General features: G+C 39.0%; 1 pseudogene; it reads right to left on the bottom strand.

Moving 5' to 3' along the window:
• Window positions 1–15,595: 15,595 nt before the first annotated feature.
• Window positions 15,596–24,967, bottom strand: LOC111917105 (protein phosphatase 2C and cyclic nucleotide-binding/kinase domain-containing protein-like; annotated as a pseudogene).
• Window positions 24,968–72,089: the final 47,122 nt, after the last annotated feature.

The following is a 72,089-nucleotide window of genomic DNA, read 5'->3' on the forward strand; positions in this document are numbered from 1 at the left end:
CGCATAATTTAGTCCGAAGAACTATTACATCAACAAAAAAAGAAAAAGAACATTAAATGCTTTGTACAGACTCTGAATTCTGAATGTCTTCATCACGGATTCAATCTAGCTTAAAAAATCTTCACATCTCGGACACAGGTTGACTTCGGATCTTGATTGGATCGGATTGCTAGAGGTTCACTTCTTATGCATTAACAATCTCCCCTAAGTGAACTCAGCAATCTGTCAACTTAATTGGAATCTTCATATATGAAAAGGTAAGCACAATACAACCAGCTTCGGACTTCCAAATACCATTTGAGATGATTGATGAACTTATTCTTCACGTGCTCAGGATCATCTTTTTTAGCAGCATTAGCGATATACTTTTGTAGAATGGTTGAGGGAACGAGATTCTTATCAAAAACTCCAAAAAATTCTTTTATTTTGGTCTTCTTTAGATACATGTATCCGAGCTCAGGTTGTTCAATCGGACCTTCTGCCAGATTTGAGCTTCAGGCAGTTCACAAGAAATTTTTGCCAACACTTTTTCACCATGTGGAGACATTGGATGATCTTCTAAGGATTTTTGTATCGTGAGTTTCTTCTGATGTTTAGGCTGGAATGGAAGAAATGAACTATTGATCTGTCTCTTCATCTATCGGATTAGTGAACGACAGATTGCTCTTGCTGGCCCTTTGATGCATGGACATAAGAGTATACTCCATATGAGCTCCAGTCAGCTGCGGATGACGAGTATTTTCCCTATCAACAAAATCATTCTATTGTTTATCAGCAGTACCTAGTTGTCCTTTACCTAAACCAAGTATCAGACCAGTTGTTGAACCGGGTATCACATCAGTTGGGGCTCTGGAAGTCGGAGGGACTACTCCATCTTCTGAAAGCTTAGAATATGAGGTATGGGCCCTAGATTGTGGGTGTATAGAAGGAATATGGATGTGTAGAGACACACGGGTTTGTTCTGGGGGACTTCAAGGAGCTATGTTCAACACCTGCAGCACCTTTTTAGGAAGATGCACTACAAGAAAAACAACCTTTTACGACGCTCATTGCATGTCGTAAAACGCTCAGACGACGCGCAAATGCGCGTCAAGGAAGGCCATGTCATAATGAGAGACGATGCGTTTTTGCGCGTCGTCCAGAGACGACGCGCATTTATGACACGTATTTATGACACGCAATGCATATCATTAAAGTCGCTGTCAAGAAAGGCCATGTCATAAATGAAGATGACACACATTTTTGCGTATCGTAATTTTTTTTTAAAGTATTTATAGATTTACTAATTTTCAAATTAAATTTTCATTTCATGTCTCATAATAGAAAATAAAATACCATTTACAAAAAATACAATCCATTGCTCAAAAGTTAATGTCATACAAAATACAAAATACCATACAATAAATAAGAAAGATAATTCATTGCACTAACATGTCAAATACAAATAATCATCCCTAACTATATAACCTGATACTACATTGCTATTAAGGGACATCATCATAACTGTAACAGCCCAAAATCTCAAGTATTGCTAAATTGCATTTTGGGGTGTTTTAAAGGGGAGACTCGGCGAGTTGGAGCCAGACTCGCCGAGTAGGGTCGCAGAGTTGGTCGCGGGTTCGCGACTGGACTCGACGAGTCCAGGTATGGACTCGGCGAGTCGACGCTGTTCAGTGGAAAACCCTAGCCGTTCGGTTTGGGAAGTATTTAAGGGATCTTATGCCTCCATTGTTCGCCTTTTGGCCGACTGAGAAGGACCCTTAATCGTTGTGGACGTCTAGGGCAGGAGAGGGAGCTTTTGGAACCTTGAAGAAATGTTAAGCAAGAAGAAGAAGAGTTTTGGCCAAAGGAATATCAAGGGGATCGAGTTCTGAGGTTTGGAGACACAGAGGGGGTGTTATTCAGGTAATATTCCGGATCATTTCTGCTATATTGATGTGTGCACGATTTTAGGGTTTATGAAACCCATTTGGTGATTTGATGGATTATTATGTTGTTATACATAAGTTTATACCCCAGTAATAGGATGATTAGAGGTCCAGAAGTCCCATGAGTGTGTATTGCGGGAAAATATGTATCTCAGGAAGCAGTTTGATCGACTGCATGGCATGGACTCGCCGAGTCGGATGATCAGACTCGGCGAGTAGCTTGAAGATTCACTGGGACTCGCCGAGTTGTTCTTCAGACTCGGCGAGTGGAGTCGGGGTGGCCCCGCGATTCTTCCAGGAGTGACTCGTCGAGTCAAAGAGGATACTCGACGAGCAGAAGGGGAATCTTAGAGGACTGAAGGACGACCAGACTCGCCGAGTCGCCAGGGAACTCGCCGAGTCCAGTCGAGCTGACAATGGACTGTTGACCAGAGTTGACTGGTGTGATTTCTTAGGGTCAGTTAACGTGGAAGATAGAAGTATTAAAAAGAGATATATGATGAGACAGGGAGCTTGTAGCTCGGAGGATCAAGTGCAAGAGGTTTCAGGAGTTGCTATCTTCCAGTGTTCGCGAGGTGAGTCTTCTCACTATACCTCACCCGGAAGGGTTTGATTGTGTGACCGGAAGGTCAAGTATGTTATGTGTTATGTCTATATGCTATAAATGGAAAGTTAGCTGCTATGCGTGATATACATGCTTATATATGGGCCGGAAGGCAAGGTATTATGTGACAGAAAGGTCAGGTATGATATGTGATATATGTGCTTTATGTGTTAGAGTATTTGTATTATGTGTTATATATGTGTATGGGCCGGAAGGCGATTATCTTGTGGACCGAAAGGTCCGGGCCGGAAGGCAATGTTATGTGGATCGAAAGATCCGGGCCGGAAGGCGATGTTATATGGATCGAAAGATCCGGGCCGGAAGGCAAAGTTATGTGGATCGAAAGATCCGGGCCGGAAGGCGATATTATATGGATCGAAAGATCCGGGCCGGAAGGCGTATGTGCGTAAGGTATATTGGGGAACTCACTAAGCTTCGTGCTTACGTTGGTTATGTTATGTTGTTTCAGGTTCTTACAGTAACGCGGGATGGCAACGGTTCGATTGTACACACCGAAGAAAGAGTTGTGTTTTGGAGGATCCTGGTCTTCTTTTATAAACGGAAATGAAACTACGTTTTGTAATTTGAATGTGAATAAGATTTTAAGCAAGTGTTTTAATATTAAATTGATTAATTAAATGAAAATTTTATTTTTGGAAATCTTGGTGTTACAATAACTCATTGAAGGTCTTGGGACAATGTTCTTGTCATCAACTCCGGAGCATCATGCCTTTTTGCAAGTTCCTTTGCTATTTGAGTTGCTATAGAGACACTACGCTGTACAATGTTGGAAACTGTCTCTTTGATAGCTCGATCCATATATATTGGAAGCACACTGTAAACTCTAAAACACTTTTGGTTGTTTCCTTTTTCCCCATTAAGCCCTGCATAGGTAAAGTGATTGGATGGGTGATAATGTCTATTTGGATAAAGTGATGTATGCATATAACTTGTTTCTTTTCTAGACTGAATAAATCGTCTGGATTAGACTAAATGACCAATTTACCCTTGCATTCTAACAAACAATTTCCCCAACATTCTTACACTCGATTTCTATACTCATGTATGTGCCTGTCATTTATTTGATTTCTTACAAGAGTTACATGGCTTAATTAATTTATACGCCTGTTTATAGAAAATTAAGGCCATAAATACTTTTTGTACCTGTATTGGGAAATAAATTATCGCCATAAACATCATTTGATATGCAAATCCTGCTGTGTAATATAATTGTATAGTAGTTAATGATTTTAAAGCCAAAGGTCATTCTAAGAAACAGTATTTCACAAATAGAGTGAAATGATGCTTTTTTTTACTGTACCTATAATCTAGAAAGTAGAAACTAACTAAATCAGTTTTTTTTATCGGTTATGATTGTATCTATTTTCAGTGATTTTGGATTTGTAACTTATTAAATGGATATGTATGTACACTAAACTCGATTTTCATGCCCTGAACTTGGCTTCTTTTTTGTTGATAGAGTGCAGACATGTGAATCTTTTTTTCTGGAACTATAATCTAGAAAATAGAGTGCAACCATTATGATCTGCCATTTTGTATATATGTTCAGGAATTAGGAGACATTTTCAACTTACATAATAAGCTTTTTATTTGTAAGTTTTACTGCATCCATTTAATCTTTTTCGTTGTAATTTAAATGTATATATGTAATCATTTTTTTCTATAATTTTAATTTTGATCCATGTAATATGATTTTTTTTCAGTGACACTCAAGGTTGACATCCCTCACGACCAAGTGTTGAGGCTGCTGGAACAACAGATGGGTAGGTTATTGGAGCAACAAATGGACAGGTTGTTGAAGCAAAATCGAAGCAACAGATGTTGAGGCTTTATGGATTTTGATATTTAGTTTATGGGAAATTGTTGTTTTTATTATAGTTATTTAACAAACATGAGGATGTCATGTTTCTCTTTTTTTTTAACCTTTAACTATTTCACCTATGAGAATGAAGTATGAATTGTTGAATGTTTTAGTTATCATGATTATTATTATTATATCTTTTTATATATCTCAGATTTATAAAAAATGGATGTTTTTACCAAACGGATATCCATCGGGTTCCCCGTATCTAACGGGTTTTCTTTTACCCGAATCAATATGGAAACAAAAGTTGTATTTTATAAAATTACCCAAAATTACGAAAAACCAAAATATTTTGTTAAGTTATGATGTACCTCGATGTAGATGAAGTGTTCAGCTTTTTCAATAAGAGAAATGTAAGCCTTGTGAATGCTCTCTTCAACTTGACTTGTCCCAGCTGACCATTGACTCACACTCCTTAAAACCTACAATTAAGAAATGTAAAAATCAAAAAATCTAATCTATTATTATATTTAATCCTAAATAAAAAAATACCTGACAACGACAAGCAACACAAGGACCAACTTGACATGTTCATCAGTAGATGCAACCAAGTTACCTGGCATATCTGGAATTGAAGTTTCAGATGACTAGTTTACTTGGAGTTAGTTACAATTCACCAGTTGTTGATTAGTGTCTTGTATCTATGCCTTTTTCTACCAGCTCCAACAGCGCTTACACATGTAAAAGGACTTCAAAGGGCAAAATATAAAGACTACATAGCCACTTACAGTGAAATTTACAATTTACTTGTTTCTTCTCTTAACTTCAAAGATAATAACATAGATGCTCATAAACCATAAAAGCATCTAAGGGATTGCTTTTAGCAAAAGAACCAAAATCTGCAAGTTTTAGTTGTCCACGAGGTCCTATCAACATATTATTTGGTTTCATATCCCTAAAAATAATAACAAAAACATGTAAATTATTATTATCAATTACATTTATAACATTATTAACAACTTGAAGAAACACAAGCCTCCAACACAAGCAAGGGTTATTTGGTTTCATGTCTCGAGAGCTCCAATAGACCTTGAAAGACAAAAGCCACCAGGCCAGCGTCTCAGAGCACCGATCTGTCATGACCATGACATAAACAAAACTCATTTTAATAAAACAGATTTCATTAAAAAAAACAAGCCAAACAACAAATCATTAATTTCAATTGATAAAACTTAATATAAGGATAAAATAGATTTACCTAATATGCTATCAAAGGTCAAGTGTTCAAATTTTGCTTTGTACTCTTCAAATAGGTTCCCCAAAAAAATCATTAATTTCAATGCACTTGTCAATTTCTTTTATGTTAATGCTAGCTGATGAGAGCAGTAGAACCATAACTAATGAATTCAAAGATAGTGAGACTAGAATATTATGATATGAGTTAATGAGAGTGCAAGTTTCCGTTTTTTATTCCTTCAATAAGATCCTCACCACCCACCAAATCAGCTCCTGCAGCTCTAGCCTCATCTACAACTGCTCCATTAGCAAACAAAACTACACACAAGGCCTGCAAATAAAAATAGCTTACAAATTTTGAATAGCCAGCAACACCTAATGTCCGTTAATAGAAAAAAGAAGCAAATTCTTATTAGTAAATATGAAAATCTTATATGAAATGAGACATGAAATAAAAATAGCTTCAGATTTGCATTTTCTACATCTAATTCTATTAAACGAACAAAAATCATTGAACCAACTATTAGTTTATTAAATTGCAGTTTTCATTCTGGCTAATATCTAATGACCAACAATGAAATTCCTAAAATACCCTTTAAATAAATACTAGACACCTTATTCTTTTTAATATTGCAGGAAGGGGTCTAGATAGGAAGAAAAGGCTACTAAATTTATCTGATAAGCATGTGATTCAAACATTCAACTATTCACCCAACACTACTTTAGTAGAACTTGGTGAATCACACAACCAATCAAAAAACAGATAAACTAAAGAAATTTTGAGACAAAAAATCAATGAGACCTTTAAAGGTCAAGATGCAACTGTTGGTTGCGGTTGATGAACAACTAGAATGGGTTGCTTGATTGAGGTCCCAAAGCTTTAATGCGTTGTCTGTTGATACATAAATTAGGGTTCCATGATCCAATAGTTTCATAAAACTAACAGTTGTGTCTTGACCATTCAAAGAACACAAAGGGGTGGAAATATTCCTCAAATCATAACAGTAAGTTCTATAATCAGTAGACCCAAAACACAGCAAATGATAGGAGTAAGGAGAGAAGTGGACAAAACACACATTAGCTGCACTTCTGATTGTGGTCAAACGCTTTGTCTTCATATATATCAAAAACTACAATCACTACCATACATAAATATATAATTAACTAAAAGGGGAAAATGGGTATACCTCATATATCCTCCATCTTCTTTTTTGTTTAATTTCAAACCCTTCTTAAAGCCACTTATTTAATCATGAACAGGAAATATAAGGATCGGGACCAAAATCTAAATAAAAAAATAAAGAATGTCAATGAGGCAATATATTGAACACATTATGTGCATTTACAAACCACAAAAGGAATCATGTGTAAAAAATAGAGAGACGAAATTGAGTAAGGATGAAGATTTGACAATGAACTCAAAACCACTAGAGTAAGGCTAATTAAAGAAATTGAAAACCTCAGTAAAAAAATCAACATAATATTAGATATAAGAAAAGATGAAGAGAATTATCAAATCTATTGAAGACGTCATATTGAAGGGTGTTTGTAACTAAAATCTATGAGATTAATGATTTTAGTAATTTAAGTAAACAGATGATGGAGTGTTGACATAGGGAAATATGGATTCGAGTCCTAGAAGCTGAGAAGTAGACGTATCTATGAAGTGGGGTACTTGCAATCGATTTGCTGGATGTGCTGGTCTGATTTTTGGGAGGATTTTGTGTGGTCCAGAGAAAATCGCTAGTTCTTCCAAGGTTTGGGAGGATAGATCAATGTAACGGGGCTTAGGTCACCGACAAGGAGTAGCGAGCATAGGATCACTAGACCTGAGGTTGCCGGCAAGGTGAGGTATCCATCAAGGTGAGGCGAGGTGATTAGGTGATATTGTCGATCGTTGTAGAGGCAGAGCACCGAGAACGGTCGTTTTTCATTGGAAGTCGACGGCGGTGGGAGACACTCCGAAGGGTCGAATAAGTAGTAGATGGTGGAAGGTGAATGGAGGTTTGAGAATCGAGAGAGAAGAAAGAAAGAAAGAAAGGGGGTTTTTGGCGGGGATGAGCTACGTTTTCAGCCGGTAGAAACAAAGCGGGCTTTTTAATTTTTGGATTTCATTTCCCCCTCAGATGAAACGCGCGTTTCATTAAAATTTATAAAGCGACATGGTTAGATGACACACATTTTATTTAAGGTGCCCTCCATGTTTTATTATTATTATTAGACACTAATTTTAGGGCGCATAAAAATGCGTGTCCTCTATGCTTCATATTTTGAAAAACTGACATCGATTTTTAGGGCACGCACAAATGCGTATCCTCTATCAGCGCGTGTCATTGATTGCACGTCGTAAAATGTTGTTTTTCTAGTAGTGATGGGGGTGGATTATGTGCAGACTCCTCGTGAGTATGTGCCTGTGATTTTGAAACTCCAAAGGGTACTTCTGAAGAGTGGCCAGGTGGGCTTATCGGATGTCCAGAGTCAAGCGGAATGTCAATGTGTGATTCCTCTTGAGAGGAACACTGACTTTGGTTCTCTTTTTGGCTATAGCTTTGGAAGGGAACACTGACTTTGGTTTTCTATATTTATCTGCCAACAAATTAATGCAACGCCATCCAACTTCTACCACAATATTAATTGTAATTAATAATAATTTTATTCCCTCCCAATATATTATAAATATATATAATCTATGAAATTATTAATTATAATTAATAATATTTTAATTTGCTCTGAATATTATTTATAAATATATAATATCTACAAAAATATTAATTATAAGTATTAATATGTTATTCTGTTACCTAAATTTTTTTATGTTTAGATGAAATTCAATCCTTAATTGTAATTCTCTCTAAATCCAAAATTGTTAGTTCATGAAAAGTTTTCCTTGGTCATTCCGAGCCAAGGCATTTCCGAGATAGTGCTTATTCCAAAATCAATAGAGTTTCCGAGAAGAATCAAGTTCAATGGTTCTATTGTTTCTGATATTAAAAAAAATACATTTTGTTGTTTAGTGTTTGTTATGTAGCTCCGTACACTAGACAAGAACAATAGAAAACGGTTGTATTAGGCTTTTGATGTTCAATTCATGCACATTGTAGTGGAATTTGTCTTTTATAACTCATTTGGGTATAAAATGAGTCCCAACCTTTATAATTGGTGTGCAACTTGAGAAACACTTCACTTCTATCAAATCGACAGTTATTCAGTTAATCATTTCTCTAACATTCTTCTTGTTCTTAATATTGTTTATTTTTCATAATTTACTTTTCTATACTTTACTTTGAGCACTCTACCCTCTTTCCTTTCAATTTCACGTCTCTCTCTCTCTCTCTCTCTCTCTCTCTCTCTCTCTCTCTCTCTCTCTCTCTCTCTCTCTCTCTCTCTCTCTCTCTCTCTCTCTCTCTCTCTCTCTCTCTCTCTCTCTCTCTCTCTCTCTCTCTCTCAGTACCTAGGGCACGTCTCCATCATTTACACACCACCAGACCACCATCTATTCACCATGTTTTCGTTCCCTTTCCCTATTTGTCAATCTACCAGAATCGCCTCCATTTCTTCGAAGTGAGCACCGTATTGCCCTGCCGCCGTCACCTCACTCTTCTTATCTCGTTCTTGTGTGTATGGATCAATAAAAAAAATAAAAACACGTCAAGAAAGATTAATTACAAAATATCAATCTTTCTGTCCTCTTTACTCTCAAGTAACCAAGATTTGACGTCGAAACAACAATAAGGTATGTCATTTATATTTTTTGGATTCTGGTTATTTTTTGTTATTACAATAGATTACTCAATTTTCTAATTTATGTTGAAAGTTAATTTTGAATGTCTAAGAAAAATCGAAACTTAGCCTACTATAATCATCAACGAAGTTTATTTGTTAAAACTTAAAAGGGAACTGATTCACACACAACAATTTTTTACTATACACAACAATTCATGTATTATACAGTTGTACAATACAACATTTTAAAGCACTAATTGTTGTGTATAGAGAAAAATTATTGTGTACGGATCAACTCCCTTTGTTAAATGTTGTTTCATACTTCGAGTCAAAATTTACATTTAATGTTGTTTAGCGATTGTAGTAAATGATGAATGCAGTTATGCAATTGATTTTTTGAATTATTACATTAACCGTGATATTGATCAAATAAAAACATAATTGATATTTATTTAAATTTTCAATATATGTTAAAAGTAATCGTTGACTCTTTGAATGCAATCGATCTTAAAGTTCAACTTATCGATAATTACATTTGTTTTGATATCTTATTTTGAGTAATAATTTTTTTTTTTGTAAGTATTACTTTCTTCATGCGATTTTAATTTTATATAAATATATTTTTTTCTTTTTCAAAACGTTTGTGAAAAAAGTTACATGTTATATATCTAGTGCTTTCTTTATGAATATAAATATATAAATCAAGCTATATAAATAAACTTTAATCATTTATATGAATAGACTTTGATCATCAAAATTTAATTATTTATGAACAGGACTTTAATCATATATGAATTGAACCATATGATTTATTCATTTATGATTATAATTATACTGTATTTTATATCTGTATTGTACTCTATTCATTTATGATTTGAAGTTATTTGGGTTTTCTAAATATTTTTGATTTAGTTAAAAAAAATATTTGTAGTTGGTTATGTGCACCACTAAATCTTCAGATTTTCATCTTTCATCTATATTATCCTTTTTTGAATATTTATGCACACAATTATTTGAATAAGTGTGATTAGTTTATAAATTAATCATGATTTTTGTTTTATAATTTATGATTATGATTTTTTTTTAATTTGAAGATACTTAGTGATTTATTAGCAAGCTTCCAATTGTTATAGCCACCCAAATGATATTAGTAATAAGATTCAAATGAAAATGATCCAAATCAAGATATTGGAAATGTTGGATTTATACTTTTTTTCGGTTCTATTTCAGTTATGATTGGGTTAAAATTCATTAATGATTATGAAATGGAGATAAAACTCGTAGACTTTTTTCTTTTTCAATGGCTACCATTATAGTAAACACATCTATTTGGTTTCTTCTTTTACTTTTTATTTTTTTTATTTGTTGCTCCAACAATTTGATTTTTATTTGTAGATGTTATATATGATTGCATCTGACTTAATTGACTTTAAAAATGATTCTTATATTTATTTATTCATTTATGATTATATCTATATGTATATTTTTTATATGTTATTTGAAATTTGTGTTATTCATTTATGATTACTTATCAATTTTGATTTTTTTCAATACATGATTACAACTAGTCACTATTCATTTATACTAAGATTATATCAGATTTCTTTATCTGTCTATTATTCTTCATTCATTTATAATTATAGTTGTATTTCGGGTTTTTATAAACCTCCTTCTGAATTTGTATTTCAATATATGATTACAATATTCATTATTCATTTTGTAACACCCGAAATCAGAAAGGTTAAGAAAGGAAAGGAAAACCATAAGTTAAAGAGGGTCGACTCGTCGAGTCCAGGGAGGAACTCGGCGAGTCGGAGCGGGATCCGGGTGTAAAGTAAGTGACCGACTCGGCGAGTCGGCAAGTGGACTCGGCGAGTCTGGTCTGGGTTGGGAAACCCTAATTCCGGGACTTGGTACCCTATTTAAGCATCTTATTCTCTTCCCTAGGGCTCATTTGCGGCCCCTATAGTCCAGAACCCCAAACCTTAGCCACCATAACCGTTTTTGGAGCAAGATCTACCCTTGGTGAAGTAATTTGGAGCTTGGAAGAGAAGAGATTCATAGTGGTGCAAGAGGAGGCCTTGGATCCAGAGTTGGTGGAACCTTTTAGAGCATTTGGAGCTCAGAGAGCTAGAGGAGCAGCGACTCAGAGGGTTGTCAGTTAGCACCCAGAGGGTTATCGCCAGAGCTCAACGGTTCAAGTGAGTTTCCTTCCAGTAGGAACGGGTCTACGGCCATAATGTCGGCCCATTTAGTTAGCAGTAGTTCCGGACCTCGGTCCGATGTAGTAGTTAGATTGCTTGATGTCTTTGTGATTCAAGCATGTTTGTGTTATGTGTTTCGGACCCTGGTCCGATGCAGTATGTAGTATATGTATTCATGCTAGTTGATATGTTTATGTTATGTTAGATGCAGTCAGTTCCGGACTTCGGTCCGATGTAGTTTCCAGACTTCGGTAAGATGCAGAGGGCAATGCCCTGGCTAGTTTCCGGACTTCGGTCCGATGCAGTTTCCGGGAAATGGTCCGATGCAGAGGGCAAGGCCCTGGTTAGTTCCAGATTTCAGTACGATGCAGTGGGCAAGGCCCAATATGTGTTTATATGTTATTATTTGGTATATAGTAGTCGGGGGAGCTCACTAAGCTTTGTGCTTACAGTTTTCATTTTTGGTTTCAGGTATTCAATTTTCAAAATAGGAGCTCAGGAAGATTGCAGTGCACACACCATTTGTTCAGCCTGGGATGTTTATACTCTGATATACTTGACAGTTGTTATAATATTTTGAGATACATTGCTTATGATTTTTATATGAGGTTTATCGATAATGGTTCCATTATTAAATTAAACGAAATTTTCAGACTGTATTTTTGGGACGTTACAAGTTGGTATCAGAGCCTTGGTTTGAGGGATTCGAGCACACTTTTGGGTGTGTCTGAACTCAAACTAAGGAATTGGTATAAAGTTTTCAAGAGAAAAACCATGTTTACAAAAGGATTTTGAGAAAAGAAAACAATTTTAGAAAAGTATAAAGAAAAGAGTTTTAGAAAAAGAAAAGAGTTTTGAGAAAGAGAAAAAGGGTGTGGTGCATGCGATTAGCCGAGCTCAAGTAAGTACTCCCAAATTACCCATACAAGTTTATGATAATCAGTTTTAGTTCCAGTTTCAGTTTCAGTTTCAGTAGAACAACATGCTAGCATAGGACTAAGGATCTAGGAGGATGTCTTATGTGCCTGCTTTATGTGTTTCAGCTTGATAAGAATTGCATGCTAGTATTGAGTAGACAGTAGTAGGATAGCCTGTGTAGGTTGTGCCTGATAGTATGAGCTTAGCATTGTATGCTAGTACAGTTTCTTGTTATGAGAATAGTTTTGCATGAGTATGTTTCCTTTATCCGAATGCTGCTTGCTTTGTGCTTTGTAGGACTCTGAGTGATGGGAGTTAGCCATTAGGTGAATACGTCACATCACATGTGATTAGGGTTGAATAATCTTAGAGTGTTGGATTTGGCCCTACTGCGCAGCTCTCGTTTGAGTCTAACCGTTGTAGGGACGAGTCTTTTACTTGAAGTATTATCCGAACCTCATTACATGTGATGGTATTCAGGTGGTGGCTAATTGGCATTACAAGGAGGCCTTCAGCAGCTGAGGACTGGTTTGGGTGGAGTCAGAAGTTGCCTAGGGCAAGCCTAGGAAGGTAGTAGCAGAGATCAGTAGTAGTAGAGTGACTAGGTAGAGTTGAGGTAACTCTTGAGGAAAGTACAGATAGATGTGGAAGGTAGTATGGGCCCGTACTACTGAAAGCAGAGGATCCGTACTCGAATCAAGAGGGGCCGAGACAAGACCAGGGAACTTTTAGAGTGTGTGAGAGATCCCTTAGCAGCGGTGTGTATATTGATCAGGAGGTGTTATATTTTCAGCATGGTAACATTGCGCGAGTTACCAGTTAGCAGGTCAGGTACCGGGGAGGGATCTGGCTCGGGCTCTGGAGCCGGGCAGCTGGATGATCAGATGAGGGATTTCATTTCCGCAGAGATTATGCGCAACATCATTGATCAGACTCCAGTAATTTTCGGCTCGGTTAGAGAGGCCATCGTCGAGCTTATGGACAGTCATATTCAGGCCTTTAGGGTCGGGATAGTTTCAGGACAGATTGGGGCTCGTCTAGATCCCGATTCTTATGGAGTTCAGGGATCCATCAGGGAGGAAGATCCCATTTCTATTTTTTGCCATCAGGGGACATGAGTGAGTGGGGCACCTTGTCTCCAAGAGAGACCTCTGCAGGATTGGATAGTTGAGGAGGTTTCACGAGCCATTCGTGAGGATCTGCCTGACATGGTCGTGAGGATCACTGATAGGTTGACCGCGAAGCTCCAAGATCACACATCTGTTGTTCAGACGACGGATGAGGTCGATGAGGTAACGCAGGAGCGAGAGACGGACAGGGAGTCGGAAAGGAAGAGGAAAACGGATGAGACTCAGGTAGTCACAGGTTCGGGAAAGAGGCCGAAGGGGTCGGATTTGAGATCGAGGGATTATCAGAGTCACAGTCGATGCAGGAAGTGTGGTAGGGCGCACAAGGTTGCATGCAGGCGTAGAAGTGGTGGTGATGCTGGATGCTTCAAGTACGGCCGGATTGGCCATTTTAGCAGAGATTGTATTGTAACCATAGCTTATGAACTTGACCCGATATGTTTCCATTGCAGTCGGAGGGGCCACAAGAAGGCTCACTGTCCGAGTTTGTATATAGCAGAGCAGGTGATAGCTCCTGCCCCTGTGACTTCGAGTACCACCAGCGGTTGCCGGGGCCGGGCAAGGGCGCCCACGGCTCGGTGCAAAGTATTCCAGATGATTTCAACAAGGATTCGTGCATCACTGGATTTTGGGGGTACGTATCTTTTACCTTCCTGTCAATTATTATTCTTGATATTATTGTTATGTTGCTGCATTGATATCAATAAGCATATGTGTTGGGTAATTATATTACCTTCTTGTGACGGAGTTTTATGCCATCTGCATACCTTGGAATTAGAAGGGAAAATTGGAGTTCGTCCCCTCTAGATCAGGTTACTTCAGATGTAGTGACTGTAGCATGTATGTGTAAGAATCAGTAATGCCTCACTACTTTCGAAAGGTGTCATTCGGGATTGATCAGTTAAATCCTTAGTAGTGGCAATTTAGAACTTCTAGTGAGGTAGCCAGCGGACAGTAGGGAAGCGGGTTGGGGATGTGCACCCCAAACGCAGGTTCTCAAGATGTAGTCCCTAAATCAAACACAGTTATGGATTGAAGGGTGCTCAGTTAGATAGCAAGAATGGTTCGGATCTGGTAAAAGTTAGTTGGAGCGCCGATAGAGGTAAACGTTGGCAGACAGCAGATCGCCCTTTTAATGGAAGGAAGGTTGGGGAATCCTTTCGACCAGTGAGCAGTAAGGAGTTAGCTGAATCCAAGTGGGGGAGAACCCTCCGAGTATACAAGGGTAAGAGCACGCAGACCCAAAATGAATACACGACCTCGGAGAAGAAAAGATAGTAGTGCAGCGATTGATGGATTGAGGAGTTCAGGTTTGGGAGTTTGAGGAACTTCCTAACAGTTAGTTCATGTAATCGAGATGGTTAGTAGCTGGTTAGGAATCCAGGATTGGAGGAACTCCTGTAGGACTCTAGTGAGTCGGAATGAGGATCTTCAGAACGGTTAGCAAGAGATGCTTTCGTGTTAGTAGTCAGTGGTAGAGACGGCATGCAGGGTTGTATGGATTTAGGAGTTGGGGGTTTGGAAACTTCCCAACGATAGTTTCATGTATCCGGATTAGTAGACGGTTGGTTTGGGAACCAAGCCGAAGAATTCCTCGATGAAACGCTAAGTGTATCAAGGATATAAGATGTCGAGGTTGATGCAACATTCGATGACTAAGGGCTGGTTTTGAGAAATCCGGATAAGGAATCACTAGCAGGACTAGGGATAGTCAGGATGTCCTCGGAATAGTAGTTAGTAAAGCAGTCAGATAGTAGTATAGTGCTGTAAGTCTGCGAGGGTAGCCGTAGCATTCACTAGCAGTCAGATAGTAGTAGTGTTGTAAGTCTACGGGGCTAGCCATAGCATTCACTAGCAGTCAGATAGTGGTAGAGTGTTGTAAGTCTGCGGATGTAGCCGTAGCATTCGTCAATTAGTAGATAGCATGAGCGCGTTGTTTGGACGCGGGGGAAACAGTAGTACCCACCAGTTCGGGTGAAGCAGTGAAGATATGGGAATCCACGGGTTAGATTTCGAATTTCCTAAATGGTTCAGTTATGGTTAAGTCGGCGATTCGACAGTTGGATCATCACCACAGTTATGAGATCAGGGTAGCAGTGGACCGTTTAGGTTCGTGTATGTTAAGGGCTACCGTTAGTCTGGGAGCCATCATTTTTTTATTCGTGGAATTGATGATGTCAAGATGTGACGTTTGGACTTGATCGGTGGATCGGGAGGTTGTTAGAGCCACAGTGACAGGATAACTAGTGGAAACTAGTTCCAGAGAAAGATTTTGTTCAGAAGTCATGGGAGCGAATAAGTGAGGAGTCCTTAGACTCCACAGTTGAGTTGGAACTCGGTGTTGCAGATAACCGACAAATGATTGGAGACCAGGAAGGTCTTGAGATATTTTGGGAAGCAATCATATAGGCAGTTCGGTGCTTCAGTCAATTCAGTGTTTCAGGCAGTTCAGTGTTTTAGGCATGTTCAGTGTTTCATGCAGTTTAGTGTTCAGGCAGTTCAGTGTTTCAGGCATGTTCAGTGTTTCAGGCAGTTTAGTGTTTCAGGCATGTTCAGTGTTTCAGGCATGTTCAGTGTTTCAGGCAGTTCAGTGTTTCAGGCAGTTTAGTGTTTCATGCAGTTCAGTGTTTCAGACAGTTCAGTGTTTCAGACAGTTCAGTGTTTCAGGCAGTTCAGTGTTTCATGCAGTTCGGTGTTTCAGGCAGTTCAGTGTTTTGGATAGTTTCAGAGTTATGGACAGTATTAGTATTTGTGTTGGAGTGCAAGTGCTGACGGTATAGTTGGTTGATTTGGAAATGGCAAGTCCCTCTCAGCAGGATCAGTTGAGTCTTCTGCCAAGTATAAGTGATTTGTAAGGGTAATTAGGCAAGTAGCCTTTCTTTCAGGATGGAAGACTCAAGTTATTGGAAGTTGAGTAGTCAGATGAGAGATAAGCAGGCTAGTTCCAGCAGCATTGATTCAATATAAGTGGCAGAATGGATAGAACATTTATAGATAGTCGAAGTCCCTTCAGAAGTCGCTGGAAGCGACTAGGAGATTGCAATGGGGTGTAGTGACCGGTGGGAGTCCGATAACCCAGATATCGGTATATTAGTTGGACAAGGGTGGTCTCAGTGCATCCGGTAGGCGGATTAGGGGCAACATAAATTTCAGTCAGAGGCAGTAACGACAAGGGAAGTATGGTAAGAGGCAGCAAGTTGACAGAGGGTGCTACGCCTCTCACGGCAGGGTTGGATAATCTCAGAGGGGAGGGTTTGACCTTGTTGCGCAGCTCTCGTATGAGTCTTAACCGTTGCAGGGATGAATCTTTCACTCGAAGGATTATCTGATCCATTCGCTGGAACTCGGCGAGTCGGAGCGGGATCCGGGTACACTCGCTGACTCGCCGAGTCGGTCACCTACTCAATGACCCGGATCCCGCTCCGACTCGTCGAGTTCCTCCCTGGACTCGACGAGCTGACTCTTGATTTAAATCTTAACCTTTCTTTTCTTGGTCTTCCTGAATCTGGGTGTTACAACTCTCCCCCACTTAAACTAGACTTCGTCCTCGAAGTCCACCACGGCCAACTATTTCACAACCCACTTACTTCTTACCACTAGCTATGCACTGGACACTTTTCACTACTTTAACTTAGTATTGAGTACCCATCAATAAACTAGTCGAATTCTACCATAGTCTGCTTTCCATTACTGCCACTACTTTAAAATTTATGTTGTCCTTTATCCGCCTTCCGGATGAACCGAGACCACCCTGGTCCCTACTGATGTCCCCATATCTTGGTTACCGGACTCCTACCGGTTACTACACCCCATCGCAATCTCCTAGTCGCTTTCAGCGACTTCTGAAGATACCTCGACTATCTATAACTGTCCTACCCACTTTGCCACTCATACTGAATCGATGTTGCTGGAACCAACTTGCTTATCTCTCATCTGACTACTCAGCTTCCAATAACTCGAGCCTTCCAATTAGAAAGAAAGGCTACCTGCCTAATTATCCTTGCAGATCACTTATACTTGGCAGAAGACTCAACTGATCCTGCTGAGAGGGACTTTCCATTTCAAATCGACCAACTATACTGTCAGCACTTGCATCCCAACACAAATACTTATACTGGCCATCACACATAAACTATCTGAAACACTGAACTGCCTGCAATACTGAATTGCCTGAAACACTGAACTAACTGAAGCACTGAACTGGCTTAAGCACTGAACTGGCTGAAACACTGAACTGGCTAAAACACTGAACTGGCTGAAACACTGAACTGACTGAAACACTTAACTGGCTGAAGCACTGAACTGGCTAAAACATCGAACTGGCTGAAACACTGAACTGGCTAAAACACTGAACTGACTGAATGACTGCTTCCCACAACATCTCAAGACCTTCCTAGTCTCCAATCATTCATCGGTTATCTGCAACACTGAGTTCCAACTCAACTGTGGAGCCCAAGGACTCCTTACTTAGTCGCTCCCACAACTTCTAAACGAAATCTTTCTATGGAACTAGTTTCCACTAGTCATCCTGACACTGTGACTCTAACAACCTTATGATCCAATCGACCGGGTCCATACATCGAATACTGACATCATCAAATCCAGGACTAAAAATGGTGGCTCCTAGACTAACGGCAGCCCTTAACATACACGGACCCAAGCGGTCCACTGCTTCCCTGATCTCATAACTGAGGTGATGATCTACTCACAAATCACCGACTTAACCGTAACTGAACCATTTAGGAAATCCGAAATCTAACCCGTGGATTCCCATATCCTCACTGATGCACCCGAACTAGTGGGTACTACTGCTTCCCCCACGTCCAACAATGCGCTCATGCTGCCTACCATCTTGATAAAGGCCACGGCTACACCCGCAGACTTACAACTCTCTAATACTATCTGGCTGCTATTGAATGCTACGGCTACCCTCGCAGACTTACAACACTCTAATACTATCTGTCTGCTAGTGAATGCTATGGCTACCCCCATAGACTTACAACACTCTTCTACTATCTGACTGCTAGTGAATGCTACAGCTACCCTCGCAGACTTACAACACTCTACTACTATCTGACTGCTAGTGAATGCTACGGCTACCCCCGCAAACTTACAACACTCTACTACTATCTGACTGTTAGTGAATGCTACGGCTACCCCTGCAAACTTACAACACTCTACTACTATTCCAAGGACATCCTGACTATCCCTAGTCCTGCTAGTGATTCCTCATCCTGATTTCTCAAAACCAGCCCTTAGTCATCGAATGATGCATCAACCTCGACATCTTATATGCTCGATACACTTAGCGGTCCGTCGAGGAATTCTTTGGCTTGGTTCCCAAACCAACCTTCTACTAATTCGGATACATGAAACTATCGTTGGGAAGTTTCCAAAACCTCCAACTCCTAAATCCACATAACCCTGCATGTCGTCTCTGCCACTGACTACCTACATGAAAGCATCTCTTGCTAACCGTTCTCAAGATCCTCATTCCGACTCACTAGAGTCCTACAGGCAGTCCTCCAACCCTGAATTCCCAACCAGCTACTAACCATCTCGATTACATGAACTCATTGTTGGGAAGTTCCTCAAACTCCCAACTCTGAACTTCTTAATCCATCAATCGCTGCACTACTATCTTTTCTTCTAAGAGGTCGTGTACTCATTCTGGAACTGTGTGCTCTTTCACCTGTATACTGGGAGGGTTCTCCCCCACTTGGATCCGGCTAACTCCTTACTTCTCGAAAGGATTCCCCAACCTTCCTTCCATTAAAAGCGCGATTTGCTGTCCGCCAACGTTTACCTCTGTCGGCGCTCCAACTAACTTTTAACAGATTTGAACCATTCTTGCTATTTAACTGAGCACCCTTCAATCCTTAACTATATTTGCTTTGGGGACTGCATCCTAGGAACCTGCGTTTAGGGTGCACATCCTCAACCCACTTCTTTACTGTCCGTTGGCTACCTCACTAGAAGCTCTAAATCGTCACTACTAAGGATTTAACTAATCAATCCCGAATGATACCTTTCGAAAGTAGTGAGGCATTACTGATTCTTACACATACATGCTACAGTCACCACATCTGAAGTAACCTGATCTAGAGGGGACGACCTACAATTTTACCATTCTAATTCCAAGGTATTCAGATGGCATAAAACTCAGTCACAAGCAGGTAATATAATACCCCAACACTTATGCTTATTGATAACAATGCGGTAACATAACAATAATATCATGAATAATAACTGACAGGAAGGTAAAAGATACGTACCCCCATCATTCAGTGCTGCTCGAATCCTTGTTGAAATCAACCGGAAAACTTGGCTCCGAGTCGTGGGCGCCCTTTCCCAACCCTGATGTCTGTTGGTGGTTCTCGAAGTCCCACGGGCAGGAGCTGGCACCTGCCCTGCTGTATACAAACTCGGGCAGTGGGCCTTCTTGTGGCCCCTCTGACTACAATGGAAACATATCGGATCAAACCCCTGAGCGATGGTAACAATACAATCCCTGCTAAAATGGCCAATCCGGCCACACTTGAAACATCCAGCATCACCGCCACTTCTACTCCTGCACGCACCCTCGTGCATCCTACCACACTTCCCTCATCGACTGCGGCTCTGATAAACCCTCGATCTCGAATCCGACCCCTTAGGCCTCTTGCCCGAACCTGTGGCTACCTGAGTCTCATCTGTTTTCCTCTTCCTTTCCGACTCTCTACCGAATCATGCTCATGCGTTACTTCGTCAACCCCATCCATCGTCTGAACAACTGCTATCTGATCTTGGAGCTTCACGGTTAACCTACTAGTGACCCGTCCAACGACATTGGGCAGCTCCTCGCGAATGGCTCGCGCAACCTCCTTGACTATCCAATCATGCAGAGGTCTCTCCTAGAGACAGGGTTCCCCTCTCACTCCCGTCCCCTGTTGGAAAGAGCTAAAAATGGGATCTCCCTCCCTGATGGATCCCTGAACTCCATAAGAATCGGGCTCTAGACAAGCCCCAAACTGCCCTGAAACTATCCCGGCCCTAAAGGCCTCAAGACGACTGTCCAAAAGCTCCATAATGGCCTCCCTAACTGAACCAAATATCATGGGAGTCTGATCAATGATGTTGCGCATAATCTCTGCAGAAATAACATCTCTCATCTGATCATCAAACTTTCCGGCTCTAGAGCCTGAGCCAGATCCTTCCCCGGCACCTGAACTGCCAACTGATATCTCACGCAACGTCACCATGTTGGAAACACATCACAAATCTGATCAATATACATACCGCTGTTGAGGGATCTTTCGCACACTTTACTAGTTCCCTGGTTTTGCCTCAACCCCTCTTGAATTGAGTACGGATCCTATGCTTTCAGTAGTACGGGCTCATACTACCTTCCACATCTATCCGTACTTTCCTCAAGAGTTACCTCAACTCCACCAAGTCCCTTTTCTCTACTTCTAATATTTGCTACTCTCATCCTAGGCTTGCCCTAAGGAACCTCTGACTCTACCCCAACCAGTCCTCAGCTGCTGAAGGCCTCCTTGTAACGCCAATTAGCCACCACCTGAATACCATCACATGCAATGAGGCTCAAATAATCCTTCGAGTGCAAGACTCATCCTTATATTGGTTAGACTCAAACGAGAGTTGCGCAATAGGGTCAAATCCGGCACTCTGAGTTTATCCAATCCTGACCACATGTGACGTGATGTATTCACCTAATGGCTAACTCCCATCACTCAGAGTCCCACTAAGCACAAAGCAAGCAGCATTCGGATAAAGGAAACATACTCATGCAAACTATTCTCAAGAAACTGTACTAGCATACAATGTTCAACTCATACTATCAGGCATAACCTAAACAGGCTATCCTACTCCTGTCTACGCAATACTAGCATGCAACTCTCATAAGGATGAGACACATAAGCAGGCACATAAGGGATCCTCCTAGATCCTTAGTCCTATACTAGCATGCTGTTCTACTGAAACTGGAACTGAAATTGGAACTAAAACTGAAATTGAAACTGAAACTGAAAATCATAAACTTGTATGGGTAATTTGGGAGTACTTACTTGAGCTCGGCTGATTGCATGCACCACACCCTTTTTCTCTTTTCAAGTTATTTTCTTTCTAAATATTCTTTTCATTTTTTCTAAAACTCTTTTCTTTTCTCAAACTCCTTTTTACCAAAAATTCCTTTCGAAAATGTTTTTCTTTTGAAAACATTTTACCGTTTCCTTAGTTCGAGTCCAGACACACTCTCAAGTATGTCTGAATCCCTCAAACCAAGGCTCTGATACCAACTTGTAACGACCCAATTTTCATGACTAAAAATTTCTTTTAAAACATTACTAAAACCACATTTATAAACACCGTATCATAATTCATAACAGAATTTCATATTATTAATTTCAAACATAACTTATTATCAGAGTAAAACATCCCAGGCTAACTGGCTATGGTGTGTGCACTGCAACCTCTCCGAGCTCCTCTTTGAAAATTGAGTACCTGAAACCAAGAACTGAAATCGTAAGCACGAAGCTTAGTGAGCTCCCCCAAACTACCACATACCATACAAACATATAAGCACATACTAGGCCTTGCCCACTGCATCGGACCGAGGTCCGGATTAACTGGGGGCGTTGCCCCCTGCATCGGACCGAAGTCCGGAAACTAACTGGGACCTTGTCCCCTGCATCGGACTGAAGTCCGAACTAACTAGGGCCTTGCCCCCTGCATCGGACCGAAGTCCGAACTAACTGGGACCTTGTCCCCTGCATCGGACCGAAGTCTGGAACCGACTGCATCAGACCGCAATCCGGATCTTAACTGAACATAACATAGCATAACATATCAACTAGCATGAACACACATATACTGCATACTGCATCGGGCCATAGCCCGGAACACATAACACATAAATCATGTCTAAGCCACGAAGGCATCAAACATACTAACTACGACATCGGACCGAAGTCCGGAAACTACTACTAGCTAAACGGGTCGGCATTGTGGCCTTAGACCCGTTCCTACTGGAAGGAAACTCACCTGGTACTGCTGAACTTGCTAATAACCCACTGGCTGCTAACCGACAACCTTCTGAGCCGCTGCTCCTCTAGCTCTCTAACCTACCAATATCAAAATGATACTTAGTCTGACAGTCCTTCAAAAGTTAACTAAGTCAACTATGGTCAAAGTCAAAGTCCTAGTCACAGTCAACCTTCCAGGTTGACCCTACTCGCCGAGTCAGCCTACTGACTCGCCGAGTTCATAAGCTCTGAAATCCCTTTCATTCGCGACTCGACTCGCCGAGTCAGACCATGACTCGCCGAGTCTACTGATTTCCGAGTCCTGACCTGTCCACTCACTAGGTCCCCACTCAACTCACTGATCCGAGTCTTAACTCGAAGGGTTTGGGGTTTCGCGACTTGACTCGCCGAGTCCAAGAACAGACTCGCCGAGTTGTTCTTCCAACTCGTCGAGTTGCTGCCTAACTTCATCCAACTCGCCGAGTCCACCCATGTGACTCGCTGAGTCTCTTCAGTTCTTAATCCGTACAGTGGCTTTTCGAGCCATGCAGGGGCTCAAATCCATAGATCCATTCCTCTAGAGCCTAACCCCCACGTAAAGTGGCAAACTTTACATGTAACCAAGGAGTTATAGGGTTAGAACACTCTAGGGATAGGGTTTATAACAAAGGGGCTTCACCAACAACTTATTGGCCTAAACTTTATAAATTTCTAGGTTATTACCAACCTAGATCTGAGGTAGCAACCTCATATCTACTCCAAACTCGAAATAGATCTCATCCATACTCAAAATGCCCAAAAGTCAAACATATGATAGATCTAGATGCACATAAGCCCAAACAACAGACTATTACCTCAAATGAAAGCTCCAACTGAAGTAAATTCCGGATCTACACCACTCCTTTGCAGCAAAGCCCTTGATCTTCAAGCCCCTCTCCAAGATTCTCTCCTCTAAGGCTCTATTCTCTCAAATAATGAAGGCTCACTCAAATCTAGGGTTTCTGGAACTCAAAAGGGGAGTAAAGAGGTTGGGGGTGGGTTATAATGTGCTTTATATAGGGCACAACCTCTGGGATTAGGGTTTTTCTCCCCCATACCAGACTCGCCGAGTCCACTCGCTGACTCGCCGAGTCAGTCACTTACTCAATGACCCAGATCCGGCTCCGACTCGTCGAGTTCCTCCCTGGACTCGACGAGCTGACTCTTGATTTAAAGCTTAACCTTTCTTTTCTTGGTCTTCCTGATTCTGGGTGTTACATCCGACGTGGCGACGTCGCTTTTCTCGCTTGCGAGAGACAACGATCGGTATGGGAAGCTGATAATTGAAGAAGGCGGAGTCATTCCGTTGCTGAAATTGGTGAAAGAAGGGAAACTAGAAGGTCAGGAGAACGTTGCGTCTGCAATCGGATTGCTAGGTCGTGATCCTGAGAGCGTTGAATGCCGGTGTATGCTCGATGTTTGTTAAAATTCTCAAAGAAGGTCCCATGAAAGTGCAAGCAGTTGTCGCCTGGGCTGTATTGTTCGATTAACACAATTCATCAAACCCTAGAATCGTACAGGAAACCTAGCCCCCATATCTTTCTTCACACTTCACTTCCTCAAAGATCTATCGGTAATAAATCAAATTATTCTTTGCTTTATACTATTCCTATGCGACCTTCTAATCTCTTTGATCCAAGTTCTATTTAGGCTCCATCTGGAAGAAGTATATTTGTATGCGACCTTCTAATCTCTTTCATCTCGAGTCTCGAATTGCAACCAAAGTCTATAAGATTCTGCTACAATTGCAACACATGCATCACGTGGATCTGTAAAGCTTGAAACCTATTATTATAAAAGGGTATTAGAATTATGATTTTGAATAGATTATTGATGAGCTTGAAGATGGATTGTAGATATTTCATGTTTCTTTTGGATAAAATAAGATACCTTACCATGTCAAGCACAACTTGACTAGAGAGAAATTCAAACACTCCATCACTAGCAATCACAAAGAAATTAAAGATGATCTGGAGTAATATCCAATGCAACAATTTCTGGATTTGCTACAACACCAATTGTCTCAGCAATTGAATCACTAATGCTTCTTGTAAAAGCTGTTCCAGGGTACATCCCATTTGGGACCCACAACCTAGGAGGATCACCATCATCAACTTCTTCAGTGTCCCAACATTGCACATCTGGATTCCTTAAACCTTCAATCTGATCCAATGTAAGAACTCTTACCCCACATAATATAACCCTTTCAAGCTCATCTTCTCTAAATGGAGTTTGATCTATTGACAAATCAACTGCCACAATTTCTGTCCCCCTTTTTTCAGCTATAATAGCTCTTGAATCACCTGAATTAGCAACAGTTTCCAGTGGAACAAAATCATAAATGACAAGGTTAACCAATTTTTAAACAACCTAAAGAAAGGAAACCTAATATGATTCTTGTTAATGATATCCAATTTGAAGCTAACTTTTATGTTTCGATGGAACAAGTGACTAAGCATCCTATGGCCAACAAGGATGATGACGGGGCATTTATATCTTCTGGACGAGATCCTCCTAGTTTCCTTTGGCAGGTAGTAATTAATTAACACTCTTTCACCAACTTCCTAATTATTCTCATCTTACATGATATTTAATTTTTAAGACCTTAATTTATGAATCTCATCATTATTTAATTGTTTTAAAAACAAGTTTCTACAATGTTTAATGAGTGGTGTCGGATACGTGATCGCCATGGTGTCAATGATGTAGCTCGTGCTCATTTTGTTCATCAAAATGTATTGTCAAGAGCTGATGATATGCTAAACTGCTTTTTCCGCCGCCTTATGGTGATTCTGATAACTCATGTCCCTTGTCCTTTACTCTCAAACACACACACACAATTATAAGGAAAAAAACCATATCTTGATCACTTGTGATATTATTAGGAGCTTGGTGTGTCACACTATCTATCTTCTTAAGGGACCAATGAAGAAGCAAATTTATCATCTTTCCTTACGTCAACCAAATGGCAGCTAGATCTGGTGATGCAAAAGTGTTGCAGCTTTCATCATCGCCTTTAAAAAAGCCATCAAATCAATCACCACATCCTCCATCACCCAACACCATAAGACCAATTAGTCAAGAACAAGTAGTACCCAATTCTAGTGGTCATTTAAACACAATGTTACCCCATAATCAGTATCAAGTGCCACCTGTCCGCCAATCAGCTTCACCCCTTGCTCAGATGCTGACTCAGCAAAAACAAACTTTACAGGCGAGTTACAAGTCGTCTCAATAAGCTTTCTCACAGCTTCAATAGCAATTGTAACTGTAACTTTTCACACCTCAGAAGAATCTTCAACCTACTGCTGCTGCCAGCCTTGAAATGTAACTGGATTGAGTAGATGTCGCCTGATGGATATAAGTACTACAACAATAGTAGAACTGGCAAAAGAAAGGTAAGTTTTATTTATTTATTTATTTTAAATAGATTGATATGTTGAAATACATACATACATACACACATACAGTGGAAGAAATCGGAGGAATTGGCTTTGTTTGAACAACAACAGAAGCCTCAAGAACAACAACAACAACAAGAAGAACAACAAAAACAACAACAACAGAAAACTTAGAGTCTTTCACACAGTCAAGGACATCAGCAAACACAAACTCTCACTCAAGGTGTGCCACATCAGTAAACTCAGATTCCACAGTTTCGGAATCAGATGCAATTCCAAGCACATGGGTGACACCCTCAACACTTGCAAAATCTCGTGTAAGTTAGTTTTAGGATCATTTGATTTGAGTTTGTTTGTTTGAACATGTGTAGTATTAACAAGGTCACCTCTTGAAATTAAGCTCAGACCTTAAAGCAAGTGAAATCGAATAGCATTAACAGGGTCACCTCTTCAAAATAAACTCCATTATGTCGTTTATTAATATATGATTTTGAAGATATCCTTTACTAAAAGGAAACAGCAAGTAAGATCATGATTAATACATATATACATAGTAAAAAATCAAAACTTTCAAAGTTATCACATTCTAGTTTATTTTTAGTTAGTTCTTCTCATCGACACAGTAATGGAAGAGAAAATTAATATAATGTTACTATGTATATATGTATTAATCATGATCTTACTTCTTGTTTCCTTTCAGTAACAGATATGAGATCCAATTTGGTTTCTCCTAATTTGGGAACTACTTTCCTTTCATGTAGCCAAAGAATTATACCTCCTAAAGTGGGAATTTTGAGATCCAATCCATCACAGAGCCTGAAATTTCTTGTATTAATCATAATCTTACTTGTTGTTTCTTTTCAGTAACAGATATGCAGGGCAGACAGCACTCCAACATGTTTGACTGTATTCTTATACGTTTTGACGTTCACATTCCCATAGTGATCTTGACAAAGTTGCTTCTATTTCCATGCTAAGTTGGCTTTTATTTGTAATATAGGAGGTCCAAAATCTTGCAAAGAAGGCTACAAAAACTGTGGTGTTGGTAATTGATGATGAAGGGACTGAGTATTTGATATCAGAACTTCTCAATTTGCTTCTATTTCCATGCTAAGTTGGCTTTTATTTATCTTACTGTTTATTATCATTTTTATATAAAAATTAATCCTTTATATTATATATAATACATTACAGGCTGCCTAGGAAGCACTGTCTAGATTTGTTGAATGTTACAGGATATAATTCAAAATTCAATTTCCTCATTCTGTTGTTGAAATGACCAATTGGTTTTGGCCTACCAAAGAATGCATTCACTGCTCTAATAAAGAATGTGAGTGTTTATTTTTCTTTTTTGTTTGGTGAAAATCATCAACTGACAATCTCATTATATATCTTAGGATCTTATCAGTTAATGAACTTGATCGTGGGTTTGATCAAGCACAGGTTTACATTTCTACCCCTGCTTTTATGTTTTATCTTTTGTGTTATATAATTGTATTTCCCCCTTTTTAATCAGGTTAATTTGGTGGTTAATTATGATATTCCTATAATACGTGATCATCAATCTAAACCTGACCATGAAGTGTACTTGCATTGAATCGGAAGAGCAGGGTGATTTGGGCATAAAGGTAATTGTTTTTTTAATATATTTTTTTGGAAAGAGGATTCTCCCATAACGGGTGTTGTCCGGGCCAGCTTTGAAGCTACATGGCCACAATAGTGTAGTAATAAATGACTATATAAATACTTTATAATGTATGTGACAGGAGCTATATTCAACTTGCTATCTGGTGAAAGGAACAACATGATCATGGAAAGAACTGAGACACATTTCAACCATTATGTCACCGAGGTAAAAAAAAAATAATACATATTTCATGGAAATATATCTAAATAATTTGGAGAATGTGTAGTTAATTTGATTACATAATTGTAGGTGACATCATGGACACATGATGAACAGTTTGAGGATGTGTTAAGAAAAGTTGGTTAGATGTAAAGTTTTACATTTTGGACCTTTTATCAAGTTGGTTTAAGTTATTTACTAACTGCGTGTCATAACTGCGCGTCGTAAATGCGCGTCATAAATGCGCGTCGTAAGTAGACGACATGCAAAAGCGTGTCGTCTTTCGTTATGACAGGGTCTTCCTTGACACGCATTTGCGCGTCGTATGAGCGTTTTACGACACGCATTACGCGTCGTAAAAGGCTTTTTTTCTAGTAGTGTAATATTTGGGAGAAAAAATTAATTCGTATGTAAGTCATTATCGAATGATTGACACATATTTATTCTTGCATTCGTAATCTTTTACCCATTCACAATTGATCATCTCTTTCTCTGTGTGTGTGTCTGTGTGTGTGTTTATATATATATATATATATATATATATATATATATATATATATATATATATATATATTAGTTTATAACATGTGGAAACCACGGTTATAAAATTAGTTCAATTTTCATAGCAAAAAATTCATAACTATTAATCAATTATTTTAAATAAATAATTTTAAATAAATTATTAATTAAAAGATATATACCAGATTTTAATGTTAGTTATAACTTCAAATTTAACATATAATTAAAAAAGTAAATATTTCTATTAAAATTTTAAAATCTATTATTTAAAACCTTCACCTTATTAATTGTGATAGTGATTTGCTTAATATATCTCTTTAACATATGATATAATATTAATGTGGAGTTGCATTAAAATGACAAATAACAAAAGAATATTAAAACTATTCTTATATATATATATATATATATATATATATATATATATATATATATATATATATATATATATATATATATATATATATATATATATATATATATATGAAGGTTGTAAAAATCGCTCGACGTTAGCTAGTCGGTGGACTGACGTTAAGGGATTAATCGGCTAGGCGGAGATTAATCGGGGGATTAATCGGGGACCATTAATTGCTAATTTGTTAGATTTCAAAAAATTAAATACAACTAATATCATATAAAAGTTCGTAAATTTCACTAATATCATAACAAAATAGGTTAATATGATAAATACAACACTAAATATACCTCAAATAGTTTTTATTGAGATATAAATTCTTAAAAGTGTTAAAAATTCATCGGGTTCTACTGTTTCAGTCATTGTGTATGCTTGGATTAATCACTAGGTGCTCTCTAATCGGTTGAGTAGCGCCTAGGGATTGATCGGGACCTAATCGGGATTTTTACAACACTGATATATATATATATATATATATATATATATATATATATATATATATATATATATATATATATATATATATATATATATATATATATATATATATATATATATATATATATATATATATATATATGAACACCATGATGACAAGATTTGACCATTCTTATAATATTATCTGGTTATGATGCCGACTATGTTATTGGAAATCCCCATTCAACATATTTTATTTATAAATATTAACATAAAGTCAAGATCATGATATATTTTCATAAATATGTTTACCTTTTTTCCAAGAAAATGGGTTCTTCTATATACACGAACCAATTCGTGTATTACACTCACATCACTAAATAATATTATTTATAACTTAAATGACATTTTATTATCATTTGTGACTGAGATAAGTCCCATTACTTATCTATTTTCGTTTTTCCCTTTTTAATTTGGATACAATCTTTAAATAAAAATTGCATCTTAAACTAAAAAATTACATCACATCAAAAATAAGAGTGATATTATAAAATTATAAATAACAGTGATATTATAAAATTATTTATAATTGATTTAATATTTGATAGACTAAGTTTGTCTGAAAATTTGTTAAACATAAATGGATATACATATTTAATTTTTTTTATGAACTCACTACATATGTATAACGTATGATGAAAACCTAATAACAAAGGTTGTAAACCAAATCCAGACGGATGAAAACTTGTTCATGTTTTAACTAAAACAAATGCACAAACATGACCCAATCATGAGCACTTATATATATATATATATATATATATATATATATATATATATATATATATATATATAGAGAGAGAGAGAGAGAGAGAGAGAGAGAGATGAAAATTTGTTCATGTTTTAACTAAAACAAATGCACAAACATGACCCAATCACGAGCATATATATATATATATATATATATATATATATATATATATATATATATATATATATATATATATATATATATATATATATATATATAGAGAGAGAGAGAGAGAGAGAGAGAGAGAGAGAGAGAGAGAGTGATATTCAATTGAGAAAAAAATTATAAATGCAATAATGAATCTGGACCACTCATTTTAAATCTGCAGCTTAAACACTTTAGCATATCAGGACGACGAAAAGATAATATTTATATATGAATAAGTATATTAGTATATAAAAATTATATACTTACTCATATATAAATAAGTATGTATCTATTCACAAATAATTATTTACATTCGAATATGACTATTAGTAGGGGAGATGGTGGCAATGTCATTGATGGTGGTGATGACAGCAAAGGTAACTGTAATAATACTAAAATATAAGAGGCGGTTTCAAATTTTGATTGAATGCATATGGTTCGGTTATCATTTTCATCTAAAACAAACCATCATAAGTAATATTTCATCAATACAATTATATACACACAATAATGCATTGTTTATAGTATTGGATTTTATGTTTTTCAATTTTTATAGAAAAAATATTTTTATTTTTATATTATGTTTGATCATTATCGTTAATCGATATTAACCATTAACCTTAAAAACTGTTAGCTAAAATCAATATTAAACATTACCAAATCGCTATCGAAATATATTAATCAATTATAATGCTTATGTTTTTGTTTGGTTCGATAGAAGAACGAAATTGCTCCATACACACCCATAGTACGGTCAGATACATAGCTCTAATAATAACCATTATCCAAAACATATTTTTATTATGTTTAATAAACTAAATAATTGATAACTTTATAAAATTTCTATTGAATATAAAATAATTTTTGTGATTATTGTTAAAAAAATAAAACGTAAAAAACAGCATTAATATATATATATATATATATATATATATATATATATATATATATATATATATATATATATATATATATATATATATATATATATATATATATATATATATATATATATATATATATATATATATATATATATAATTTGCGTTGCATTCAATTAACCTGAATTTATACGTAAAATTTATAATATTTTCATATCACAGGTTGACTTAATATAATATTTCAAGTCCTCAAGTTTTCTTATAATATTAAAAGTCCACAAGGTATCTCATAAGATTTCATAGTCCTTAAAATTTTATAATATTTCGGAACCACAAATGGATTTCATAATATTTCAAGTCTAAAAGTTCATTTCTAATAATTTAAATCCGTAGCTTATCAATATTTTTCATTTAACCTTTGTATTTGGTTTACACCCATCAACCGTGACAACTACTAAGTTGAAGTATTCAATACATGTAAAAAAGACGGAGATTAGGGTAGTAACGCTGTGAAGTTAAGTTTTATTTTAAAACAAAAAATTCTTAGATTTGATATTTTACCTCTGAAACCTAGATATTTCGACCCAAATAAAACTTAAACCGTCGATCTTTGGTTGAAAAATATATTTTCTTCAACACCTCCTGCCAGTAAACCATATGACATTTTGGTGTGTAAAGTTAAGTACGTTTACCATTAGTGATTAAATTGTCTTAATATCCCCATCGTGATCTTGCTCATGATATAAACGTGACTAATATCACATGTTAAAAGAAGTTTTGGAATTGTATTGGCATTTGGCAACGTGTATTGTCATTTGTCATTTCTCTCTCCTAGTTTCCTCGAGATTTTGAAAAGGGAAATAAAGAAAAAGGAAAGCAAATAGTTTTCTACATATCTTGTTTCGATTTTGCTCATTCTTTGTCACCTTCCACCACCCCCACTTTAGAGATAGAAAGTGGAGATATCTAAGTGGGCATATCAATATAAATGTTGCAAAATTAGCAGACGATTGATTCACCAAGACAACGTTCATGTTCTAACATTGTAATAAGAAGATGAAATGGTGAATCTTTTTGTGCTATTTTTCAAAAGATGAAATTTCTTTTTTGCGTATTGGGGATTGTTTATAAGTTTTAACGATGAAAACAAAGAAGGTTATCGTAAACTTTCACCTATGGTATAGTTATATACATACATTATTGTTTATAATTTATAATTATAATCCAAAAAACACAATTGATTATTAAAGAAACTAAAAAAGATTTGTAAGTACATATTTGACACAATATACAAAAAGGCTCAAAAATGTCACTTGAATGTAAGGACTTATGAAGTGTCACTCAATTTTTATTTGATTCCATTTATACCAAAATCGTCAAATTAACTATCGTATTCAACATGTCAATTTTAGACTTAAAATCTTGTTCATGTAAAACTTAAAAAGTTAAGACTATTATTAATAATATGCAATTTTAATATTTTTTTGAACGTATCCAGAATTTTTAATGGTATAATTTATTTTATATTTTGTTATGTATTTTTATAATATTAAGCTGTTATAATAAAATGCTTAAGGTATAAAATGAATTTATGAAAAGGATGGGGTGTGTGATGTATTTTCAAACTAAAACAAGTGGAATAAATGATAATAAATTTGAATGGAATTGAAATTATGAAATACACTATAAGTGTGAAGCCGTCGAAACTTTTGGACCTTCACGGTTGACCAAGCCACAATTTTTTTTTTAATAAATTTATTTTTGCCCATTTCATATCTAAAATACATTTTGCCACATATCAATCTTTTATAAGTTTTGATTCTTGTCATTTTGTACTATTTTTAAAATTAATAATATTTACATGTCAATTTCTAGGTTTTTTTAATTTTTAAAATGAAAAAGTCATATAATACATATATCTATATAAGTAAATATTAAATATAATAAATATGATCTTAAATTGAAATAAATTTGTTTTTTCTATTTTTATTTTAAAATTTAATTTTATAAATATTTAATATTTACATTTTGATATTTAATTTTTTTAATTAACTTATATAATACATAGGTCTTACATCTAGTTCGTGTGAGTGTGTGTGTGTGTGTGTGTATATATATATATATATATATATATATATATATATATATATATATATATACTAGTCGTTTACCCGTGCGAAGCGTCGGGTACGAATATTTTGTTCAGAAATTAGTTTGTACAGACAAAACTCGAACAACTACTATGTTTTATCATACGTGAATATGTTGCAATGACGAAAATTCTTAAACACTGGTATGACCATCCATTACTGAAATAATTCATGTTAAAATGTAATATGGATAATTTTTATTTTGTATAATTTATTTTAAATATACAAACATTTTTATAAAATATTGTTTTTTGTTTGTTCTCTTTGTGTGAAATGTTAAATATTTACATAACATTACCAAAGATCATAGTGAGTTATATCAATATTTTATGAAAAATAAGAAAAGAAAGATTGTGATAAATTATATTTCTAGTTACACTATATCATAAAAACTGGAAGAATCCTTTGAAATCAAAGATCATATTTAATTCATGTCATTTCAAAGAATTTTCGTTTGAAACTTTACCAATTAATAACATTCGACTTTAATTTTAATATGAACTAAAATGAAAATAAGATGCTTAAATTGGGAGATTTTCAAAGTTGATTGGTTTAAGTATGTAATATAAGGTAAATTACATAAGTAATTAACTTTTTTTTATATTAATAACATTTCACAAAGAACTTTCCTGAGAAATTTTATGTTTTATGCAGGAACCGAGAAAGAGAGATTGCAGTAAAATTTGAGAGAGAAAGAGAGAGAGAGAGTAATATTGTGTATGTATGTAAACACAGACACACGCACACACAGTCACAAACACCATTAATCGCATTCACAACAATGAACATACTTGTTATGTTTTTTTTTGCAAGAACCGAGATAGATAGAGAGTGAGTTTCATTATGGACCAAAAAACCACAAACTCACACATACATTATGTGAAATCGCAAAAAACATACCCGTTGTGTTTTATATATGCTAAAAACACACAAACACATTTGACTAATTGAATTCACAAAGAATAACGATTATTTTTCTCCTACAATAATCGACCAAAAGAATTTTAAATATTAGGGTTTTGGATGATCTGACATATTACGGTTTCAAAATATATATGATAGGATGCTTTGATATTTATAGTACATCAAATCAGCTAAAATACAGGGAATATAAGTGATTATATGAGACTTAGTCAAAAGCCAGGAAGATATATAAGCTAACCAACACTTGTTATTTTTATATTGACTTTTTCAAATGTTGATCAAACTAAGAGATTTTTTGTCGGGATCTAAGCCTCAACATAACTCAATATTGTAGTACTGGATCAAAAGGCGATAATACCTGGTATTATGTGGCTTGACTTTTTCAAATATTGACCAAATTAAGATTCAGGATTCTCTGATGCATCAAATAAGCGTACATAATGCATTAGGGCTTATACTTTTTAAATTTCAGTCTTTGACCAAATATTTATATTAAGGTATAATATATATATATATATATATATATATATATATATATATATATATATATATATATATATATATAGTTAATTTCATGCGAGACCACTATATTTTGTTTTGTGAGACGGAAAAACGCTATCCTAGCCACTTATTTTGTAGATAGAAAAACAAATTTTTAAAATACAAAACAATTGAAAATTTTCGATTTTTTAAAAAATATTATTTTCGTCACTTTTTTTATCCCAAAAAATAAAATAAATTATCGTTTTTTGCGAAATATCTGTGAAATATTCTAGTAGAATATTTGAATATTCTAGTAGAATATTATAATATTTTATATATCTGATAAATCTACTGGAATACTAGAATATTCTAACATTCTAAAATTACATTGGAATATTTACAATGTAATATTCTATTAGAATATTTCACGTATTTAAAAGAAATTGTAATTTTTTTAATTATTTTTTTAGGTAAAGAAAATGACAAAAATAATAATTAAAATTTTTTTTTTTTGGATTTTTTCCATTTATTTTGCATTTTAAAATTATTTTTAAATTGCGTCTCATGGTCTCACAACACTAGATTCTTAGATTGCATCAATTACTCCCTCCCTAAGATTGAGCTCGTCCTCGAGCTCCCATTTGTGACTGTCATTGCAGTAGCAATCAGGTAGCGGCGTAAGGTAGGATCTCGATATTCTTGTCTGAGTCAGGACACGTGAAAAATCAGGTGGATGCGGGACTCCGGTGGAAGTTCTAAGCAATACACAAATGACCTAATTTTCTCAAGAATTTTGAATTGATTGTAAATTATTTTCTTAACTTCTTGGAATTCTGGTTTTTAACTAATTGTTGTCTGTAGTCTTTGATACATAAGAATACCATATCACATATTGCAAATTGAAAGAAAACCTTTTTATTTTTAACAACTTTGAATGTTTATAATCGTAAATCTGTGATAAAGGTATGTCGTGAAACTTAACGTTTTTATACAAACGGTAATAAACTGCGTTGTGTAATATTCTTTTTGTTTAACGTTTTGATATATATATATATATATATATATATATATATATATATATATCACTGTTGTAAAAATCTCGACTAGGTCCCGATTAATCTTCGATTAATCCCTAGGCGCTACTCGACCGATTAGAGGGCGCATGGCGATTAACCCCTGCGTACATAATGAGTGAAACATTACAAGACGATGAAAGTTTAATATTTTGGAGAAGTTTTATCTCAATGTAAACTATTTGAGGCATGATTAGTGTTGTATTAATCATATTAACCAATTTTGTTATCATATTAGTGGTATTTACGAACTTTGATATGATATTAGTCATATTTAATTTTTTAAAATTCAACATATTAGCAATTAATGGTACCCGATTAATCTCAGCCTAGCCGATTAACCCCTTCACCCTAGTCCACCGACTAGCTAACGTCGAGCGTTTTTTGCAACCTTGATATATATATATATATATATATATATATATATATATATATATATATATATATATATATATATATATATATATATATATATATATATATATATATATATATGACAATTGAAACTATTTGAAATGGTTTAGATACTAACACAGGATTCCTTGTGTTTCACCTCGAGTGTGTTTTTGTGGTTTAATAACGAAGAGGGTGACAATGTTGTTCGCGTTAGAACATGTAACACCGTAAATTTCAAAACAATTTTTCGCATTTTATACAAAACACAATTCATTCAATATTCATAAAAACATCATTGTTTGAAACTCGAATTAGTAGCATATAAAAATCCCAAGATCTCATAACATAAAAATCCCGTGTGTGTACTGATCAGGCTGGCGCCTTCCAGCGATCCTCACTAGTACCTGAAACAAATAACACCAAACACTGTAAGCACAAAGCTTAGTGAGTTCCCCAAAATACCACACATAGCATATATTAGCCACTTGAGGCTATAACTCTGTGGGTCCGTGGACCCTGCTCTGTGAACCCTCTGGTTCTAACTCTGTGAACCTTCCAGTTTCAACTCTATAAACATGCACAACATAAATCACATAGAAATAATACAGTACAACACATAACATACATATAGCATACAAATACTCTGTCACATAACTCTGATTACCTACTCAAGGTAAGGTATAGTGAGAGGACTCACCTTGCGTATCTCGGTAACTCGTAAATCCCTAAAATCACTAGTGCTCGATCTCCCGAGCTATAGTCCTGCTATAACACAATACATCTCTAGTTAACACTTTCCCAACTAAGGTTGACTAACCCTATCAAGTCAACACCGGTCAACTCTGGTCAATGGTCAACTCAACTCGCCGAGTCTCTACGGGGACCTGATTCCTCTTAGTCCCTTCCGACTCACCGAGTCACTCACCCGACTCGGTTACTCAACCCCTGGTTCGAAATCACTGAACAACCCGCACCAACTTGTCGAGTCTGGAAATGGACTCGGCGAGTGCATTCCATCCACAACCCCAAACGACCTTTTGAGGTCAGATCTGCTCCACTAACTCATAGATCCAGTCCTTCCAAGCTTATTTATCACGTAAAGTTCATGTCTTGGCGCTCATAACACACCTAATGACTCATAAATGGTGTTTTGAGCTCAAGAATAAAGATCCCAAACCAAAACCTCCATGGATTCATAAAAAGCTTGGACAAAGGGACACTTTGGACCTCCAAGGGTCCAGATCCAGAACCTAACTCACTTAAGGGACCAAGGGTGCACTAGATCTAGCCACAAAAGGACTCAATAAGCCATAAATCAACATGAACATCACCTTAACAGAAAATGGTTCGAAAATAGTACCTCAAACGTGATGTTCTGGACCTCGGATCTTCAGGAAGTTGGTCCTCTTGTTTCCCCTTGGCTATAGCTTCCTTTCCCTTGCTAGATAACACCTCCAAGGTCAACAAGGGCTCCTTCTCTCACTCCAAACGTTCAAGCTCACTAGGGTTTCGCTCTGGGGACTGGTGAGCACAAATGACGGCCATAAGGCCCTTTAAATAGGCCCCAAACCCAAGAAATTAGGGTTTCACTAAACAGCGCAGACTCGCCGAGTCCACCAATGCGACTCGTCGAGTCCGGTCATTAATCCGGGTGAGAAACCGCGTCTCTACTTGGCGAGTCTACGCACCAACTCGCTGAGTTCTTCCACAAAACTCAAAATAAAAATGAATAAATATAATACCTGAAATTCCGGATGTTACAATTCTCCCCCACTTGAATCTGACTTTGCCCTCGAAGTTTCATTCCTGAAATAGCTCCGGATGCTGCTCCCGCATCCACGCTCTGGCTTCCAGGTCAACTCGGATCCCTTCCGATGTTGCCACTAAACCTGTACCAGAGGCACCTCCTTGTTCCTCAGAACCTTAATCTTCCGATCCACAATCGCAACTGGTCTCTCAGCGTAGTTCAGGCTCGTATCCACCTGAATGTCCTCTAACGGCACTATCGCCGACTCGTCGGCTATACACTTCCTCAACTGAGACACATGGAAGGTATTATGAATCCGCTCCAATTCTGCAGGTAGCTCCAAGCGATACACTACCCTGCCCACCCTCGCAATCACTTTGAACGGCCCAATATACCGGGGCCCTAGCTTGCCCCTCTTCCTGAATCGGATCACTTCTTTCCAAGGAGATACCTGCAGGAGAACATAATCACCGACCTGGAACTCGAGCTCGGATCGACGTCTATCCGCATAACTCTTCTGGCGGCTCTGAGCGGTCAACAATCTCTGTCTGACCCGTCGTATCTGCTCTATCGTCTGAAGCACAATCTCTGTGCTACCCATAACACGCTGCCCGACCTCTCCCCAGCAAATGGGGGTCCGACACCTCCTCCCATACAACAACTCAAAGGGTGGCATACCAATGCTCGAATGATGGCTGTTGTTGTAGAAAAACTCTGCCAAGGGCAAATAGGTGTCCCAACTCCCCCCAAAGTCCAACACACATGCCCGGAGCATGTCTTCGAGCGTCTGAATCGTCCGCTCACTCTGTCCGTCAGTCTGGGGGTGATATGCGGTACTAAAATGCAACCTAGTACCCAAATCCTCGTGAAACTTCTTCCAGAATCTGGAAGTGAAACGCACATCTCGGTCTGAAACAATCGAGATTGGCACTCCATGTCGTGATACTACTTCCCTCACGTACATCTCTGCTAATTTCTCTGCGGAAGAACTCTCACTGATAGCAAGGAAGTGGGTGCTCTTTGTCAACCTGTCCACAATCACCCAAATTGCATCGACTCCCCTAGCAGTCCTTGGCAATTTGATGATAAAATCCATGGTAATCTGTTCCCACTTCCATTCGGGAACCTCCAACGGCTGCAACTTACCATGCGGTCTCTGGTGCTCGGCCTTAACCCTACGGCAGGTCAAGCACCTCTCAACAAACCACGCAACATCCCTCTTCATATAGGGCCACCAATACTCTCTCCTCAGGTCCAAATACATCTTAGAGGCCCCAGGATGGATCGAGAATTTTGACCGATGAGCCTCTTCCATCAAAATGGTACGCGTACCTCCCACAAACGATACCCATATACGCCCCTGAAATGTCATAAGCCCCCGACCATTGGTAACGAACTCCGATACCAACCCAACAACTCGTTCTCTCTTCTGGTTCTCCGATCTCACGGCCTCAGCCTATTCTCCACGAATGGTGTCCAACACCGGAGCCATCACGATCGCAAACATACATCTCGCAATGGGGCGCTCTCCGCCCTGCGACTCAGGGCGTCGGCTACCGCATTAGCCTTGCCCGGATGATACAGGATCTCACAATCATAATCCTTGACCACATCCAACCACCTCCTCTACCGCGTATTTAGGTTAGGATGATCCATCAAATATTTCAGGCTCTTATGGTCCGTATATATCGTACATTGAACCCCATATAGATAGTCGCCAAATTTTGAGGGCGAACACCACTGCCCCCAACTCTAGATCATGGGTGGGATACCTCGTCTCATGAGGATTCAGCTGCCTAGATGCGTATGCTATCACATGTCCTCTCTGCATCAGCACCGCTCCCAACCCCAAGATCGACGCATCACAATATACCACAAAGTCCTCCATCCCCCCGGGAGGGCTAACACCGGGGCTTCGCATAACCTTTGGCGAAGCGTCTCAAAGGAGGCTTGTTGCTCGGGGCCCCATGAAAAAGCGACACCCTTTCGGGTCAACTTGGTGAGTGGCACTGTGATCTTAGAGAAATCCCTGATAAATCTCCGATAATAACCTGCCAACCTTAAGAAACTCCTGATCTTGGAGGGTGACCTCGGCACCTCCTAACTCATCACTGCCTCAACTTTGGCCGGGTCGACCAATATCCCTTTCTGGTTAACGAGATGCCCTAGGAACTGGACCTCTCGCAACCAGAAATCACACTTGGAGAATTTGGCATAAAGCCTCTCCGATCTCAGAACTCCGAGGATCTCCCTCAAATGCTCCTCATGCCGCTCTCTAGATCTCGAATATACCAAAATGTTGTCGATGAATACAATCACCGACCGATCCAACATCAGCCTGCACACTCGGTTCATGAGATCCATGAACACTGTCGGGGCATTACTGAGCCCGAAAGGCATCACCACAAACTCGTAATGCCCATAACGCGTCCTGAACGCTATCTTCTGGATGTCCTCATCTCGCACCCTCACCTGATGATATCCAGACCTCAAATCGATCTTGGAGAACCAAGATGCTCCCTATAGCTGGTCGAACAAATCGTCGATCCTCGGCATCTTGACCATCAGCTTGTTCAACTCCCGGTAATCAATGCACATCCGGTGTGAACCATCCTTCTTCTTGACAAAAAGGATAGGCGCTCCCCACGGCGAGCTGCTCGGCCGAATAAATCCCTTTCCCAGCAGCTCCTGAAGCTGCGAGGATAACTCTTGCATCTCTGGAGGTGCAAGGCGATAAGGCACCTTGGCGATAGGCGCGACCCCTGGAACCAAATCGATACTGAACTCCACTTGCCTCACGGGAGGCACACCCGACAACTCCTTTGGAAATACATCCGGGAACTCACGCACTATCGGAACCTCCTCAACTGACCTCGGCCTCTCTGAATCAACCCGCGTATCCATCACATACGCCACAAAAGCCCTTACAGCCCTGCTGTAGACACTGCCTCACCCTAGCGGCCGAACAAAACGCTGACCCAGAACGTGTACCCTTGCCGTACACCGTAAGAACTCCCCCACTAGGGTCTCGTATGGTCACCAGCTACCACTCGCAGTCGATAATCGCACCGAATCTGCTCAACCAGTCCATGCCCACAATGACACAAACATCACCCATTGCAATAGGAACCAAATCAATCGGGAACTCAACACCAAAAATCTCGAATACACACCCACGGATCACCTCCGTTGCATATATCACCCTCTCATCAGCTATGGAAACTCTTAGAGGCCGACTCAACGCCTCACGACTAATACTGATATGCTAACTAAAAGCCAAAGATACAGAAGACCGACTCGCACCCGAGTCAAATAACACCAAGGCAGGTACAAAATTCACAAGAAAAGTACCTACGCATAACATAATATAAGCATAATATCTCAACATCAAAATAAATACACGAAAGAATACATACCAGCCACGACATCGGGCGCTACGCGGACCTCCTCCGCGGCCAACTGAAAGGCTCTCCCTTGTGCCCTCGGCGCCTCGGCCTTCACTGTCCGACTCTCGGTAGCTCTGATGGCGGCAGGGGCAGATCCCTGAGGTCCTCCCTGAGCTGATCCCCGCAACTGCGGACACTCTGCCTTCCGGTGTCCGGTCTAGTTGCAGTGAAAACACACTGCAAACCCCTTAGGGCAGTCCTTGGCCATATGCCCCTCCTTGCCACGCTTGTAGCAAGATCCAGCTCTACAAACTCCATCATGAATCTTTCCGCACTTTCCACAAGTGCGGCCCTTTTGGCTCCCTGATTTGGGATCAGCGGGCTTGGCCCGCTTGGCTGCCGGCTGGGACTGTGCCGGTCGCCGATCCCTCCCCTGAGACTCCACCTCCTCCCTAGCCTAAGTCTCTAGCTCGATCTCCCTCTTCCAGGCATTTGCCTGAAGCTCGGCAAATGTCCGGTACGAGGAGTTCGCCCCGAACTGCCGAATGTCTCTCCTCAAGATACTCAAATATCGGCTCATACGTGCCTGCTCAGTAGACACGTGCTTAGGGCAGAACATCACCCTCTCATGGAACATCCTGGTAATCACTGTAACAGACTCAGTACCCTGCTTGAGGGTCAGAAACTCCTAGGCCAAACGCTCCCTCTCCACCTGGGGAACGTACTCATCTCGGAACATGGCAGTGAACCTCTCCCAGGTCACTGCCGCAAGCTCAGCAGGCGTATAGTGCGCCGTCACAAACTTCCACCAGTCCTTCGCTCCCAAGCGAAGCTGGTTCAGTGCGAACCGGATTCTCAAATGCTCAGGAGATGAGCAAGTAAAGAAACACCCCTCTATGTCTGAAATCCATCTCATAGCCGCCACCGGTTCCTGGGTCCCGTCAAACTCCGACGGTTTTGTGTTGCTAAACTCTCAGAACAGCAACGCATTACCACCTTGCGGCCTCGCAGCAGCAACAACAGCCTCAGAAAGAGCAGCATAACGCTCATCGAAAGTCTCAATCAACGTGGTCTTAATAGACCCGAACATCTCTGGTATCTCTGCCCTGATGGCCGTATCCACCTCCTCATGGATGATCCGACGGATCTCCTCATCACTAGCCCCACTGCTCTCTGGCATAAGACGTGTCCTCACCATGATCCACCTTTGAAAAACAACATACGATATATTAGAAACTCTCTCGAGCATACTCGCACTCGATAACTCATCCCTCCTTGATCCTTGGCATCCCGAAGATTCTTACTTGGACTGTACACCGCCCCGGTGCTTCCAGTAGTACGGGCCCAGTACTACTGTCCGCACTGTTTCAGTATACACCCCAAGTCCTCCTCTTCGGATCCCAAGTTCCAAGTACTCTATTATGCATAATCCACTCTCTAACAAATCTCTCATAAGCTCCTTGCTGCTACCTACTCACTCTCAAACATCTCATAACAGCTCACCTCTCCCTAGGCTAAGGCATCACAAATCAGGCCACTCTAGTCCTAATAGGAGTACCTAGCCCACTCTAGCATGAGAATACATCATATCAATATCATAACATATAATATAAGGGTATCTTGGGAAATCACCGTTCGGGCGCGGACTGATCGTACACACGAATCTGCTCTGCGTTTTTCAAAAAAATCTTTTACGCTTTTTGAAAATATTTCTCAAATCCTCAGTTTGAGTTCAAATACGCCCGAAGGTGTTCTCGAATCCCTCAAACCAAGGCTCTGATACCAACTTGTAACACCGTAAATTTCAAAACAATTTTTCGCATTTTATACAAAACACAATTCATTCAATATTCATAAAAACATCATTGTTTGAAACTCGAATTAGTAGCATATAAAAATCCCAAGATCTCATAACATAAAAATCCCGTGTGAGTACTGATCAGGCCGGCGCCTTCCCGCGATCCTCACTAGTACCTGAAACAAATAACACCAAACACTGTAAGCACAAAGCTTAGTGAGTTCCCCAAAATACCACACATATCACATATTAGCCACTCGAGGCTATAACTCTGTGGGTCCGTGGACCCTACTCTATGAACCCTCTGGTTCTAACTCTGTGAACCTTCCGGTTCCAACTCTATAAACATGCACAGCATAAATCACATAGAAATAATGCAGTACAACACATAACATACATATAGCATACAAATGCTCTGTCACATAACTCTGATGACCTACTCAAGGTAAGGTATAGTGAGAGGACTCACCTTGCATATCTCGGTAACTCGTAAATCCCTGAAATCACTAGCGCTCGATATCCCGAGCTATAGTCCTGCTATAACACAATACATCTCTAATTAACACTTTCCCAACTAAGGTTGACTAACCCTATCAAGTCAAAAACCGGTTAACTCTAGTCAATGGTCAACGGACAACTCAACTCGCCGAGTCTGGCGTGGACTCGCCGAGTCTCTACGGGGACCCGATTCCTCTGAGTCCCTTCCGACTAACCGAGTCACTCACCCGACTCGGTTACTCAACCCCTGGTTCGAAATCACTGAACAACCCGCACCAACTCGTCGAGTCTGGAAATGGACTCGGCGAGTGCATTCCATGCACAACCCCAAACGACCTTCTGAGGTCAGATTTGCTCCACTAACTCATAGATCCAGTCCTTCCAAGCTTATTTATCACGTAAAGTTCATATCTTGGCGCTCATAACACACCTAATGACTCATAAATGGTGTTTTGAGCTCAAGCACAAAGATCCCAAACCAAAACCTACATGGATTCATAAAAAGCTTGGACAAAGGGACACTCTGGACCTCCAAGGGTCCAGATCCAGAACCTAACTCGCTTAAGGGACCAAGGGTGCACTAGATCTAGCCACAAAAGGACTCAATAAGCCCTAAATCAACATGAACATCACCTTAACAGAAAATGGTTCGAAAATAGTACCTCAAACGTGATGTTCTGGACCTCAGATCTTCAGGAAGTTCATCCTCTTGTTTCCCCTTGGCTATAGCTTCCTTTCCCTTGCTAGATAATACCTCCAAGGTTAACAATGGCTCATTCTCTCACTCCAAACGCTCAAGATCACTAGGGTTTCACTCTGGGGACTGGTGAGCACAAATGACGGCCATAAGGCCCTTTAAATAGGCCCCAAACCCGAGAAATTAGGGTTTCATTAAACAGCACAGACTCGCCGAGTCCACCAATACGACTCGTCGATTCCGGTCATTAATCCGGGTGATAAATCATGTCTCTACTCGGCGAGTCTACGCACCAACTCGTCGAGTTCTTCCACAAAACTCAAAATAAAAATGAATAAATATAATACCTGAAATTCCGGATGTTACAGAACACGTGATTATAACCATATCAAAATATGAAAGAGTTCCTGGGAAATGGTTTGGATGTTTGAAGATTTTCTTGGGTGAAGTATGAAGATTTGAAGGTTACAAGGTAAAACTTATGAAGACATGAAGAAATGTTTATGAGTTTTTAGAGAAAAAGTTACGAAATCATGAAGTGAAAATGGGTTTATGAATGTTATTTTCAATTTTAATTATATATAAGGGGTAAAATGTGATGAGACACATGCATTGGGGGGGGGGTATATTTTTTCCTCTTGATTTGTGTGCCACCGATTTAATTTAGAGATTTCGGTCTATGGTAGAGAAATGATGCGCAACCAAGAAGGGTTTGCGGTCCGAAGTGGGGCCTCCTTCGCATGATTTCGGTCTTAGCCAAAAAGTGATTTCGGTCCCAATGGTAGAGAAATTTAATTATTTGCCTTTTGTTTGAACATTTGACTATTGTTATGACTGACATTGATTGGAAATAATCCAATTGTTACATATAGTGATTTCCAATAACCGAGCTATGTGACTAGATATAATCCCTTACGACGTTTCATTAAACGTTGTGGAGAAAGGCTAAAGATAATTATCACCCTCTTCGATTGATCTTTCGAGGTTGTAGCGAACAACAATAGGTGGAGATGCCAACCCGTATAGATCTATACCTACGTATCTTGATCCAAAGGTTAACAGGTATAGTTGAATGGGTGTACTAAGTAGTTCAACTTAGGTAATGAGTAGTGTTTAACTATAAAAGCCATTAACTATGATACACAGTAAAATTTCCCTATATAAGCCAAGTGTGTTTTATATAATCATAAAAGTGTATTTTACTCGCTTACATAGACGATATTTTTCCAAGATATAAGTGTTGCAATTTATACATATATATTTAACATAGGTATTTGCACATGCATGAAAGAGGTCTAAAATATTTATAAGGTTGATAAGTTTTTTAAACCATTACTACTTATGCATTTCATGATAAAATTTATTTATAATATATCATTTTGACATTATAATAATTATTACTAGATATACGTCCCTTGTAAGCATATGTATTAACCAATAAATATATTTCATAGTATGCTCCCCGAAAATAATGATAACGTTAAAAAGGGACCGTAAGCACTCACCTTCGTTGCATGAACGAGGTTTGCGGGGTGAAACTTGTCGTGAAAATTGCTAAGCGTCGTTCCTTATTGTTAAAATGAATCATCGGGTCTATTTATATTACCTAATAACCAAAGGGCAGTTTTGGTATTAATTATTAAGTTTGGGGTTGTCTTTGTTAAAATAAATAAATTCTAGGAATTGATTTTGTTAAAATCATCCCAAAGGAACCGATATTGAAATCTATTTTCAAAACAGGGGCTGAAAATGTACATTCTAAAACTGATTGGGATTTTTAGGACTAAGTTTGTTAATATTTTTCGAGGGAGGTTGTTCCTAGTTGGAAACAAAGGAGGTTTGGACTTAATTAATTTTTTATTCTAAAGGAGGGTTCAAATCCGTAAAGTCAGCATACTTAGTGGTCAATTTTAATTAAAAGGAAACAATGTTTGTAGAGTGCATATCCTTCGTTCATGAATCATGATTTACAGTCCTGAATATGGAACAAGACTCATAAAGTCTCTCGATCCAGACGACTATGCATGAGGGAGTACGAAAGAAAAAAAAATTAGAACGGTGGTGTGGTGGTGATCATTACCTGCTGTAGTAACAAGATGGTGGTCGATGGGTGTGTAAGGTTACACTTTATGATCTGATAAGTCAAAAACTCTACATATCCATCAGCGTCAACGTGTACTCTAAAACATCGACTCAAACTTTCCAGTTTATTCTATGTCATCTTTTGTATATTATATAATGATATAGGTAATTATAGAATTGATCACAAATCCAATATCTTTGTGATAACATCTGTTCTTAGTATGTATATGCAATCCCTTCAATCAAGGGATATACTTGTATAAATTAGTTTATATACAAAATTAGGGTAAACCTTAATGTTGTGAGTTCGACTTTGTGTCAATCGTCTTTGTGACAACCCGTCTTCTTGGTGAAGACAAAAACCTTCCATGGCGAAAGAACAATTTGGAGAACTCATAGTGTCCTTTAGTTTTTGTTCTCTATTTTTCTTATATTAGTTTATGTTTGTTCTTAATACTTGAAGTATATCTGATCGATACAAACCTTCAATTGGTATCTGAGTAGGTTGATGATACACTCAGGTAATCATGTGAAATCCTAAATCCTTTGGTTTCAACCAAATTCCTGCCTTTGATTAACACAATTTCATTATGTGGAAAATGAAAGAAATGGTTGTTATTGAAACCATTTACTATGATATGAGAAATATTGTTGAAAAAGGTCCCCATGTTCCTATGTACCAACCCATGGCCAACAATGTTCCCGTTGTCCCCCTCAACAAAAAGCTAGAGACGAGATATGATGACGATGACAAGAGACTACTTAGTCTTGATGTAAAATTCATGGATGCTATTGGAAACTCTCTTCCATACCATGTGTATCATCTCGTATAGAATTGTGAATCATCCCATGAGATGATGGATAAGCTAAAAATGGCTTACGAAGGCACTATGGAAGTTCTAGCAACAACCATCAACAATCTCAATCGAAGATACGAGCACTTCTTTGCTCAACAAGGTGTGAATTTAACCCAAACCTTTAATAGATTTAATTGTTTGGTTAATGATATGTGCAGATTAGGAATCATCAACTATTCCTCTCAATTGGTTCTAAAGTTTTTGGATCCTCTCAGAAAAAGTTGGGAACATCACGTGGATGTTCTTAAGAATAATGAAAAGATCGATACCATGGATTTGAATTCCTTGTTCGGTAATCTACAAAATTATGAAGAGACCAAAGATATTCGTAAAGAAATCATGATGGATTTAAGTAAGGAAAAGTATGTTGCATTGATGTCTCGAAAGGAAGCAATGAAGCATATTAGTGACTCAGACAAATCAGATCAAGGTCAAAAGACTGATGAAGGTCTCACCGATGAGCTTGTTGCCGATGTTTCACTTATAGTCAAACATTACAATGAAATCGGAGAAAATGGTGTTAGAAGAGCTTATTTCAAGGGAAGCAATTCAACCAGGATATTCACTTCAGAGAAGAGAAACTCAGGTAATTGCTTAAATTTTGGATGCCCTGACCATTTTGCCAGGGACTGAAAGGAAAAGAAAGAAGCCCAAAGTTCTGAGAACTATGAAGCCTTATATAAGAAGCTGGTGGCTCACATTAAGAAAGAAAACATCACTCTGCCAGAATATTTCATTGCAAAACAAGAGGATCATGAAGGATGAGTAGAAAAAGAAGAGACATCTGAAGATGAGGGGCTTAATGTTAAAGGTCTCATGACACTTATCAATGATTGCCTTGATCACATATGTGGCGCTGATAGTTATCACGCTGTCAAAGGATCAATTCCAAATCTAGGACAAACTTGGTACAAGATAGTGGAAGCTCTAGACACTTGACCAGTTACAAGTCCCTCTTAACAGATTTTGAAGGGACGATGTAACGCCCGCAAGATCTGGGCTAGTTAATTTAGAGGCAATAGGGGTCAAAAAAACGACTTTTCGACAAAAGATTATTTAGAATAAATAATCTTAACCAAGTTGTAGAATATGTCACAAGGTTTCCGTAAATATAAAGAACGCCGAAATTCGAGTTATAACGAAGAAGTTATGACCCGTCGAAGTTTCACGACGGAACCGGGACAGCACCGCGAAGCGTAAATAGTGAATTTACGATAGAGCGAGATTTAGCCTTAGCAATCTAAACAAAATTCGTAGAATATATTAAACTAAGAGCGTCGATAAAAAGAACGCCCAAATCTGACTTTGTATGAGGAAGTTATGATTTTTCGAAGTTTTGGATTAGCAGCGTACATCCCGAAATTCGAATATTATATCGAGCGGTTTTTAACCGACACGACCTAAACAAAAATCGAAGATCTCGTTCAGAGTAGCGTAACGAGAAAAAGATGGGCGAAAACGGACATCGGATGAAGAAGTTATGAGAATTTAACAGACCAATCCTGTCCTGGCCTGTTAATAATATAAATTTTAAAATAAAGTCAAAATTAGCCGATGGAGTCTAAACGAAACTTGTAGAGTACGTTCCCGCCTTCGCGTGGATATAAAAAACGTCAAAAACGGAGCTCGTATGTGGAAGATACGAATTTTTGAAGTTCGGAATCGAATTTGCGAGACCTGGTGCAAAGTAGGTGACGTAGCAGCACCACAACCGTCCGATGATGGTCTCAGAAGTCGCTTCGGATTGTGACACATCGCCCCTCGCTACGCCAAGCGTATGAGCTCGGAATGCGCCGCGTACAAAGAGCCTTCCTCGGTCCAGCCTTGCCCACGTCGCACCATCCGGAGATCGCCACCTGTAACCCTTATCCAAGTTACGCCCCGCGTCCGAGGACCAGCCTGTAAAAGGGCTGCGAGGGCAGCCGGCTCCTTCACCCATTTTCTCAACTTTTTCTCTCCCTACTTTCTCTCTCTAGCTACTAAACCCTACTACTAAACCCTAGGGAACCTCCTTAGCACCCGAAGGAAGCCCCGAGGCTCTCGGAGTCCCGAGAAAAAGGGTCTTTCGGTTTCGGAAACGCTGCTCCAAATAAAGTTCTAGTTTTCTTTAAAATCCGCTGTAAGTGAGCTACGCTTACGCAACTTTTAATATAGCTTTCAAATAATTATAGTAATGTTATTAGGTACTTAAAATAATTATTTGGGCTATTATTATGAGTTATATTGAGTGTTATTAACACTTATATAATAATAATAATAGTCAGACTATTAATTTGCCGGGGTTATCGTTAGACTAAACCCTAGTGGTATTGGTACTAGGTTCTATCGAAGGATAATTGTTTTGAGAGTATCGAACCGTTGTCCGAGTGCTGAGTCACCACCTTTCAGGTGAGTGCATAGTTACTTTCAGTTTACACATAGATATGAAGTATTTTATATAAATTACGTGCTGTATGTGCAGATTATCTGTATACTTGCTATCTATGTTGGATGAACGATTTTATACACGTTTTAAATGATTTAAACTGTATATGTATTTTATATCTACAAAATGTGTTGGGTAAAACATGGGTAGATGTAATAGTTGCCGTGTGATAAAATAAAATAATGAGAGGCCTCGTTATAGATGTTATTGATGATCCAGTCATCTAGCGGAGTATAGATGACGACCACAGACTATTCTAGACAGTCCAGTGGAACACTAGCAGGCTCACAACCTGTAGGTGTTTATTTGAACTGTGTGCTTACCAGATGTACTCCATCCCCCACATGGTTTCCTTAAGGACATTTATTGCTGAGGAATCCCCTTAGCAGTAGTGTCCATTCCGATGATAGTCCTTAGACTAGGTCCCTTGTGTTAGATGTTTTAGGGACATAAAGTGAGGATAACGGGAACGGGTAATCGAGTTTGTTTGGTTTGATAAAGATTATAAACTTATTTATTGTGGGTTGAAAACCCTATGTACTCACCAGGTTTCCCAACCTGACCCACTCAGTTTATTTATATCACTGGTGTTGATATGAAGTCACATTACACTGAGAGATTAAAAAGATGTAGATCACTAGTGTAAATAAATGTAAGTTCCGTTTATGCTTATGTTTCTATATTGACGACGACATCCCAAACGTTCTAAATGAATAAAATACTTTTCGTCGAAAATGCTTTAATAACGTATTTATCGTGTTTTTCTGGGGACAAATTCCACAACATTTTTATGAAAAGTACTCTGATTTTTTTACAAAGCATAAACAAAATTGGTCTTTTCTAGCCGTAAAAATGGGGATGTCATAGTTGGTATCAGGGCATTAGTTTAAGCGAACTAGGAATAAGGATTTATTTGTAGACTTAAACTTAGAATGCTAAGCGATGATGGTGAGGAGTGTGTTTAATATATTTTAGGAAGTACACCTGAATAGACACAAGCACTAGCATAATTAGGGAAGATGCCTAAAATGCTTTTATGTGTTAAATGATTTGTGATGCTTTATGTTATCGTTTGATCGGATCTATGGTCTGTTGCCGACCAGATCTTGAAATTTTATGTGCTAAGGTTTCTAAACATTTAATTACGATATTAGAACTAGCATGTAACTTTTTGGAGTAATAAGGAGGAATACGCGCCTAAGTCTTCCTCTATCTATATTCTCTTCTCGATACACCAAACGCCTGCGTTGGAGAATAGAATGTCATGATAAGGAATCATAGAGAATTGAGTAAATAGAGGAAATGAAAAAGCTTATGATAGTGAATGACGTCTATCGGAAGATATCATAAGAGTGGTATCTTACCTTTAGAATATGTCATGCAGTATAGGAGTACAATACGTTCGAAGTACACCTTCGATTGGCAGGATGACGGAATGATTGGCGTAATTCATGAAGTCGATCCATCGTATGGCATTTCCACCGAGCTGAAGCAGAATTGATGATTGAAGATACGCATGGAAGAAGTCCTAGTAGAATCTAGGGAAAATTTTGTGATTGTTTGGACACATTTTTATGTGTTAAAATTGTTTTTGTGATGATAACTTGGAAAACTGCGAGACAATACTTGGGACGAGTATGAGTAGGTGTGAATGGTAGTAGAGGCCTATACTACCGGAAGCACAGGACTCACACTTGGATCAGGGAAGGTCACAAAGTTACCAAGAAACTAGTAATTGATTTCGTTTTATTCAAGTGTGTTGTTACCATCGTTTCGGTAATGACTAAGAAGATTGTTAATATTCCGACCCTAGTGGTCATATCACGTTTAGTCCAACTACGATGAGTAGGTTACGTGGTTCAGAGAACCAAGTTTGATGTAGCGTCCGAATTAAACCAAACAATTGAAATCAAAGCGATCAATAGAAGTATCACGCTCGTTGTTAAAGAAGTTGGTAGCTAGAAATGCTACATGTTAAAGTGTGATTATCTCACATTAGAACATGAAGGAAGACATAGTCTGTTTTAGAATTTAACTATAAGAGACCTGAGTCTAAACGTGCATCACATGATGATAGGTCATAATTTGGAGTCTAACCTGAGGTAGAGAGCAGGTGCAAGAATCAAGTACTGCTTATAGTCAATAAGTCTAAAAGATAGAATTGAAGGAATATAGAAGTTATAATTATTACCTAGGATGAAGAGGTGACGTATGGAGTCATTATATGATCTGTGTTTCGTTGATGATTCCGGGACGTAATCATCCTAAGGGGGAGATAACTCTAACGTCCGCAAGATCCGAGCTAGTTAATTTAGGGGCAATAGGGGTAAAAAAAATGACTTTTTGAAAAAAGATTAGTTAGAATAAATAATTTTAACCAAGTTGTATAATATGTCACAAGGTTTCCGTACATATAAAGAACGCCGAAATTCGAGTTATAACGAAGAAGTTATGACCCGTCGAAGTTTCGCGACGGAACCGGCATGACACCGGGAAGCATAAATAGTGAATTTATGATAGAGAGAGATTTAGCCTTATCAATCTAAACAAAAGTCGTAGAATATATTAAACTAAGAGTGTCGATAAAAAGAACGCCCAAATCTGACTTCATATGAGGAAGTTATGATTTTTCGTAGTTTCGGATTAGCAGTGTACAACCCGAAATTCGAATATTAGATCGAGCGGTTTTTAGCCGACACGACCTGAACAAAAATCGAAGATCTCGTTAAGAGTAGCATAACGAGAAAAAGATGGGCGAAAACGGACATCGGGTGAAGAAGTTATGAGAATTTAACGGACCAATCCTGTCCCGGCCTGTTAATAATATAAATTTTAAAATAAATTCAAAATTAGCCGACGGAGTCTAAATGAAAGTTGTAGAGTATGTTCCCGCCTTCGCATGGATATAAAGAACGTCAAAAACGGAGCTTGTATGTGGAAGATACGAATTTTTGAAGTTCGAAATCGAATTTGAGAGACCTGGTGCGAAGTAAGTGACGTGGTAGCGCCACAACCGTCCGATGATGGTCTCAGAAGTCGCTTCGGATTGTGACATGTCACCCATCGCTACGCCCAGCGTATGAGCTCGGAACGCGCCGCGTACGAAGAGCCTTCCTCGGTCTAGCCTTGCCTACGTCGCACCATCCGGAGATCGCCACCTGTAACCCTTATCCGAGTTACGCCCCACGTCCGAGGACCTATACGCCCAACGTATGTCCGAGGACTAGCCTATAAAAGGGCTGTGAGAGCAGCCGGCTTCTTCACCCATTTTCTCAACTTTTTCTCTCACTACTTTCTCTCTCTAGCTCCTAAACCCTCCTAAACCCTAGGGAACCTCCCTAGCACCCGAAGGAAGCCCCGAGGCTCCCGGAGTCCCGAGAAAAAGGGTATTTCGGTTTCGGAAACACTGCTCCAAATAAAGTTCCAGTTTTCTTTAAAATCCGCTGTAAGTGAGCTACGCTGACGCAACTTTTAATATAGCTTTCAAATAATTATAGTAATGTGTTATTAGGTCCTTAAAATAACTATTTGGGCTATTATTATGAGTTATATTGAGTGTTATTAACTCTTATATAATAATAATAATAGTCAGACTATTAATTTGTTGCGGTTATCGTTAGACTAAACCCTAGTGGTATTGGTACTAGGTTCTATCGAAGGAAAATTGTTTTGAGAGTATCGAAGCGTTGTCCGAGTGCTGAGTCACCACCTTTCAGGTGAGTGCATAGTTACTTTCAGCTTACACATAGATATGAAGTATTTTATATAAATTACGTGTTGTGTGCATATTATATGTATACTTGCTATCTATGCTGGATGAACGATTTTATACACGTTTTAAATGATTTAAAATGTATATATATTTTAGATCTAAAAAATGTGTTGGGTAAAACATGGGTAGATGTAATAGTTTCTGTGTGATAAAATAAAATAATGAGAGGCCTCGTTATAGATGTTATTGATGATCCAGTCATCTAGCGCAGTGTAGATTACGACCACAGACTATTCTAGACAGTCCAGTGGAACACTAGCAGGCTCGCAACCTGTAGGTGTTTATTTGAACTGTGTGCTTATTTGAACTGTGTGCTCACCAGATGTAATCCATCCCCCACATGGTTGCCTTAAGGACATTTATTGCTGAGGAATCCCCTTAGCAGTAGTGTCCATCCCGATGATAGTCCTTAGACTAGGTCCCTTGTGTTAAATGTTTTAGGGACGTAAAGTGAGGATAACGGGAACGGGTAATCTGGTTAGTTTGGTTTGATAAAGCTAATAAACTTATTTATTGTGGGTTGAAAACCCTATGTACTCACCAGGTTTCCCAACCTGACCCACTAAGTTTATTTATATCATAGGTGTTGATATGAAGTCACATTTCACTGAGAGATTAAAGAGATGTAGATCACTAGTGTAAATAAATGTAAGTTCCATTTATGCTTATGTTTCTGTATTGACGACGACATCCCAAACGTTCTAAGTGAATAAAATATGTTTCTTCGAAAATGCTTTAATAACGTATTTATCATGTTTTTCTGGGGACAAATTCCGCAAAATTTTTATGAAAAAAAGTACTCTGATTTTTTTACAAAGCATAAACAAAATTGGTCTTTTCTGGCCGTAAAAATGGGATGTCACAGACGAATGGTCCAAAGGTAACTTTTGGTGACTATTCAAAAGTAAATCAGATAATTAGCAAAACTATAAGCATACAAGACACAATATTTACATGGGTTGGTCAAGGTGACCTAAGTGTACAGGCAGAAGGGGAGTATTCTTTTATTTCAGAGCTCTCAAACAGAGGGTATAAGTACAATTAAACAGAGATTCTCCTATAACTCTAGAATTCAAAATACAAGATGACCTAACATGCATCCCAATTTATACTTGAGGGTTCAAATCTAAAACCTTAATGGTCCAAGCCTATTGGCCAATAGGCCCACGAAAGATGTCAACCAATCACATTTTGCCATGCAACATTTTCTAGAACATTCATCCATGTCATACAACCCATTAGCATCAACAACACACATGACAGAGCACCTTGCGCCGTAGTGGGGATCATGATGTACAAGTGGTGCATCATGAACATTAATGGCCCAACATCCATCATGGTAGCACAATATGGTGTAATCCTAGAGTAATACCAACTTCTGAGCATTCTTGAACAATCTTGAGAATCATAGAGGACTTCATAGGATACTTGGCTCATCGAGGACCAAGATGGTCCATCTTGCACCATGATGGTGCAACAAGTGTATGGATGGTGCAACAGGCATCAAGTGTGGCACAAGAACTTATTGGTTAGAGGAAGATCACCACTTTGGCGCAATAGGAACATGCATGGCGCGACAAGGCCATGCTTGGCGCAACACCATACTTCATGGCACAACAAGAGTACCCCATGGCACAAGAGGGATTCCCCATGGTGCAAGAGGGAATACCTTGGCACAAGAAGGACTGCCCTTGGTGCAACAACATCCTTGTTGGCCTAAATCTTCAATAGATAGTGAAACAAGGTCCCCTTGGTGCTCCATATCACTCCCAGTTGCTCCAAACCTCTTCTAGGTGCTCCAAATCCCCTTCTATATGATCCGTTCCTTTGGCCCTTGATATGTTCCTTTGTCAGACGATCCATTCCTTTCTTAGATGATTTGTTCCTTTGTCACATGCTCTATTTAGTTCCAAGTGCTCCAAATGATCCATGAACATGATCCAAATGCTCGAGTCACGTTTAACAATCCCCACCTTAAATTAAGCATCCTATGGAATCCACCTCGAACATGAACTTCCTCTCCATTCCTGCCATTCGTTCCCAAAGGGACCTACCTCATGTGAACATCAACCAATTCCAAGCAACACTTTGAATTCTCAGTAAGCAACAAATTTGTCAGCATATATGTTGGGTTGACCTTGGTATCAATCTTTATTATTGAAAGCTTTTCTCCTTCCAAAATATCTCGAATGAAATTTAGCCTGACATCAATGTGCTTTGTCATCTTGTGATACACAGGGTTATTAGCAAGACTCAAAGCAGTTTAACTTTCATAATACAAGATAGGCTTATCAACCTTCAGACCAAGACTATGAATAAGCCCTTGCAACCATATTTCATCCTTTATTACTTCTATCATGGACATGTACTCAGATTCAGTTCTAGACAAAGCAATGACATCTTGTAACATTGACTTCCAACTGATGGCACATCCAAATAAAATGAATATGTAACATGTCTATGACCCGCACTTCAACAAATCACCACCATAACCAGATTCAACATATCTCACCGAGTCACTCTTCATATTATCTCCATACAACAAGTAAACATCCATCGTTCCTTTTAAGTATCGTAGGATCCCGTTACAACTTCAAAATAAGCCTTCCCTGGATTGCTCATAAACCAGATAACCACACTAACTGCATGAGCCAAATCAGATCCGATACAGGCCATAGCATACATGAGACTTCCAATAGCACTTGAGTATGAAACCGTTGAGAGAAAAACTTTGAGACACACTTGAATAAATGTTAGAACAAGTATATTGCGGAATAGTTAATCTCGAAGGATCTAAAAGCTCAACAATAATATTTAGAGTTAGATGGTTAGAAAGTTAGTTGCGGAAAAGTAAAGAAATGGAAATGACAACAGTTGTTATATCAAGTATACACATAAGTTGATTCATAACGAGGAATGCATTCAAGCCAAGTTAATAAGTGAGATCAAATGTAGTGATTAAGTCACAAAAGACTTGTGGGTGCCCATTTTATCGATTGGATCGGTGCGGAAGATATTACCAAGAAGATAATCGTGTATGAACATGATGAACATAATATGTGAGTAAAAACTATAGTAGATAAATAGAGAGATATCAAATATTAAAAGAACACTCATGGTTGGGAGAGATAACTCTCCCATGGTGGGAGAGATCCCACCACACTCTCTCTAAACAACAAAGTCTACATAGTGCACTAATACAATAAAATGACCATCACCTCCACTTTATATACTAGTGGAGGGAATATGCTTTTCATACAAGGGAATATTCTAACCTAATAAACACTCAACATTGTAGAGCATTTTCATGCTCCAACAGAAACCCTACTCATGTACTTCCTTTCTTCATTAGTAGTGGGTATAGTATTCGGACCAAGTTTAAAGTGAGCCGCCAAAGGAGTTTTGAATGGCTTGGACTGATCGCAATTGAAGGATTGTAGAACTTTCTCAATGTACTTATGTTAAGAAATACATAACCGCCCTGATTTCTATCCCTTTATATCTTCATTCCAATTATCTTCTGTGCTGCTCCCAAATCTTCATTTCAAACTTATTCTTCAGGGTCGCCTTCAAGTCATTTATTCCAATCACATCCTTGACTGCAACGAGCATATCATTAACATATAGCAATAGATATATGTAAGAATCTGGTTATAATTCCTTTGAGTAAACACAATTGACAATTTGGTTTCGAGTGTAAGCATTCGAGATCATGAATAAATCAAATCTCTTGTACCATTCTCTTGGTGACTACTTCAAACCATATAGGAGTTTCTTTAGCAAACATACATGATCCTTCTTAAAATCAAGGAACCCTTTTGGCTGGGACATATAAATCTTATCTTCTAAGTTTCCATGAAGAAATGTATTTTTCTCATTAAGTTCAAGCTCTAGATCAAATGCACTCACGATGGATAAAAGAACCCGAATTGTCTTGTGCTTCATGACCAATGAGAATACATCGTGATAATCAATTCACTCTTTCTAAGAAAACCCCTTCACTACCAACCTTGCCTTGAACCTAGCCGAGTCAACTCCTGGTATCCTTTCCTTCTTCATAAAGATCTATTTGCATCTCATTGGCTTTTCTCCCTTTGGTAACGAAACAAGGTCTCATGTTTCATTCTTCAATAAAGATTGCATTTCTTCATTCATGGCTGTCAACCAATCATTTGCTTCTTAACTCGCCATAACCTCTTTATACGATTGAGGTTTCTTAATGTGATTGTCTTCTCTAGTTGCTAAAGCAAGAGCAATGGAGTCAATTTCACCTGAATTCACACATCCTACATATATATTAGTTTGTTGAATGACCCTCCTTGATCTTCTTTTCGATATTGGATCTGACCCATCATCCTTCCTGGTATTAGCACCACTGGACAAAGATCGTATGGATTGATCTTGGGTTTCATCTTATCCAGGTTGTTTACCGCCACCTTGTTCTTTGTCACTTATCACAATTGTATCTAGAGTTTGAGTTGCAAATTCCAACTTTTGGCTAGCACCCTGATCTTTGTTCCCTACTTGACTTGTATTACCTCCTACCTGATAACCCATGGCAGATTCATCAAAGGTTGCATCTATGGTCATGATAAATTTAGGAGTTCCTCCTTATTAAGTACACCTCAGTCGGTAACCTTTTACTCCTTTCGCATATCATAGAAATATGCACTTCATTTCCCTTGGCTCAAGTTTACCATCATTTACATGAGCGTATATGGGGCATTAAAATATATGTAAACCAAAATAGTCGGAGGGTTTCCTAGACCATACCTATTGAGGAGTCTTCAAGTCTACTGCCATTGATATTGATCTGTTCACCTGATAGAAAGCAGTGTTAACTACTTCTGCATATAATTTCTTAGATAAGTTAGCAAATATTCACATGCACCTTGCACGCTGCATGAGTGTTGGGTTCATCCATTCTACCACTCCATTTTGCTGTGTTGTGTGTTGTACAGTTCAATGCCTTATTGTAAATTTTTCAACCATCTTCTTCCACTCCTTGAACTTCCCAAACACCTCATATTTGGTCTTCAGAAAGTATAACTAAACCTCCCTTGAATAGCCATCAATGAACGCCACAAAGCGTGAGCATCTTCCCTGAGACTTCACTGGTCCAGGATCCCACAAATCTGAGTGTACATACTCCACGATTTGTTTGCTTGTGTGTTGACCAGTACCAAAATTCACTTTGCAATGCTTTCCCTTGACGCAAGCTTCACAAAACTTTATCTTTCTAGTAGCCTCTCCATCAAGCATTCCGTTTTTACATAGAACTGATACGCCCTGCTCACTCATGTGCCCCAACCTACGATGCTACAACTCCATCTTGTCATCACTTTCATTCAAGAATTGGGAGATGTCCACCATTCCCATAACCATACTTCCTTCTAGGATATAGATCCTTCCACGATTCATCTTCCCTTTCATTATAACCAGAGTGCCTTTGGTCACGTTCACCCAGTCACCTTCACTAGCATACCTCATCCCATTCTTAGCCAATGTTCCAAGACAAATTAAATTCTTCTGTAGTTCTAGAATGTACCAACAATCTAGCTTCCTAATCATGCCATCGTTCATCTTTATCTACAATGTGCCACTACCTTTGATACTGCTCACCTAATCATCACCCATCTTGACTGTGTCATCCCACTCTTTGAAGGAGTCAAACTAGTCACGATTGTACGTCATGTAATAGGATGCTCTTAAATACAATACCCAAGCATTAACATAACTTGATATACTCAGAGTCAGTATATCACTATTGTTCCTTTCATCAGAACTTTCTTGAAGCACAACAATAGTGTTATTGCTACTTGATCGACTCTTGAACTTCCTATTCATCATATGTGGACAATTTTGCTTCAAGTGTCCATTCTCCTTACAGTTATAAAATTTTGCGTTCGATGAACCTTTAGAATTTGATTTAGAATGTGATCTCCTATGTTTAGGGATGTCAAAAAGTCTCATGGAACCCCGTTCCCATAAGGGTCCCATCCCGTTTGGGGGTATTTATTAAAAAAATCAGGGACAGGGGAAACATTAATCCCCGTTTCAATTTGAGGGGTAGGGGCGGGGGTGGGGAGTCCCGTCACGAAACCTTATGGGGTCGTCACGAAACCTTATGGGGTCCCCGTTAATAAATGATGCATATAGTTACATCTATTAATTATATGAATATAATAAACAATAACATGATTTCGCGTTTCGAAAATTCAACAAAAAATACGTTTTTAATTTATTAGTATTATGTTTTTAAGATGCCATAACTTTTTTTAACATGTAAAATTTTGCTATAAATAATTATTTGTTACCTAAAAATTTGTTTTTTTAACCCAAATAACAACTACTTTTAGTCCAAAATAGGCAACCAAAAATTAATCGGGGCAGGGGAACGGGGGCAGGAGGCGAGGGTAATAAGGGGGCTTCGGGGGTGGGGGTGGGGGTAGGAAGGCTAAACATTTAGGGGGTGGGGTGGGCACAGGGGAACGCGGAAATTTCGGGGTCAGGGGCAAGGGATGCACTGCCTGTCCCGTTTGCCCCCGTTGACCTCCCTACATATGTTTCCCCCATTCCTCTCTTCTGTCCTTCCTCTCCCTGAACAAACCGGAACTGGACACAGCCTCTCTAACTGAATCTTTTCTTTTTAGTTCCATGGACATCATAGAGTCCTTGACATCATTCACAGTGATTTTAGTCCTACCATAGAGCACGGTATCAACAAAAATTTCACATAAGTTTGGAAGAGAAAATAAGAGAATGAGTGTCTGATCTCCATCTTCAATCTTCACATCAACCCCCTGTAGATCCAAGATGATGCGATTGAAGCCATCTAGATGATCTTTCACTTGGGTACTTTTAGACATTCTGAGAGTGTACAATCTTTGGTTCTGATATAGCTTGTCTGTTAGTGAGTTGTTCTAGTAATTGTCATAAAATTTATCCTAGAGCCTACAGGTAGTTGTTTGATCCATGACCTCCCTCAGTACTTCATCTGTCAAGCCTAATAGAATGACAATATGTGCCTTTGTTAGAATGTCCACATTCTTTTCATCTGGCATGTCCTTTGGCAGTTTTTCTTCTCATTCTAGTGTCGATTCACATCCTTGTTGAACCAGAAGAACCTTCGTCTTCACCTTCCACAATGTGAAGGCATTTGAACCATTGATTTTCTCCAAATCAAACTTGTGAGTAAACATCCTCAAGCACATGAATACAAACCGGAGCTCTGATACAACTTGTTAGGAAGTGAACCAGATAACTAGCAAAACTATATGCACACAAGACACAATATTTATGTGGTTCTGTAACACCCTGATTTTTCGTTAGTTTTCCTTTTTCTCCTTGAAATCTTAAATTGTGTATTTTGTCGCTTTCAGCTAGTACGCGGGGCATACCCATATGGTACGCTTAGCGTACTGGCTAGAAAGCAGATTAGGACTTGAGGATCGTACGTTGGGCGTACGCGTGGATTCAGAAAAACCCTAATGTGGCTTTTGCACCCTATAAATTCATCCTTAACTTTTAGACTTGGCCTCATTTCATGTCCCTGACCCTCCAGAAAACCCTAAATGTCCCTTTTAGCCTCCTATCTTGCATCTTGAGCTTTTGAAGTAAAAGTTGGTGTGTTTTTGGTCCATTTTTGAAGAAGCCTAGAAGAAAATGAAGTCCATAGCTTGGTGGGATATTGGAGATTTGGAACCTCTACCTATTTTGCAAGGATTGTGAGGTATAAAGTTCTTATCTTGAATTCTATTAGCTTAGATCTCTTTTGGGGTCAATTTGTTATGTTTTAAGCCTTGGTTGAGTGGATGTTTGGTCTAGGACATTCCAAAAGACTTGTCCTTTCAGATCTAGGCTTTCCATTGCCCCCTCATGCATAAATGTGCTATCTTTATGAAGTTAAGAGTCTCATGCAAGCATTAAGTCACGTGTTGAGCCCTTTTTGAGCTAATGAGCCTTGTGTAGCTTTGCATGAATGTAAAGTTAGTAACTTTGTGTATTTTCTCAACTCAATAATGTCAGATCTTTGTTTTGGGGTGTTATCTTAAGGTATTAAGAAATTAATGGGAGAATGGGCTTAGCAGGGGAGTATGTTGGGTGTACCAGCCAGTAAGCACAACGTACGAGCCTCATTGCATGTACGCCTCACGTTCTCAGTCTGTAGGCTAACGGTTTTGGGATTTTCGATTGGGCTGCCTCTTTAGGCTTAGATACTCGGACTCTCATTGGACTTCTGGATATGAGTGTTATTGGGCTGATTGGAGAAGTTGGACCTTAGAATAAGGCCCAATAAGGAGTCTGGCCCAATTTGGAAAATTGAGCCAATTGTGGGCTTGGGAATAATTTGGGCCTTTTAGACCAATGTTTTGGAATTAGGACTTGACCCAACTAGGGAATATGGTAAATGAGCATTTACCCTAAGTTTGGATCCTTAGTCAAGAATAGTCTTGAAATTTGTTAATTGGATGTTTGTTTGCTATCATAGCTCGGGATTTTCCGTGAGTCAGTAGTCAGGGATTTCAGTGCATCTTGACTTTTGAGAGGCGAGTTTTCCTCACTGTATTTTTGGGTCGTAGGCACCAAGACCGGCCCTTTAGATTTGATATCCTGCTATGCAATGTTATAATATTGTAGTAATATGTTAAGTAAGTATCATGGTATTTGGGATGTTGCTATGCTTAGTGATCTGTGAGATCTGTCTGTCTGTTTGCTGACTAGTTAGTAGTATGTTTATTTGTATTATGTGAACATGATTGGTTGGTGGATGAGGCTTCATTGCTTTGTACGTAAGCCAACAGTCCAACTCATTACAACCCGATGGTTGAGGGCATGGGGTATTCCATCCCAAGGATGATTGGACCAATTGTATGTTAGCATTCCAACCCGATGGTTGAGGGGATTGCGGTATTCCATCCCGAGGATGACTGGACCCATAGTATGTTGGCATTCCAACCTGAAGGTTGAGGGGCTAGGGTATTCCAACCCGATGGTTGAGGGGCCTAGGGTATTCCAACCTGATGGTTGATTGGGCCTATAGTATGTTGTTATTATATTTTGTGCTATTTGTTATGTATCAGTATTTTGGGGGAACACACTAAGCTTTGGGCTTACAGTTTTGGATTATGTTTCAGGTACCTTAGAGGATTGCTGGAAGGAGAAGGCATGATCGTGCACCTCCTCATGTTTTTTTATGATCTTGTTATTTATCTGATGTTGAAACATATTTTGGAAACAATTTGTAAGCAATGATGGTTTTGGATTTATTTTAGAAGTTTAAAATTTTAAAGAATTTTATGAATGTTACAAGTTGGTATCAGAGCCTTGGTTTGATTGAATTAGAGGAACACTCATGTGAATCCAATCTCAAACTTAGGAAATATTTTCAAAATGATTTTCAAATGGTTTTCAAAATACTCAAGGAAGATGCGATGTGTACGATCAACCGGAACCAGTAAGTAGACCCCAAAATATCATATTATTATTTGATATTGTGATATTTTAAAACAATATGCTAGTGATATGCTAGGGATCTTCAAGAATTGCAAGATAGAATTGCCTAATTATATGATGCCTGATAGCCTAGGACCTTTCTTTTATGGAATTGACATCATTACTGTAGTTGCTTAGTGTGTGCATCATGGTTATATATAACTAAGATCTTATAGCCTAAGAATGTTTTGTTTGGCCTTATTTCCCATTCTTTTTTGATGAAGTGCTAAGGGTAGGATACATAGTCGAATGTATATAGGGTCCAGTGTGATGTATGGCTAGCGTACACGAGTGCTGTAGGGTTGGTGGAAGTTTCATGGATGAGTAGTGTGGGGTCAGCCGTCCAGTCATGAGATGTTTAACCTTCCTATAGGGAGTGAGGATTGAGTGTTAAATTAGGCTTATGAGTATTGTTAGGTCGTTGTGATGATCTTTGAGACAAATATGGGTAGGTGTGGAAGGTAGTATGGGCCCGTATACTGAAAGCACATGATCCATATGCGTAGCAAGGAAGTCACAATCCCTAGGGCATTGTTGAGAGTTGGTTCCCCGTTTTGATATGTGGATTATCTGAAATCATCCTGGTATATTTTCATTATGGTGATTACGAGGCGAGTTGAGATCGGATCCGGGTCGGGATCATGAGCTGGCAGTCAGGATGGGCCAGCATTGTCAGAGGTAGGGATGAGATTTAGAACCGGAAAACCGGAATCGGAACCGGGACCGAACCAGAACCGGACCCGTTAGAACCGGAATATATAGAGCTTGGTTCGGTTCCGGGTTTAAAAATTGTCTTTATCCGGGTTCTGGGTAATCCAGGTTTGGGTCCATTGGATCCGGGTAAAGCGGGTCTAAAGTCCAGAACCGGTTTTTGGAACCGGAACCACTTTTAGGGCCGGAACCAGTTTTTGTGATACGTTTACAAGATGCATATCTTATTCGTTTCAACTCAAATTGACATACGGTTTTTTCCAACATGTTGTTTAGAGTTTATACATGATTCTAGACTATAAATTTGTCATTTTTAGTTTTATATTCATTGACTTACAGTCCTCAAAATTCGAGATATCAAAGCTGGATGTTTTTAGTTTTTTAGTTTTTTTGTATTCGGTGAAAGTTTTAAAACATGCATATGTAATTCGTTTAAAGTTGGATTGACATGTGGTTTTTTCCAACTTCTAGTTTACAGTTTTTACAGGAGTTTAGACTATAATTTTGTCATTTTTGGTTTAACATTCAATGATTTACAGTCCTCCGAAGTCAGGATATCAAAACTGAAAATTTTCAACTTTTCAGCTATTTGTTTTTGTACTTTGTATTATGTGAAAATATTAACACAAGCATATCTCATTTGTTTAAAGTCGGACTGACATGCGGGTTTTTCCAGAGTGTATTTTAGAGTTTGTACATGATTTTAGACTCTAATTTTGTTAATTGTGGTTTTGTATTCAATAAGTTACAGCCCCCCAACGTCGGGATATCAATATGAAAATTTTCAAAGTTCAACCCACTAAGTAGTAAGTAATTACCAAAAAATTCCAGTTTTTTCGGGTTTTCCGGTTCTAAACCCACTTTATCCGGTTCCAACCTACCCACTTTGATGTTTCCGGCTTTTCCGGTTCTAGACCCACTTTACCCGGAACCGAACCGGAACCAGTTCCTATATACCGGTCCGGTTTCCGGTTCTATAAAATCTCGTTAACCGGTTCCGGGTTTTCCGGGTCCGGGTCCATCCGGTCCGGGTTTGGACCCACTTTCATCTCTAGTTAGAGGACCGCGTCAGGTAGATCATCCGTGAGGAGGTATTTGCTATTGTCCGTGGTTAGATTCTAGAGATTTTTGGGTCTATGAAGACCTAAATGATGGAGTTCTTTGATGACCGCTACACAACCGTTGCTGAGACGGCTGCTGCTGCAGCCTACGCAGCCGTGATGGCTGATGGTGTTAGGGTAGGATAGGTCTTTCAGTATCAGGACTTTGATAATAATAATCCCATGACATTCGATGGAGTTTAGGACCCGATCATAGCCATGAGGTGGCTATCTGATGTGAATGGATGTTTATTCACTTGTTCCTGCCCTGCTGACCAGAAGGTTAGTTGCACTCTGAACATTCTGAGGTCCGGAGTGAAGGATTAGTGGACGCTCGGTACTAGTTCTTATTCTATTGAGCAGAGGGCTGCTGTATCATGAGAGCAGTTTTCTGAAATGTTCTGCTCCCGATATGTTCCACTGGTGGAGCTTCAAAGGTTAGCGCATGAGTATTTGGATTTGGGACAGGGTTCTGAGATGGTGACAGAGATTACCAAGATGTTCACAGAGAGAGCTATGTTCTACCCTGAGTCTATTGCATCTGAGCAGGCTCAGATGACCCGTTACTTGAGCACGCTCAAGATGGAGATCAGGCATTTTGTTTCTATGCAGTGCTATGGTTCATTGTAGGAGATGCAGGACCTCACCAGGTGGCGACACAGTCGCAACCTGCGCCGAAGAGGTTTAGGGTTTCTGACTCCAAGTCGGGGAGTCAGAGCTGTCACAATTGTGGGTAGTGCAACAAGGTGCATAATGGAGTTTGTCGGTCATCTTCGGGTTGCCACAAATATGATAAGCAGGACCACATTGCGACGGATTGTCGGCATCAGACTCCAACTACTGGAATCAAACTTTGTTACCATTGTGATCAGGTGAGCTATTTGAAGGCCCAGTGTCCCTTGTTAGCTGCCAAGCCGGAGCAGGATGTAGCGTCGACTACTTTGAGGATCACCGACGAGAGCTAGGGAAGGGAAGAGCCCCCAAGGGCTCATGGCTGCACTTTCTAGCTTACTTTCGTGGAGGCCACGACAGCACCAGATATTGTAACTGGTATGTTTCTACCCCTTATCTTGTTGATTATGTTGTTTTATGCTCATATGTTTATACCTTTGGTAGGTACATTTCTAGTGAACTCCTTACCTGCTTTAGTGTTGTTTGACATGGGTGTGAGTCGGTCGGTTGTTTCTCGGTCTTTTAGTAGGGAGTTTTCTTTGCCCATATGGGAGTTGGAGTGTCCGTTGCAAGTTTCCATTGCCAACGAACACAGGGTTTCTGCTTCTTCGGTTTATCAGGGTTGTGTTCTGGAGATCTTTGGAGTATCCTTCCCAATTGATTTGATTCCTATACCCATGGGGGGTGTCTGCGTGATAGTGGGTATGGATTGGCTAAGCCATTTCGGTGCCATGATAGACTGCGAGGGTCAGCGTGTGGTAGTTCAAACCCAAAGTGGGGGAGAACTGGTTATTTATGGGGAGGTTACCAATTTGGGTTTGGGATATTGTTTGGTAGCCAATGCTCGACAGTATATTCAGCATGGGTGTGCAGGTTATTTGGCTTATGTGGTAGACACTCGGGTTGGGGATCAGGTGTCGGTTGCTAATGTTCCGGTTGTCAGGGAGTTCGTTGATGTATTCTCGGAAGAGTTATTCAGTGTGCCTCCATAGAGGCAGGTCGAGTTCAGGATTGACCACGTGTCATGTGCGGCCACGATTGCCAGGGCATTGTACCTCTTGGTGCCTCCTGAGATGCAGGAGTTGTCATCTAGACTGCAAGAACGACTAGGTAACCGTTTCATCTGTCCAAGAAGTTCTCCATGGGGAGCACCGATTCAATTTGTCAAGAAGAAGGATGGTTCACATTGGATGTGCATCGATTATCGGGAGTTAAACAAGTTAACAGTGAAGAACCGTTATCCCCTTCTATGGATTGATAATCTCATTAATCGGTTGCAGGGAGCATCTTGGTTCTCCAAGATTGATCTGAGGTCTAGGTATCATTAGGTCAGGGTGAGGGAGGAGGACTTGGAGAAGTCCGTGTTCCGAACTTGTTATGGGCATTACGAGTTCGTGGTGATGTCATTCGGGCTCACCAATGCGCCTTCCACATTCATGGATTTGATGAATCAGGTATGCAAGCTGATGCTCAATCGTTAAGTTATCGTGTTTATTGATGATATCTTGGTATATTCCAAGACTCGAGAGCAGCATGAGGAGCATCTTTGTGAGCTTTTGGGGGTTTTTAGGCGATAACAACTTTATACTAAGTTCTTAAAATGTGAGTTTTGGTTGTGAGAGGTTCAGTTCCTTGGACACCTCATTAACCAGGATGGGATTTTGTTTGACCTGGCCAAAATCGAGGTGGTGATGTAGTGGGAGGTTCCAAAATCTCCCTCGGATATCAGGAGTTTCTTGGGTCTGGCAGGGTTCTACCGGAGATTTATTCAGGATTTCTCCAAGATTGTGGTACCCCTCACTCGTCTGACGAGGAAGGGGTGGATTTCCGGTAGGGCCCTGAGCAGCAGTCAACATTTGAGAACCTTCGGTAGAGACTTTGCGAGGCCCCAGTGTTGACCCTCCCTGATGGAGTCGAGGATTTTGTAGTTTTCGATGATGCGTCCATCACTTGATTGGGGGTAGTTCTCATGCAGAGAGGATGGGTGATAACTTATGCTTCGTGGTAGCTGAAGCCGCATGAGATGAGATATCCCATGCATGATCTTGAGTTGGGGCGGTGGTTTTCGCCCTTAAGTTTTAGAGACATTATTTTTATGCAGTACACTATATTATCTACATGGATCACAAGAGTTTGAGGCATATTATGGCTCAGCCAAAACTGAACATGAGGCATCGCAGGTGGATGGACGTGGTCAAGGATTATGATTACGAGATCCTTTACCATCCGGGTAAAGAGAATGTGGTGGCAGATTCCTTGAGTCACAAGTCGGCTGGACCCACGGTTGGGGTGTCATGTATGAGGATATCTGTGGATTCTCCACTCGTGGGGTTGATTAGAGAGGCCCATGCTGAAGGTGTGCGGGTAGAAAATTGGAAGATTTAGAGGATCAGGGGCAAGAACGCCAGGTTTGTTCCGGACAGTCGTGGTTTGTTGACCCGTTGCGGTCGGGTATAGGTTCCTATGTCTGGTGGGGTCAGATAGATTGTGTTAAAGGAGGCTTATAAGTCTCGTTTTTCTATTCATATGGAAGCCACTAAGATGTATCGACATCTACGTTTGAGCTACTTGTGGCAGTGCATGAAGAGAGAGATCGCTTGGTACGTTGAGAGGTGATTAACCTGCAGGTTGGTCAAGGCCGAGCATCAGAGGCCGCATGGCAAGCTGCAGCCTCTGGAGGTTCCCATGTGGAAGTGGGAGTAGATTTTGATGGATTTTATCACCAAGTTGCTGAAGATGGCAAAGGGTTTTGGTGCTACTTGGGTCGTCGTGGATCGATTGACTAAGAGTGCCCACTTCCTGGCAATTTGGGAGAGCTCGTCGTCCGAGAAATTGCTCGATGTGTATATTTTCAAGATCGTTGCTCGCCATGGGGTTCTAGTCTCCATTGTTTCAGAATGTGATGTTCAGTTTACCTTCTATTTTTGGCAGAAGTTCCATGTGGAACTGGGCACGAGGATGCATTTCGACATAGCTTGTCATCCGCAGACCGATGACTAGAGTGAGCGGACTGTAACACCGTAAATTTTCAAACAAAATTTTCCTTTAAAAATCACATAATTCTCTTATGATGTTTCATGAAAATTCCATTTAATTTATTTACAAAACACAACTCTATACTTTTTTTAATAATAATAATCCAGGATCCTCAAATCATAACTCATTCTCTGGTGTGTACAATCGAGCCGGTGCCTTCCCGTGATTCTGAGAAAAACTGAAACACATAACACATAACACGGTAAGAACGAAGGTTAGTGAGTTCCCCAAAATACCACACACACAACTCATCAGCCACTCGAGGCTATATCACTGCAAGACCCTCTGGTCAATATGTCTTAGTGGGACCCTCTAGTCCCACGGTTCGTTCGGCCCTCTGGTCTGGCCTGTAAAGCTCCGCATAGCATAAATCACAGAGACATAATGCATACCATACAACATAAACTAGGATAATATGATACTCAATGTAAACACATAAGACCCTCTGGTCACACATAGTACCACTCTAGGTAAAGTATAGTGAGAAGACTCACCTCGGATATTGAACAGCCCCTATAACGTTGCTGCTACGCACCGCCCTCTAACTATAAGCCAAAACCACAATTAACTCATTTAGAAACTAAGTCCAGAATCTCACTCATTAGGTCTAAAGGAAGACCACTAACCAGCCCATTAAAAGCCTAAAACCCATTGGGCCCACCAAGGCCCAATAATAAAATGGGCTCACCCGAGGCCAACTCTCAACGCTAAATGGCAAGCCCAACACAAGGGCCCAAGGCAAAATTATAATATTTCTCTGCTCATTGTCTCCAATTCACAAGCCCAAAGATTCAAGCCCAACCCTCACGACCCATGATAAGATCCAGTCCAAAAGCGCACAGTGAAGTTACGCGGGGCGTACCTCTCTTGGTACGCTCAACGTACTTACGCATGCATGAAACTGATCGGGGACTCCAACCCAGCACGCGGGGCGTATTGGAACTTATGCTGGGCATACGGCCAGTTTTGCTTTTGTCCATTCGCTTGTTCTTAACCCGTTAAGACCTTAACTCATTTCTCAGATCTGGACTCCATATCATCTCTTACCCCATAAAGTTAGTGACTTTAAGCCTTTGCATGGCTGATAAAGTCACAAACACATAAAACTCTTATTCTCTTAACTCAAAATGCTCAAATCTCATGCATGGGATGATTCTCACGTTCAAGACCTCATTTTTATGGATCCTCACCACTAGAAACACTTAAAAGGACAGATATTAAGCTTTGGAGTGAAATAGCTCATAAAGCCTCAAGCTTTGGGACCAAAAGCCCTAAAATGGACCATATCAGGTACAAAACAAAAAGGATGGGGAAGGTTTGAGCTTTATACCTCCAAATGATGCTCTAACCACAGAAAATATCAGATCCAAAGCCTGGACTCCAACTCTATTCTCTTCCATGCTCCTTCTTCACACCAAAATTTACACAACAACACTTATAAGTTCACAATGGTCACACACAAGCTCAAGAACAAGGATTAGGGTTTAGGGGGGGGGGGGGGGTTATTGACCGAGGATGGTGTAAGTCCCTAATAATACTTGTGTATCAATCAGATCCGTTTGATGCTGCAGAATCCCAATCAAACGGATGATGTCAGATCAAATAGAAGAGAAGGAGAAGAAGAACATGACGAATCTATGTATGATATGATTAGAATGAAGATCCGGATACAAGATTCACACACAAAAAACTTATCTCTCTAGTTTCTCTCACACCGTAGAATGCACACACTTAAGCTCCTTGGTGTTCATCAATCTTTCATCACACCCCTCACCCCTATATATACTGGACTGGACCGCAAACTGAGTTTACGGCCGTAAACTCTATTTACGGTCGTAAACTCAGTTCCTGACCATAAACACATAAGATATTACATAAAAATACAATTTCCTAGAAAAGAAAAGTATAAACCATAATATTGACCCAACAATGAACGTATGCGCGATTTGTACAATTTCTGGCAATGTGTCAAGGTGTTCCACAGTGAAAACAAGCCTTTTTCTTCACTAGGAAATTGTTTCTTCCTGCCCCTGGTGGCGTAACCTCGCCTTGTCTCTTATTGTTCCCAGATGCACTCTATTGCGCTGGAATTGGAGGCCTGTATTTCTCAACGGCAGGTTGATCAGAAGCAGTTGAGTTTGAAGCAACAGATTCAGAGTTCAAGGAGATGTTGGTTTGTTCAATGGTTTTCTCCTTGTTCTCATCTTCTGCTACTTTACCTGCACATGAAGTAGAAACATTAGTACGTTCAATGTTAATAAAACCTCCTGAAACAAAACCAATAGGTTTGCCATATCGAAGATGTGCCTCCCTGTCAGTTACGTCCTGTGTCATAGGGATGGATGTGTAGTTATGATTATAAGGAGGAGGTACACTATCATACCCTAGACCCTTGTTTTGATTTTCTATGAATTTTAATTGGGTTTCATATAAGGACTCGACTGTCTGACTTGACGCAGTATAATTTTTAAAACTAACGTCTGTTCTTCCACACTTAATATTTAAGGCGTCAAGTTCTTTAGTTACAGCAGCAAGTTGTCTCTTAATATAGTTAGAATTTTCACACTTGTTGCTATACTCTTCCTTAAGCTTCCTAAAGTCCTTGGTTTTTGCTTCTAATTCAGCCTTCAGGGGTTTCTGTCCTTTCTTGAGTTGATATCCTTTATATCTCAGGTCTTCAACTTCCCTTTTTAATAAATCAATTTGTTCCCGAAGAAATTTAATCATATCTTCACTAGATAGCGTACATGAAACTTCACATGATTGAGAACATGAAACTTCATTGATCGGGAGGTTTGTGGAACTCATTTTTTTTCGACAATTCAAAGCGTTAAGTTCTTCAATTATATCAGCCAGGCTAAGGCGATTGAGATCTTTTGTCTTCTTGATGTCAGCCACGTACATATCCCACGAATTCGGAAGTGCATCTAGTAGCTTTTTGTTTATCTCAGATTTGGTCAAGACGATCCCAACTATATTAATCTCAGTAGAGAGTGTGGTAAATCGCTGCAACTGAGCTTCCAAGGTTTCTCCAGGGACATAATCGAACATATTGAAATTTTGTCTTAACATCTCCTGACAACTCTCTTTCATTTTTTTCAATTCCCTCGTAAAGCACAACTAGAAGTCAAATTTAAAAGGTCAAACTCAAAAGTCAAACTTGAAAAGTCAAACTTAAAAGTCAAACCGAAAAGCTAAATCCAAAAACATTAGAAAATCAAAAAATCAAAAAAAATATGTTGGTTATGAAGTGTGCTTGAGGGAGATGTTTTGGGAAGTGATATGATCATGTGATAACAGGCAACCTGAGTTTGTGTAACGTACCCAAAGTTGAAGGGTCTATGCTCTAGTTTGATGCGTCGGTGGGCACGAAAGATTCTAAATGGACTTGACTAGGCAGAGTTGAACTTAGGAAATTTATAGACTTTACAAATCTTGACCTAGTTAGATACGTTCAGCCTGACAATACGACGCTCGAATAGGTTGAGCAGGGAGATATATATGGGAATCCACTCGTCACATTAAATGAACCCGTACTTGGAACCGTTGTTTAACTTTTCCTCGATGTGCGGATTCTGTCCTTAATTCTGGTTGGATGGGGCGAATGGTAAATTCCGATAAATTAGGTCTGTAGAATATCATTTTCTTTCTTTCCGTCTGTTAGTCATATGTTGTCTCCTTTGTGTGACTTCCAATCCGACCTGGTACACAACATATGCAACT

This window comes from Lactuca sativa, chromosome 8, assembly GCF_002870075.4.
Source record: "Lactuca sativa cultivar Salinas chromosome 8, Lsat_Salinas_v11, whole genome shotgun sequence".
Taxonomy (NCBI): Eukaryota; Viridiplantae; Streptophyta; class Magnoliopsida; order Asterales; family Asteraceae; genus Lactuca; species Lactuca sativa.